At 41.8% G+C, this 72089-nt stretch overlaps 2 protein-coding genes across 5 annotated transcripts in view; both read right to left on the bottom strand.

Moving 5' to 3' along the window:
* Window positions 1-36788: 36788 nt before the first annotated feature.
* Window positions 36789-55487, bottom strand: cavin2a (caveolae associated protein 2a). Its single transcript, XM_076264438.1, has 2 exons — window positions 54491-55487; window positions 36789-39580 (listed from the first exon to the last, which is right to left on the bottom strand). Exons 1-2 carry the CDS (start codon window positions 55073-55075, stop codon window positions 38663-38665), a joined length of 1503 nt encoding a protein of 500 aa, XP_076120553.1. The 5' UTR covers window positions 55076-55487; the 3' UTR covers window positions 36789-38662.
* A 12171-nt stretch (window positions 55488-67658) lies between these two features.
* Window positions 67659-72089, bottom strand: part of LOC143099803 (tomoregulin-2-like) — a 75607-nt gene continuing 71176 nt past the window's right edge. For 2 of the 4 annotated variants that reach the window (XM_076262723.1, XM_076262724.1), the window contains exon 10: window positions 67659-68260. In XM_076262723.1, coding sequence (XP_076118838.1) covers window positions 68095-68260 — 166 coding nt within the window. In that variant the 3' untranslated portion in view covers window positions 67659-68094. The remainder of the gene's footprint in view (window positions 68261-72089) is intronic. The other 2 variants (XM_076262726.1, XM_076262727.1) reach the window with 1 other exon arrangement.

Raw genomic sequence — 72089 nt, 5'->3', positions numbered from 1 at the left:
AAATCTCATACAGAAATCCTTATGCTTTAGCATAATCATCCATGAAATGGGCAACAGCCCACACCCCTTTTGATCGCTATTCATCCATATACACAGATTTTTTACAGACCCTGATATATCTATTATTCCATACCGGTGTGTTGTGTCGTGTAAAGTTATGTTTGTACATTCATTTCCAATAAAGAAGGACCTGCTGGTGGAAAGCAGAAAGTTTGACTGGTAAAGAGCTACATTCAACATCGCAACGTAACAAAAAATATATCCCCCCATTTTTTCAAAGATCCTATTGGGAAGAATAAACCAAACATAATCTCTATTATTAACAAAGGATTTTAACCATTTCAGTTTCAAAACACCATTCATAACATCAAAATCAATCACATTGGTTCCCCCCTCTTCATATACCATATAGCAGGGGTCGGCAATTACGTTTGGACCCGGGCCAATTTTTTTTCAGACAATGGCATCGCGGGCCATAGCTTTTGTAATGGGGGGGGGGGGGTTATAGGCCTACTATTTAAATTATTAATTATTATATTATATTAAAATAAACATCATCTAACTTTTAAAATGCATTTAATTTAATTCCATTAAAAACGTTTATTTGCTTATGTGCGCTGTTTTTATGCCGCCTGCTGCATCTCCTGTCGTCTCTCATGAAACAGGCGACTTGCCTAGCAACTTGCCGTAACTAATGTGTAGGCTACAAATATTATTCTTTTGGATGACGTGTAAATGATTAGCTGAACATTGCTATATGCTAGTTATCGATGCAAAATGTCGTTGTCAAAAGCCTTGAAAAGAAAAATTGATTCAGAATGCAGGACCTACAAAGAAGAATGGAAGCAGAGGTATGTGTTGAGCCTGCCTGCATTTCTTAATGCCAAGCCTATTAATTTAACGAAACATAGGCTATTTTTGACCTTGCCCACTGGAAGAGGGAGACAGGACACTGTTGTTTTTTTTTTGCACAAGATTACGCGCACTCGCGTGCCAATACCGTTCCGACCTGTGCGTCATGGATAACTGCAAGGATGTTCCACCTGTTTTGTCACTTTAGTAGGACTATCATCTATACCTCAATAAATGTTTTGAAATTGATGGGATTGCTGTAGGCCTTTTTTTCTTTTTAAAAACATGGGGTTAAAAAAAAAATTCATTCAACAGCAAATTAACGTCATCTCGCGGGCCAGATAGAATCAATGGCGGGCCAAAATTGGCCCGCGGGCCACTATTTGCCGACCCCTGCCATATAGCATTTTCTTATATAATAACACTTATTTCTCCATATAAACTTATAATTAATATTGTTAATAGCTTTGATCATGTTCTGTGAGATGGGTAAGGAAAATGCTGGATATATTAGTTTGGACAGACTGTCCATCTTTGTTAACAAAATTCTTCCAAAGATAGATATCCCTCTGCAGCCATCTATTTAGAATTGATTTACATTCATCAATGTTATCTCCTACATTCTTATTGTCAGATATTGTTCTATCTTTACAGATAACAATGCCTTAGTATTTCACCTCACTTTTGATCGCTATATTACATAATGACTGCAGGGGGCAGTCATGTAGTGTCATTATTTCACATTTATTTAAGTTTGTCTTTAGGCCAGATGCTTTGGGAAATTGACTGATCATTTAAGTCATTTCTGACAAGAAAAGTCAAACTTTTCGAGAAACAGAGTCAGAAATAATTTCTGAGATTAAAGTCAGAAATTTTTACTTTTTAAGTCAGAAATTCTGACTTTAATCTCAGAAATTATTTCTGACTTTGTTTCTCGAAAATGTTGACTTTGATTCTCAAAAATGTTGACTTTTATCTCGAATATTTTTACTTTTATCTCAGAATTTTAAAAAATATTTTCTCTTCATGTGGCCGTAATACGCTTCCGTAGAGATGAGATTGGGGCAGGGGAAATTCAACCAAAATCCAAAATCACCAGAACCCTCCTCCCCCCTCAAAACCGACCGCTACATTATGCGATTTTTCGAATTAACGTGCACTGACGTTTGGTACACATATGTACTAAACTTGTTTTGAGATCAGGCTGCACTAACCCACCCAGAAAGCTGGCCTCAAGGGAAGCAGACACATGTAGAGCCTCTGCCTTCGCCTCTGTAGAGTCTGAGGCAATGATCTTGAACTCAGTGTTTGGCTGTGGACATCTATTGATGTTCTTCTGCAACATGTTAGCATCCCAGAGAGTAATACCTGCATTTTAGAAAATATGCTGATATCAATGAGAACAGTGAGATTTAATTGTTAAAAAAACTGAATAGGTGTGTTTGAAAATATGTGGTACATTATTGAATGTTTTGAGCTGCCATTACTGGGTGACATTCACAACTGAGTCAAAATATTTTCCATTAGAGAAGAAATGTTCTTTTCTGGCTGGTAGGGTGGCTATTAATTCTGTATAACACTATATCTTGTAAAACAAGTTTAATCACCGTTTCATATCCATGCTCTTTTGAATAGTAAATATACTTGGAGGAGGAAACTCCCCTTCGCTACGCATCGAATTACATGGTTGGTAATGTAATCATTACCAGCATGGATTTTAACCTCTTTGCTATCATGCTTGCTTCCCAGTCCGAGCTGCTGTAAATTTGCGGGTTCAAGCTTAGGCAGGTGCAGAGTTGAATCGCCCAATCAACAACATACAGTAGGTTGCATTGGTGTCATGACCCCAGATAGGAGTTTGGCTCCATTCTGTGTGGATCAGCTGAAAAATACCTGGATGCAAAGGGAATGCCCTGGGAAAGAGTAAGAGATATTCTTAATGATGAAACACAACAATCACAGTCATGGAGTGGGCCTGTATAATGGTTTTAATTATACTTCAGTGGAATGCTAGGAGTTTAATTGCAAACGGTCAAGAATTCAAAAAATATGTTGACAATTTACAAGAGAAACCTAATATTATTTGTATACAAGAAACCTGGCTAGTGCCTAGGTTGGATTTTGTAATAAAGGGGTATGACTCTATAAGAAGGGATAGGGAAATAGGTAAAGGAGGAGGGGTTGTAATTTTTATACAAAGGGGACTTCAGTATAGAGAGGTAAAGAGGGGGAATGACTTGGAATACATTGCTACAGAAGTATGGACAAATGAAGATAATGTGACAATTATAAACTTTTATAACCCATGTAGACAAGTGGAGATAAGGCAACTGGAGGATATTTGGAAGGATTTGACAGGGAGAATTATATGGTGTGGGGATTTTAATGCACATAGTACATTATGGGGAGAGAGGGATGATGGGAATGGAAATGTAGTCGAAGAATTTATGGAAGAGAAAGAGTTAGTATGTTTGAATGATGGATCTGGGACTAGAATAGATGTGGCAAGGGGTACAGAGTCAGCAATAGATCTAACTATTGTCACAAAAACTATTGCAGATAGATGTGATTGGGAGGTAGTGAGGGAAAGCACAGTAGGAAGTGATCATTATCCTATTAGAATTCAGATAGGAGTGGAATTAAGAAATGAACATGACATAAGAGAAGAGAGATGGATTTTAGGAAAAGCAGATTGGGGTAAGTATAGAGAAGTAAGTGATGAATTGTTACTATCTATTGATAAAAATCAGGATATTGAGAAATTGTGTAATGAAATTGGCAGTGGAATAATTGTTGCAGCAGGAGTATCAATCCCAAAAACTAAGCCTAAGACGTTACAGAATGTAAGGAAGCAATTAAAGGTAGAAATAGAGTGTTTAAAGAGTTAAAAAGAACACATAATTTTCAGAATTTAGTTCAATATAAAAGATCTGCAGGCAATAGTTAGGAAAACAATAAGACAAGCTAAAAAAGATCATTGGAAAAAGTTCTGTGACTCTATTGGTCGAACTACTCCAGTGGAGAGAGTTTGGAATATGATTAAAAAAATGAAGGGGAATGGAAGAGAATATGGATACCCAGTGTTGGTTGAGAGGCAAAGAATGATCACCAATAATAAGGAAAAAGCAGAGGTTATGGCTAAAACATTAGCCAAGGTGCATAGCTCAGGGAATTTAAATCAAGAAGAAAAAAGAGGTAGAGAAGTTACAATTAAAAAATATCGCAATGTGTTTGACATTGAGGATAGCGAAGAAGGGGTATTGGATGTGTTATTTACGAAATCTGAACTCAATAAGGCATTAAGTAAATTAGGTAAGTCATCTCCAGGGATGGATAAAATCTGCTATTCCATGTTGGAGAACTTAAGTGATAAGGGGAAGGAAGTTTTGTTAAGTCTATATAATAAAGTATGGATAGATGGCTGTATTCCTAGAACATGGAAGGAGTCTATATTTAGTATAGTCTATTATTCCTATTAGGAAACCTGGGAAAGATCCTAAAATAGCAATTAACTATAGACCTATTGCATTAACATCCCAGATGGGAAAAACTATGGAAAGGATGATTAATGACAGGCTTACATATTGGGTTGAAACGAAAGGATTAATGAGTAATTATCAAAGTGGATTCAGGAAAGGTAGAGGCACCATGGATCCCATTGTATGCCTTGAAGATACAATAAGGAAGGCTCAAGTGAACAGAGAAAATGTAGTGGCAGTGTTTTTTGACATTGAGAAGGCATATGATATGTTGTGGAAAGAAGGTATACTGATAAAGGTTAAAATATTGGGAATAAAGGGACGGATGTTCCAATGGATTAAAGGGTTTTTGTCTAATAGAACAATTCAAATTAAAATAAATGGAGAATTAAGTGAGCGATACAGTGTGGAAAATGGTGTCCCACAAGGAAGTATTGTTAGTCCACTATTATTTTCAATAATGATTGATGATATTTTTAAAGACATACAAAATTCAGTTGGGGTGGCATTGTTTGCAGATGATGGAGCAATGTGGAAAAAAGGAAGAAATATAGATTTTGTGGTGGGTAAGATGCAACAGACAGTGAACAGAGTCCAAGAATGAGCCCTTCAATGGGGCTTTAGGATCTCAATAGACAAAACAAAGACTTTATTCTTCTCTAGGAAGAAAATAAATGTAGATGTTAAAATCAAATTATCTGGGGCAGATTTAGAAAGAGTGGAATTCTTTAAATATTTAGGAATGTGGTTTGACAAACGATTAACTTGGACAATGCATATACAAAAAAATATTGAGAAATGCAAGAAAGTGTTGAATGTGATGAGGTGTCTGCGTGGAGTTGAATGGGGAGCAAGTAGACCTGCTTTAAAAGCCATTTATACAGGGCTGATGAGATCTGTATTTGACTATGGGTGTGTAGTGTATGGGTCTGCTGCTAAAACATCACTTAAGAAACTAGATGTAATTCAGAACCAAGGTTTGAAGCTATGCTGTGGGGCAATTAAGACCACGCCAGTGGCAGCAGTCCAGGTGGGAGAGATGCCTCTCTATCTTAGAAGAGACCAACTGTCTCTAGTGTATTGGACAAATCTAAGGGGTCATAGTGAAAAACACATGAGTCAATCAGTCTTATGGCAGTGTCAAGAGAGAGAGAGTTACCTTATTAAAAGTTTTGGTTGGACAATAAGACAAAAGGTAATAAATATGGGAATCAGTGCTCTTGAAATAAGCCCTACAGTGGCATATCCTGTTGGTTCTCCTTGGCTGATGTCAGAGGTTCCAGTAGACTTGGGCTTATTAGAGGAAAAGAAGGATGTTGAAGTGGATCATTACAGGGTCCAGAGTTACATTGCGAGCAAATATAAAGAAGCAGTCATTTTATATACTGATGCATCTAAGCAGACTGATAAGAAAATGGGAGTTGCTTATGTTATCCCTCAATTAAACATTGAATCTGGAAAGAGAATCAATGATGATTTAGCTGTATACACAGCAGAAATGATAGGAATATGGATGGCCTTATTGTGGGTAGAGAGCAATAGACCTAAGCAAGCTGTGATTGCGTCAGACTCTAGCTCAGCTTTAATAAGCCTTAAACGTTGTCACTCTGAGTCTAGACAGGACATAGTATATGAAGTAATGCAATTAGCCAACAATCTGCTTAAGTCTGGTATTAGTACTACATTTATATGGGTACCAGCTCATATAGGTGTAGGAGGTAATGAATTAGCAGATACATGTGCAAAGAAAGCAGCAGGGAAGTCTGATATAGAGTTGAATATTAAATACAGCAAAGCTGAAGTCAAAAGTATAATCAAAGCTAAAATAAATGAAAAATGGCAATTTGTATGGGATAACGAACAGTCTGGAAGACACCTGCATAGTATTCAAGGAAAGGTGGGGAGGAGCAGGAATACATGCAGAAGCAAGCAAGAAGAAGATGTGGTGTCCAGAATGAGGCCAGGACATACAGGATTAAACAGAACATTATTTACCATGAAAAAGCATGTTGATGGAATGTGTGAATATTGTAATAGTCAAGAGACTATAGAGCATGTAATTATGTTTTGTCCTGAGTACCATCAAGCCAGACAAAGATTTATCTCACAACTTGGTGAAATCCAGATGACATTAAATTTGAATGACATACTGCAAAGAGAATCAGGTGAAATTTGTTTTTCTTTTTTTTTTCTTTTTTGAAGGTAACTGGGTTATTGAAAAGAATTTAGGAAAGTGTAGGATGACCATTTGATCCACACTCCAGTCCAGATGGTGGCGGTAATGCACCAAAAAGCTGGTTGCCAACCGCCATATAAAAAAGAAGAAGAAGAAGAAGTTTTTTCACATGCTGTTGCAACAACTAGTAAAGTTAGAACAACTACAACACCACACTGGATCTAGCTAGACCGTGCTGCATGTACACGCCCCCTTAGGCGAAAGGGAGCTGTTTGGATAATGGAAACCTATGCTGCATCAAAGTGGGGAGCGAAAAGGGCTTATAATTACTAAATCTTGAAACAAACGTGAATAAAAGGCACAAAATAAGGTTGGTGTAAGAGTTATCTGTGTGTTTATGGGATTAATGTGGCCATTATGTTCCTATTTTTTGCTCTTTCCACTAAGTGTCACGAATGTAGGCACAGTCAAACTGCCCGTGGCTGACTATAAATTCGACAAGCTTAACTTTACATGTCATAACATCAACAAAACGTCACACATTCATTCTATCACTTGTAATATGAACGTAGCCTTTTTCCTACAACTAGGTGAGATAATTGGCTATGCCCATTATAGCCTACTGAAATTCCACAGTTACTAGGTCTGTCAAACTCGATTCCTTTTAAGGATCCGGGTTATTCTGAGTCACTCACTAAACTGATCCGGGTTGAACGAGTCACTTGAGTCACTTGAGTCAGTATTGCTAAATCGCAAAGAAATTCAGTCCTACGTTCAAGCAGTGCAGTGGGGTGCTTCATTTCGTTAAGTGCCTTCTCATGTTGGATGTGGATCCTCCATGATTTGAAACCAGGTTTTTGCAGTACTTGCATTTAGCCTAAGAGTTTTGCTCTCCTGGTCAAAGTGCATCCACACATTGTTCATCTTTTTGGTGCTCATGTTCAGAAACTTTGATCTTATTGACAGAGAGGGTAGCCTATATTATAATTAGTGTTGCACGGTGTATCGATACTAAAAAGGTATCACGATGCCTTAACGCAAAAAACGATGCGATTTTCGACGTTTTTAGAATCGATACTTTATTAAAATAATAACGTTCTGTGTTTGTGTGAACTGCTGCTCTCACTGCTCCTTGCACGCATCTAGGCAAGTGGGCGTGTCAAGCAGGCAGCTCTGAGTGAGTGCAAACGTCAACATAGTTTGCCGACAGTCCTCAGCCTTGTGGAAAAAACTAAAGGTGAAGTGAAATATGCAACTATTTCGGATACATCGCGAAAAGTGAATGCAAGCCATCAGGTACACAGAGGCCCGTTTGTAAAATATGTTTCAAAGTCATTTAAAAGCAGTAGCTACGCATGGAACTTGGCTAAACACCTCGCAGACATATCCCAACATTTTTAAAGAGTTCAAAAAACGACAGGTTAACGAATATGCTATAGAAAACAGGACTACATGGTTAGTGCCAAGATCTTCTCTTCTGTTTTAGTCTAGCCTAAGTGAAACGAGTATATGGTTCTCTGGGATAAAGCGAACCTTCCTTCATCAATGCATTTTGACGAGACATAACGAGCTGTAATCATTTTGACGAGACATAACGAGCTGTAATCATAGGGTGCTAACGTGATGAAAGCGCAATGTTCACGCCAGAATAACATTACCATAACTTGTAAACAATCTATTTCATTTTCGGTCAGTACTACTGGTAATATTTGTCATGGCATGTAGACTGCAAGTTCTTTAATAATTATTGGCCAGATGTAAGATAGGATACCCGAAATGCGCTAATTAAAGCCCACATACAGCATATAATACCACCAAAGCGTGTTGAGTCCTAATAATTGTTATGTGGTAGCAAATCATGTTATCAAAGAAATAGACGTAATGTAGGAATTAATGCACACCGATATATTGCAACAGGTAGGAGGTATGAGTCCTTTCTTTTCCAGATATCTTAGGATTTCGCCGTAGTATCGTTTCAGTATCGAGCATCGTGATATTTATGGCAGATATCGTATCAAAGTCATAATTTTGGTATCGTGACAACACTAATTATAATAATTAATTATTTGTTGTTGTTTTGTTAACTATAGAAAATTTGCCTTGGTCTAATGCTACTCTGCTACAATGTTTATTACCACTACTATATACTAGTAGGCTACTAGGAATCTATTCTAATAGGTATTATATGCAGCTAATACTAGGCAACTCATATTATTCGCCTATTAATCATAGCTATACATATATATATATCATGTTAGGTAGCCTAATATAATATCATATAATATAATATAAAATAGCCTAATATAATAGCATCAAAACCTCCACCCACTCACGGGAAAGAAAGCAGTTTGAGCCAGACTGTTTATTTATTGTCTTAACCTAGCCTATAAGCAATTGACTTTCAATGTAGACATAGAAACAAGAACGTAGAAATGCCCTGCAGTGAATAAATTATTATTATTGTTATTATTATTATTACTACTACTACTACTACTACTATTCTCATTAGGCCTATATTATTATCACCTTGACACGAGTAGAAACTAGGCTACTTGCTCGTCTACAGATCCACTCATGACAATGTAGCCGGCTGATTCGACTGACTCGCACTCATAACAACATAATGTAACCGGTCCGCCCCGGCTGAAATGACCCAGGTAGGCTAGCCTACTCAAGCAACTCCATACAGAGCTTGCAATGTTTCGGACTGTCTTCGCGACCTAATTGCATTTTAAAGTAGGCTATGCGTGCAGAATATATGTTATTTCAGAAGTGAAAGAATGGCTTTTGTTGTGGATTTTCTTTTAACCTTGACGAGGAGTTACTCGCTCCTCTAAAGATCCACTCATGACAACGTAGCCGGCTGATTCGGCTGACTCGCACTCATAACAACAACGTAACCGGCCCGCTTGGCTGATCCGACTGGCTACTCTCCATACAGAGCTTGCAATGTTTCGGACTATCTTCGCGACCTAATTGCATTTTAAAGTAGGCTATGCGTGTAGAATATATGTTATTTCAGAAGTGAAAGCATGGCTTTTGTTGTGGATTTTCTTTTAACCTTGATGAGGAGTTACTCGCTCCTCTAAAAATCCACTCATGACAACGTAGCCGGCTGATTCGGCTGACTCGCACTCATAACAACGTAACCGGCCCGCTTGGCTGATCCGACTGGCTAGCCTACTCTCCATACAGAGCTTGCAATGTTTCGGACTGTCTTCGCGACCTAATTGCATTTTAAAGTAGGCTATGCGTGCAGAACATATGTTATTTCAGAAGAAAAAGCATGGCTTTTGTTGTGGATTTGTTTTTCACCTTGACGAGGAGTTACTCTAAAGATCACTCATGACAACGTAGCCGGCTGATTCGGCTGACTCGCACTTATAACAACCTAACCGGCCCGCCCGGCTGATTCGACTGACCCGGGTAGATAGGCTACTCAAGCATCTCCATGAGCGTGCAGTGCACGACCTAATTGCATTTTAATATACTACATCTATACACCTAATCTAATTATGTCTAGGCTACATGCAGAACATTGAATGTTATTTCAGAAGTGAAAGAAATGGCTTTTGTTGTGGAATTGCTTTTCACCTCGAGGAGGAGCTACTCGCTCTCGCAGATCCACTCATGACAACGTAGCCGGCTGATTCGACTGACTCGTACTCAACGTAGCCTAACCGGCCGGCTGATCCGACTAACCCGGATCAGCCGCTCCAATCTGAGTCCCATGGTCTGTGAGTCTGCAATGTTTCCGGCTCTGCGGGAAGTTAACCAGTTATCTCGGACTGCCTGCTCACTCAGTTGCTTGAGTTGATTTGTGGAGTTGTGGTTGCCTACGAAATTGTTACATTTTTGGCAGACGATGGCTAGGGCTAGGAGGCTAGCTAATGTTGCAAGAGGTTTGTGTGGCCCTGTTTATCGTTTTAGATTGAATTGTAGTAACTCAGGGCTGCCAACTTTTCAAAAAACCTTGGAGTGAGATTTGGTGGGGCCAACCAAAATTTTGCTGCGTAAATTTTTGTTTGGCTCATTCAGCATTATACCGTACAGTAAAAAAAACGCACATCAGTGGTTCTCAGGTGTAGGGACCAGGCATGGACGGATTATGAGCTTTCGGGCCCTTGGGCCCAGATGTATTAAGGGCTCCCCACTAATTGTCGTATATGTGGAAGGGGGGTTTGGGGGTACTCCCCCAGAATTTGTTAAATTAGTTTAATGTGATTTCCTGTATTCTGGTGCATTTTGGGGATGGGCAATATTAAATTCAATCAGATTCATAGCCTACATCCTGATGTGTTGATATTGAGGCAATGATTCCATGCAAAGGCTTGGGCTTCAGGGCCCCCTGACACCTTGGGCCCCTGGGTCTGGGCCCGGAAGGCCCATGCATTGATCCATCCCTGGGACCAGGGTCCCAGAGTTATATGAACATTGGTATCAAAGGGATCTAGCCTACTACTAGGACCATGGGCGTCGGAGGCATTGTGAAAGTGGGTGGGACATTTCAGCGGGGGGCATGGGGGTCCTCCCCCAGAAATGTTTTTTTGGACTAGATGCAATTTCCTGAATTCTGGTACATTTTAAAAGGTTATTTAGATACTTCTATATAACAAAATAAAGCCAGCCTACGAAATTAATAAAAAGTAAATCATGCATAATTTAAAAATAACTCAATAGGCTACTTGGCTACGCAATAAGGTTTCCATTACAGCACCGCGGACGTTCAATGAACGTATGAAAGCGGATGGTTTGTTTGAAATCCCGACACATGGAACGTAATAGTGATCATCAAATACCTCCCCAGATTTCAGTGCCCATCAGTCCCAACATTTAACAATATAATCAAACAGTCCAAAAGTTAATTAAATATCAAACTAAACCGAAAATGTCATGCTTTAGAAGGCCTACCAGTATGCCGCTCCAAGAAACGCATGTCTCAAAATAAAACTCGCATAAGAAATAAAGGGCTGTCTCGAATACAATCCTGCCCCTAAAGGCCTGTACTGTCTTAAGACCCCGGCCATAATTTGAGGATTTACAGTATCTAAGTAGACAAACTGGCTTCAGATATCCAACAGAGTGAATAGAGATTGTGCAGTCTTAGCTGTGGTTAGTGACGTGATGCTGTTAATGGGGAGTTTTACATAGCCTAGCGTAAACCTATAGGTTATTATTTATTTGGCATACCTATAAGGCTTTTTACCTTATCAAAAGTGAGGGGGACGACTGATCTCTTCAACACTGCGGGGGATTTGGCGCTTGTCACTGTGTGTGTGACAGAAGCGGAATGGGAGAATGCGTGTAACAAAAAAAATAAAAGTTTGAGCGATTTACGCGAAAATGGGAGAATCCAATGAAAATGACAATGAAGCACTAAACAGATGCTGAAAACAGCACTGGTATTTCGCACGGCAAAAGTGGGGGTGGGGGGTCCAAACTAACAATTTTAAAGAGTGGGTGGGTGTTTTGTAAGAATTTAAGAAATGTTTGTATATTTTGCATCAATCAGATGCACTTTCAAAATAAATTCAGAGGTCAGACTTGCTTATTTTTATGGAAATATTTGTGCTGTAGCCTAAGCTATTTTGCACTTCAGAATTATAACCATGCACACACAGGTGGAATAGTTATGGTGATATTGCAATAAGTTCACAACCACAAAAACATATGCTACATTTCACAGTTCAGAAATGTGTGTACATTTCAGCACTCCATGAAATTATGCAGAAGTGGTCACCTGTGTTATTCAGCTAGTTTATTTAAGATAATATATTGGTCATTGTAATGGCCATAGCCTATAGCCTACATGATATTCCTTTTTCAGGATGTACCCATATCTGCATGATGTGAATGTTTGCATATGGCTTATGTCAGGCTTTATATCAATATTTGTGTCTCGTTATTTGATTTTCTTCATATTTTTGCATTAATGTCACTAGGAAGCATGCCAATATAAATATATTCATTTATCTGTAATGGGATGGCTGGAACCTGACAATATAAGAACCATGATAGTGGGATAATCTATGGCTGAGCAATTTACAAAAATGTATGTAGGCCTACTGACAAATAGTTAACATTAGAATACATGTTACATACAGGGGGGGGGGGGGGGTGCGCCTGGGATGGCTTCTGAAGTAGCATCGCAAATGAGAGAAAATTTAGAAAATTCCACAGACAGTGGGTGCTCTTGAACCCTCTCACCGTCTCTGAAAGCATAATCGTGGCTCAACAGGTAGATCTATAGGCTAAACTCATTTTTCAGGCATCTGACCGACCGGGTTGACACTTCAGCGTGAGAAATCGGGGGTGTGGCGTGTGAGCGTGTGAAACTAATCAAATGCGTGTGTCTCACGGCCAATGCGTGAGAGTTGGCACCTATGCTGTGCCGCAGCCGTGGGGCAGAAGGTGCTTGGTGGCCGTCCACAACGTTATAAACTTAACCTAAATAGTCGGCTGCTGTAAGCTACAATCGGATTTTATTGTATACCCCTGTTGTCTCAATGATAATAACATCTCATTTCCGACTATATTTCAAAGTGTGCCGTTCATTTGCATTATTAACATAACATCGTATTTTGTCATTTTTGGCGAAGACATGCATTCCGTAGGGATATTGAACAGATTTAACATTCTCTAACCATCGTGATTTCGAATTGGTGCAGTTGTCAGCACAAAAACTCATTTGATTTTTTTGCTCTTTTGCATTGCTCTATGCTGTTCTATGGTGCTTTCTGCCTCTTGGTTGCGCATGCATGTTTTCGTGACGTTTCATAGAAATCCATGTATAATGAGCGCATAAAACGACTTGTTTTGGTACATTAATCTAGGCTACGTTAAACTTTAAGGATTGTATGTCCTTAATTTATTTATATAGGCCTATTTAGGCTACTTGCGCAAACCCTGGATAGACTTTTATTGCCACACAACAATATTGGTGGTATATTTGTTACATTAGCTTCAAAAGGCACCGCTTCAGAAAACTGCACTGCTTGTGAAAGAAGGGGGTGGGGGAGGGGAGCTTGCAGCCAAGTGTCGGAAAAATGCATAGCCTACAACACAGAACCCGCTTCTCGCATTAGTCACTGACAGTAGACACTCTTCCAGCCTAATGACTTTCACACATTTTGAATGATTTACAGTATGCCTAGACACATTAGCGCTCCACGTGTAGAAACTGTGCAGAATACAATATGTGAATGATGCTCAATGATTTGCCAATAGCCTATAATAGTCTTCTGCTGGGTTGCATGTACTGTAGGCTATAGCCTACAGTTTTACTGTAGGCTACATGTTTTCAGCCTTTAGTGGATTTTCTTTTAACCTTGACGAGGAGTTACTCGCTCCTCTAAAGATCCACTCATGACAACGTAGCCGGCTGATTCGGCTGACTCGCACTCATAACAACAACGTAACCGGCCCGCTTGGCTGATCCGACTGGCTACTCTCCATACAGAGCTTGCAATGTTTCGGACTATCTTCGCGACCTAATTGCATTTTAAAGTAGGCTATGCGTGTAGAATATATGTTATTTCAGAAGTGAAAGCATGGCTTTTGTTGTGGATTTTCTTTTAACCTTGATGAGGAGTTACTCGCTCCTCTAAAAATCCACTCATGACAACGTAGCCGGCTGATTCGGCTGACTCGCACTCATAACAACGTAACCGGCCCGCTTGGCTGATCCGACTGGCTAGCCTACTCTCCATACAGAGCTTGCAATGTTTCGGACTGTCTTCGCGACCTAATTGCATTTTAAAGTAGGCTATGCGTGCAGAACATATGTTATTTCAGAAGAAAAAGCATGGCTTTTGTTGTGGATTTGTTTTTCACCTTGACGAGGAGTTACTCTAAAGATCACTCATGACAACGTAGCCGGCTGATTCGGCTGACTCGCACTTATAACAACCTAACCGGCCCGCCCGGCTGATTCGACTGACCCGGGTAGATAGGCTACTCAAGCATCTCCATGAGCGTGCAGTGCACGACCTAATTGCATTTTAATATACTACATCTATACACCTAATCTAATTATGTCTAGGCTACATGCAGAACATTGAATGTTATTTCAGAAGTGAAAGAAATGGCTTTTGTTGTGGAATTGCTTTTCACCTCGAGGAGGAGCTACTCGCTCTCGCAGATCCACTCATGACAACGTAGCCGGCTGATTCGACTGACTCGTACTCAACGTAGCCTAACCGGCCGGCTGATCCGACTAACCCGGATCAGCCGCTCCAATCTGAGTCCCATGGTCTGTGAGTCTGCAATGTTTCCGGCTCTGCGGGAAGTTAACCAGTTATCTCGGACTGCCTGCTCACTCAGTTGCTTGAGTTGATTTGTGGAGTTGTGGTTGCCTACGAAATTGTTACATTTTTGGCAGACGATGGCTAGGGCTAGGAGGCTAGCTAATGTTGCAAGAGGTTTGTGTGGCCCTGTTTATCGTTTTAGATTGAATTGTAGTAACTCAGGGCTGCCAACTTTTCAAAAAACCTTGGAGTGAGATTTGGTGGGGCCAACCAAAATTTTGCTGCGTAAATTTTTGTTTGGCTCATTCAGCATTATACCGTACAGTAAAAAAAACGCACATCAGTGGTTCTCAGGTGTAGGGACCAGGCATGGACGGATTATGAGCTTTCGGGCCCTTGGGCCCAGATGTATTAAGGGCTCCCCACTAATTGTCGTATATGTGGAAGGGGGGTTTGGGGGTACTCCCCCAGAATTTGTTAAATTAGTTTAATGTGATTTCCTGTATTCTGGTGCATTTTGGGGATGGGCAATATTAAATTCAATCAGATTCATAGCCTACATCCTGATGTGTTGATATTGAGGCAATGATTCCATGCAAAGGCTTGGGCTTCAGGGCCCCCTGACACCTTGGGCCCCTGGGTCTGGGCCCGGAAGGCCCATGCATTAATCCATCCCTGGGACCAGGGTCCCAGAGTTATATGAACATTGGTATCAAAGGGATCTAGCCTACTACTAGGACCATGGGCGTCGGAGGCATTGTGAAAGTGGGTGGGACATTTCAGCGGGGGGTATGGGGGTCCTCCCCCAGAAATGTTTTTTTGGACTAGATGCAATTTCCTGAATTCTGGTACATTTTAAAAGGTTATTTAGATACTTCTATATAACAAAATAAAGCCAGCCTACGAAATTAATAAAAAGTAAATCATGCATAATTTAAAAATAACTCAATAGGCTACTTGGCTACGCAATAAGGTTTCCATTACAGCACCGCGGACGTTCAATGAACGTATGAAAGCGGATGGTTTGTTTGAAATCCCGACACATGGAACGTAATAGTGATCATCAAATACCTCCCCAGATTTCAGTGCCCATCAGTCCCAACATTTAACAATATAATCAAACAGTCCAAAAGTTAATTAAATATCAAACTAAACCGAAAATGTCATGCTTTAGAAGGCCTACCAGTATGCCGCTCCAAGAAACGCATGTCTCAAAATAAAACTCGCATAAGAAATAAAGGGCTGTCTCGAATACAATCCTGCCCCTAAAGGCCTGTACTGTCTTAAGACCCCGGCCATAATTTGAGGATTTACAGTATCTAAGTAGACAAACTGGCTTCAGATATCCAACAGAGTGAATAGAGATTGTGCAGTCTTAGCTGTGGTTAGTGACGTGATGCTGTTAATGGGGAGTTTTACATAGCCTAGCGTAAACCTATAGGTTATTATTTATTTGGCATACCTATAAGGCTTTTTACCTTATCAAAAGTGAGGGGGACGACTGATCTCTTCAACACTGCGGGGGATTTGGCGCTTGTCACTGTGTGTGTGACAGAAGCGGAATGGGAGAATGCGTGTAACAAAAAAAATAAAAGTTTGAGCGATTTACGCGAAAATGGGAGAATCCAATGAAAATGACAATGAAGCACTAAACAGATGCTGAAAACAGCACTGGTATTTCGCACGGCAAAAGTGGGGGTGGGGGGTCCAAACTAACAATTTTAAAGAGTGGGTGGGTGTTTTGTAAGAATTTAAGAAATGTTTGTATATTTTGCATCAATCAGATGCACTTTCAAAATAAATTCAGAGGTCAGACTTGCTTATTTTTATGGAAATATTTGTGCTGTAGCCTAAGCTATTTTGCACTTCAGAATTATAACCATGCACACACAGGTGGAATAGTTATGGTGATATTGCAATAAGTTCACAACCACAAAAACATATGCTACATTTCACAGTTCAGAAATGTGTGTACATTTCAGCACTCCATGAAATTATGCAGAAGTGGTCACCTGTGTTATTCAGCTAGTTTATTTAAGATAATATATTGGTCATTGTAATGGCCATAGCCTATAGCCTACATGATATTCCTTTTTCAGGATGTACCCATATCTGCATGATGTGAATGTTTGCATATGGCTTATGTCAGGCTTTATATCAATATTTGTGTCTCGTTATTTGATTTTCTTCATATTTTTGCATTAATGTCACTAGGAAGCATGCCAATATAAATATATTCATTTATCTGTAATGGGATGGCTGGAACCTGACAATATAAGAACCATGATAGTGGGATAATCTATGGCTGAGCAATTTACAAAAATGTATGTAGGCCTACTGACAAATAGTTAACATTAGAATACATGTTACATACAGGGGGGGGGGGGGGTGCGCCTGGGATGGCTTCTGAAGTAGCATCGCAAATGAGAGAAAATTTAGAAAATTCCACAGACAGTGGGTGCTCTTGAACCCTCTCACCGTCTCTGAAAGCATAATCGTGGCTCAACAGGTAGATCTATAGGCTAAACTCATTTTTCAGGCATCTGACCGACCGGGTTGACACTTCAGCGTGAGAAATCGGGGGTGTGGCGTGTGAGCGTGTGAAACTAATCAAATGCGTGTGTCTCACGGCCAATGCGTGAGAGTTGGCACCTATGCTGTGCCGCAGCCGTGGGGCAGAAGGTGCTTGGTGGCCGTCCACAACGTTATAAACTTAACCTAAATAGTCGGCTGCTGTAAGCTACAATCGGATTTTATTGTATACCCCTGTTGTCTCAATGATAATAACATCTCATTTCCGACTATATTTCAAAGTGTGCCGTTCATTTGCATTATTAACATAACATCGTATTTTGTCATTTTTGGCGAAGACATGCATTCCGTAGGGATATTGAACATATTTAACATTCTCTAACCATCGTGATTTCGAATTGGTGCAGTTGTCAGCACAAAAACTCATTTGATTCTTTTGCTCTTTTGCATTGCTCTATGCTGTTCTATGGTGCTTTCTGCCTCTTGGTTGCGCATGCATGTTTTCGTGACGTTTCATAGAAATCCATGTATAATGAGCGCATAAAACGACTTGTTTTGGTACATTAATCTAGGCTACGTTAAACTTTAAGGATTGTATGTCCTTAATTTATTTATATAGGCCTATTTAGGCTACTTGCGCAAACCCTGGATAGACTTTTATTGCCACACAACAATATTGGTGGTATATTTGTTACATTAGCTTCAAAAGGCACCGCTTCAGAAAACTGCACTGCTTGTGAAAGAAGGGGGTGGGGGAGGGGAGCTTGCAGCCAAGTGTCGGAAAAATGCATAGCCTACAACACAGAACCCGCTTCTCGCATTAGTCACTGACAGTAGACACTCTTCCAGCCTAATGACTTTCACACATTTTGAATGATTTACAGTATGCCTAGACACATTAGCGCTCCACGTGTAGAAACTGTGCAGAATACAATATGTGAATGATGCTCAATGATTTGCCAATAGCCTATAATAGTCTTCTGCTGGGTTGCATGTACTGTAGGCTACATGTTTTCAGCCTTTATTGGTTAAATGACCATTTTTATTACGAAAATATTTCTTAACTTCAAAAACTCAGTGTCTAAAACTCGGTGTCATTCAGACTCAACCCTCTTGACGTTTGGTGATTAATTGACAGCTGTTTTGGGACACGTTAAACTTTCTTTATAATGAGCGCATAAAACGACTTGTTGTTTTGGGACATTAAGCTACGTTAAGCTTTTTCACAAGGATTGTATGTCCTTAATTTATTTATATATTTAGGCTACTTGCGCAAACCCTGGATACTTTTATTGCCACACAACAATATTGGTGGCATTTGTTACATTAGCTTCAAAAGGCACCGCTTCAGAAAGCTGCACTGCTTGTGAAAGAAGGGGGTGGGGGAGGGGAGAAAGCTCGAGTAGCCGAGAATGATCGGTTGAAAGCGGAGGTCAACAACCTCAAACGAGAGCTTCAACAACTCCGAGAGACCAGCCACTTGGAGAGCCACAGAGACATTTTACAGGAGATGAGAGCTGGAATCGGAGAACTTCAGGCGACGCTACGTGAGCAGAGAAGTTATTCGACGCCTGAGAGACCAATCCCCAGGTGCACCTCGACACCACCTCCAGAAACGTCCTCCTTGCAGATGTCTCCATTGGCCCTCTCCGTCACACTCAACGACAGCATCCAAGTTCCTAGTCAACACGCAGACGTGACCTTGCCTTGCGTGATGTTGGTCCCGAAGACCACGCTAAGATTCACCAACAGAGCTACGGCCAAGTGCCAGTGGGCAGATACGGATGTCTGCTCTTCAGGTCCATCGTCAGAGGAACACTATAAAGCCTGGAGCAAAACCACCAACTGGGATGGAGCGAAGGGCAAGCGAGCACTGCCGCAGAATGTGAAACACTTTGTGGTCTCAACACAACGAAAGTTCCCTGCTATGGGGAGGAGTGAACTGAAGGACTGCATAAGATCAACGAATTCCTCCGCACAACACGCAGATCTTCCCAGGGATTCAACGTGCTTTAAATTTAGACTGTAGAAAGTTGAATGTAGACTGTTCATTATTTCAATAAATACGTTTTCTCTGAAGCACTTTCCCGACTTCGTCTTTCTATAGGCTAAGCATATCATGGAGATAGAGTAGAAAACTGGATTTAACTAAACAAATGTAACTAAGTAAACTGATTGTTTACTCTACAGTAGGCTATGTTCCCCCTCTCAGGCTGTACAGTAGGCCTATTGAAAGTAGACTAATGAGCTTAGACACATTAGCGCTTCCAGCCTAATGACTTTCACACATGAATGATTTACAGTAGACACATTAGCGCTCCACGCAGTGGCGTAAATATAGTAGGTGCAGCAAGTGCAGTCGCACCAGGGCCTGTGACCTCCGTCGCTACCCCCGCAATGCAATTGCTGGAAAATTCTATACCGGTCCTTTCTGACTACCTGCGTGCCTTTGACCAGGCCAAGGCTACAGCGCAGACACTCGCAAATAAATGGGGGTTCAGAGTACATTTGAAAATGTTAGAGCACGGAGAGTGAAGCGTCACTATCGGAAGATGAACGCTTAACAAAGGCGAACACTTTAACAGGGGGAATTAATTGGGCATGAATCATTGTGCTGAACGGTATTTGTCAATGAGCAGAAACACACACGACATTCAAACTATTGATAAGATGTACTGGTCTGTATCTAGGCTAACATTGGACAAATAAATGACACTGACTCGCCATATCCTGACTCAGGAAAAAAAAACATTTTCTTGCTTTGCCGCAAACTCAGCAATGAAATCATAGGCCAGTTTGCAGGTAGCCTAACGTCTTTTTCATAGAAGGGAGAGCCTAGTCTCTCCTGTGACATGGAGGTGCGCAAATAGTTTTTAATAGCCTGTTCAACTTCGAAAAGCTTCGTGCACCCGATGCCAGTCACTGATCGCAATTTCAAAGTTCGGAAAGCTTCATCTTTTTAAGTTTTAAGTGCAGTGGCCCCTATCTGCCCCCTTTGGAATTATATCTCGAGCCTATTATAAGGTCCAGTGCGTTATGTCCTGGGATTCGGATGTGCTCAAAAAGAAAAGAAAAAAAACTTTTTTATAGATGGTTATGAGGAGCAATATGAGAGAGAGATTTGATGATCATTGATCGTTGTTTTGGGACGTTAAGCCTTTTCCATAGGCGTCAGTGAAGGAGATTGAAGAATGACCATTTTTTATACGAAAAATATTTCTTAACTACAAAAACTCAGTGTCTAAAAACTCAGTGTCATTCAGACTCAACTCTCTTGTTGTTTTATTATCTTTTTCGTTGTCGTTTGAACGTTGGCAAGCAGGCATGTTGCGGTTGCAATTTAAGTGAAATTTCTACAGTGGGCCTACAACATGCTGTTTAGGCTGGGCCAGGGCCGTAGTCACCATAGACATTGAGGGGGACGTGTCCCCCCCAATATTCAAATATGACCAAAATGTCCCCCCCAATATTCGGACATAGAAAAATAAAGAAAGAATAAAGCGCTATACTAGGCCTACAGGAAACCAACACGTATCTGAAATGTAATCAAACGTAAATAACGCACAAATTAGTGACAGAGTAGCCTACACCCCTGAGTGGTTTGTCCTGGTGATTTTCCGTTTTTCGTTAGTGGCGTGTGCGCTATCAAAAAAAGCTTCCATTTACTGCACCCTACTGTGGTGAGGTAGGGCTGTCAACAATATCGCAAAAGCTACCGGTACAATTTCCACAAAACTTCTTGGAAAGGTGTAGCACAGGCTGAGGAAATCCCATACATGTCTGGAGCCGATCAGACTGAAAGGGAACATTTTCCATATTGTAGCCTATTCTCGCAATGATAGAGAAAGTGAAACGTTTTATTTTAAATTATGAATTTGTGCAAGCCTGTGTCATTTCTTTCACGTCTTTCAACATAAATAATGCATTCATATGCTAGTAGTAATGCCAGAAATTACCGTTTATAGGCCTCTTAGAAATGATTGTTGCATCTTGCATATTATTTAGATGCGCACTCAATCGCGCATCCATGCAGGCAAAACGTGATCAAATGTGGCGACGTTTACAATACGTGATAGCCTACAGTTAATGTGAATCGCGAACAATAACCAAAGAAAGGAATTTGCACCTCCATTCACCAATTAAAGGCTGTAGTAGGCCTAGTGTTTCTACATGTTGGCACAAAACGTCAGTCTATAATGCATAGGCCTACAGGGGTAACATGAGGTGAGTCAGACAGAAGAGGGGCCTGTCTTAGTAGCCTATTCCTGAATCCTGTCCCTTTCAAACTACGTTAAAATTGTGTGATTAGCCGCCAGCATAATAAAATCAAAATTAAAAGACACAATCTTATTAGGCTCCAAACCTATGAGTCTAAGTCTTAGTTTAAAAAAATCTTCAGGTGTAAGTAATAAGTCAAAGAACCACTTGGAGTCACAGGTCCAGTGAAGTTGCTTCTTCTCCACCCTTCTCTTTTCACAAAACTCACCAGAGGGGGCGGGGGGGGGGGGGGGGGGGGGGAGCATCTGTGTCCAGGGGTTCATAATCCATCCATGCCATGCCTATGTCCGTCAAAAGTTTGGAATAACCTAATTGACTGACCTAACTAACGACTTGTTTGTGATTTTTAATAATATTTTTTCATGTTAGGAAATGTATTGAAATTCTGTTTGGGGGTCCCTCAGACCCCACCACAGATTTGGTCCCCCCCAATGTTGACATCATGACTACGGCCTTGGGCTGGGCTACTGTCAATGTACCTGTACAGGTAAATGTTCAACAATTGCTGGTGTACAGGTTATATAATCAATTAGCTAAATCATTTGTCCAGCTGTTTAAACATTTTTTCGTGCTACATTCAAACGCAAAAGGTGCTTTGATATATTTTTCGTTTGAACGTCGGCAAGCAGGCATGCTTTGGTTGCAATGAATGAGTATAATTGCTTTTTTTTGCATTATTTTGAATATGACTTGCTCCAGTCTCAACAGCACGTACTTTTTCCACACGCTAAGTTCTAACACACATATCCCCTCTCTTTCTCTCTCTCCATCCCTGCACACGGTGCTTTCTTAAAGGAGCTGCACCATTTTACAACAATTGCATCTACATTTTCATATTAGAATGTTTTGTCAAGTGTAAGCTTAAACTACCGTGATCAATTTAAGTTCCCGTGCCCCCGCTGCGTCATGGAAGCAGTAAGTCAGTCGCATCAAAAATAGTAGTGGCACCCAAGTGACACCTTGTGGTTGTTTGTGTCAACTGCAGTTTGTGCCATTTCTGCCGAGAAAATGGGGATCGTGATTCCTGAAGGAACCCGTCCAAACTTAACAGGGACCCACTGTAGGTGTGAGTCTGTGTTAAGAGTTTAGAAAAAGTATCTGAAGTATGGTTAAGCGCTTGTTAGCGATTGAAAAAAACTGTAATGTATGTTATAGCACAGAATGTCTTCCAAAAAAGATCCACTTTTGTCATGCCATCTACAAGGGCGGCAGTGGCACAGTAAATGCACAATAAAAAGAAAAACTGATAACGTGTTTACAGTTTTTGCAAGTCAGCAGGCTTTTTATCATTATTGCCAAGGAAATAAGAGATCGCCTACTGCCAGTCGGAATTAATTTTATTACAGTAGCAATAGTGGATGGAGCCATTCTTGCTTAGTAAGTCAAATTATTTGAGGTGCAACCTATTCACCCTAACAACGATCTGGTTTCAGCAAGCTGCTCTCCATTCTACTCCTTCAGGAGGGCAGGTTGTCCATCATACCTATCTATTAAAGTTGGCTTTTGATTCAAACACTGGGCCCAACCTTCCAAAATAGTAAACTAGTGTATATCCTCCTATGGTATTTGGACTTGTTTGTGTGTAAATATATGGTGTTGTCATTTTACCATCCCTAACATTACATTTTTGTTTGCTAATCTTTAAGTGTTTTTTTCCAGAGAATGGTGTAACATTTACATACATTAATAAAATATGCTTTTCCCAAGCAGAATGTGTCTCACTTTACATGGCAAACAATTATGTCTTACAGTGTCCTATGATTAGTCTATACTGCTTTATGATGTGTTACCTGCCTATTTTATACTGGTGTGGACATGCTTGCACTTTACTTAAAGCAAGCTAAGACATGTTTATCACATTTAAAATGATTTTAGGTATTATTCCATCTTGTGAAAGGACTAAGTTGTTAAAATGCATCGTCACAGTCACAGTGGTATGCGTGTGCAGAGTTGGTGATATAATGAATTATACTAAATTACTTGAGATTTTTGGTCCTTAATCTGGTATACCCCTTAGTTATAATAAATTAAAGCAACAGTTCATAATGCCTTATGAAGATTGCTAGTTATATACTTAAAATACAGTAGTAAAATAGATTAAAACAGTGATTATAAGGACTTATGATCGCATTATATCATGTTATGAATGCATATGTCATTATAACAATGACCTTCATTGAGGGCCCTATCATGACATTCTAGGGCTGTATTTTGCACACTGGCGCATGGTGTAAAACTCGTTTTCCAGCCGCGCAAAGTTTAATTTAGTATTTTGCACGTTTATTTTTTAAATAATGCGTGAGAGACACGGATGGAGCACAGCTGAAGACACACTGTCACGAGATATAAGCAACTCCTCTGCAGGATAAATGTTGTTTTGTTCAGTTATTTGAGCAATATTTGGGTATGTGTTGCTTTTTTCAGCCTATGTTTTCGATGGTAACCCATTGTCAACTGCAAATTGGCATCGACATGGCAGCGCAGACACATCCTAAGTGGAAATATTGTTTGCCCCAAATTGATTTTCTTGAGGGGCGCCGACAAAAATAGACACAAATCGCAATCTACACAGAGGTGGCGGCAGAGTTTGCAGCTGACGTGCGGGGTTGCATTGAGAATAATGGGATCTAAGTTATCAAATGTCAAAAGCGTAGTGCGCCGCACTCTTGTCGGTGCCGGTATGCACACCCCTTAAAGGAGAAATCTGCCCCCAGAGTGTAGCACTGTAGCCAGGGCCGGAGTGGGGCACTAAAATCCACCGGGAAAATTCTGACGGCACCGGCCTGAGACCCCCCCCCCCCCTTTGTTTGAACAAACAAACAAATTAAATTGTCATTTTTTTTATTTGTCACCATGAAAGTTCTGTAACGCCTGAATAAGACATTATGTTCCAACCAGTCTCAACCCTGCTAACCACGCAACAAGATCACTCCATGTATCAGACTTGAAAGAGTCTACTTGGCTCACTGGTCCAGCCTTTCTCAAGAAGTTTACAGGAGAGTCTCCTGTCAGCATGGAGTCCCTTGAGTTAGTTGACCCAGACACGGATGTGGAAGTGCGTCCAAACGGCACAGCCTTGAGAACACACACAGAGGAGCCTTATCTCAGTTCTCAACGTTTTGAGAAGTTTTCAACATGGAGGTCTCTTGCTCGTGCCATTGGCCTTCTCATTCACATCGTGGATTCGTTCAAAGTTCCTAAGGAACAACGGGGTGAGTGTCATGGCTGGCACTACTGCACAAGACCTCAAACGCCCGAGCACCTCTCAAAGTCCAGAATGGTCATCATTAAGGCAGTACAGCAGGATGCCTACAAAGAAGAAATTCAGGAATTGTCCTCTGGAAGAGAAGAGTCCCGTGCAAGCACACTGAGGAAGCTGAATCCAACACTGGACCAAGATGGCCTCTTGAGAGTAGGAGGGAGACTTATGCATGCATCCATAGAGAATGATGAAAAGCATCCCATTATAATACCTGGGAAAAGTCATATCGCCATCCTTCTCGTGAGACATTTCCATGAACGCGTCAAGCACCAAGGTCGTCTATTCACAGAAGGCTCAATCAGGAGTGCCGGACACTGGATTGTTGGAGCAAAAAGGTGCATCAACAAGGTAATCCATAAATGCATCATCTGTCAGAAACTTCGTGGAAAGGCCCTTCATCAGAAGATGGCAGACCTTCCGGCAGATCGACTCAGTATGGAGCCACCGTTTACCTTTGTTGGCCTTGATGTTTTCGGGCCATGGATGGTCATCACACGCAAGACTCGTGTGACACTTAACACTTAACATAGTCTTTACTTACATTATTTTGGTTTTGATTTTCTAATTGGATAAAGTGTTTGTGACAACACGTCATGACAGATTTGATAGTGTTTGATCGCCGTCTTGGTATGAAGCACGTGTGTATGCGTGTGTGTGTCTCTGCATGGGGTTACGTTTCGCTTGAAGTCAGAAGTTGGTCCACCCGGTCCCGCATTCACGCCGCTCCATTATTAGATTAATGTTATCATACAGCGCTGTAAAATGTGTGCGGGAATTTCTCACATTATGATGGCTAGAATTGCGGGACTTGGATAAATCATGCGCTATACCCGCAATCCAGCGCTGAAATGTAGGCCCTGTGACGTTGGCGAACATGCAGGAATTTGATGACTGTGTTTTTATTTTTCCTGTTGTTCTCGGGATCTACTGGGAAAGTCCCAAAGATCTACAGGTCGATCGTGATCAACGGGTTGGCGACCCCTGGACTAGACGATTCGAGAACTTGTTTTCTGATATGTTCTTTATTGTCCATCTCACTGAATCACTAGAGACATGTACAGTTATGTGCAGAATAATGTGTTTTAAAAAATGTAATAAAGCTCAACATCCTTAGAATAGCTGTTAATTCCATAATATCAATGCATTGGGAACACTGCATTCAATTTCAAATCAAAACATGACCAAAATTGTTCAAGTTTGTGTTATACCTTTACAGAAAGTGAATAAAAAGGAATGTTAGGCTGTTCCAAAAAAAAGCAGTGTTTGCATTTTTCTTTACAAACTCAAACATGTACTGTATAAACTGAAAAATGTCAAGATTTTGCTTTACTTTGAATCACTGCACTAATATGGTTGCATTACCATTATTTCTTATAATTGCTTCACAATTGCTTGTGTTGCATGGAGTCGACCAACTACTGGCACCTGTGAACAACAGGTATTCCAGGCCAGGACGATTGAACTACATTCCACAATTCCTCTGCATTTTTGGGTTTTGCCTCAGAAACAGCATTTTTGATGTCACCCCACAAGTTTTCTATAGGATTGAGGTCAGGGGATCGGGCTGGCCACTCCATAACGTCAATCTTGTTAGTCTGGAACCAAGACTTTGCTCACTTACTGGTGTGTTTTGGGTCATTGTCTTGTTGAAACACCCATTTCGTAGTATAGTATAGTATATATACTTTTTTGATCCCGTGAGGTAAATTTGGTCTCTGCTTTTAACCCAATCGGTGAATTAGTGAAACACAAACAGCACACAGTGAACACACAGTGAGGTGAAGCACACACTAATCCCAGCGCAGTGAGCTGCCTGCTACAATGGCGGCGCTCGGGGAGCAGTGAGGGGTTAGGTGCCTTGCTCAAGGGCACTTCAGCCGCGGCCCACTGGTCGGGGCTCGAACCGGCAACCCTCCGGTTACAAGTCCAGAGTGCTAACCAGTGGGCCACGGCTGCCCAAAAATTTCAAAGGCATTTCCTCTTATAGTATGGGGAATCGTGTAATTTTAGGAACGGTTCATAAAGATTTTTGCAACTGGTGATTTTTTACTTGCTAGGACCCCATTGAATACAAAACAACCTGTTTCCAATTTTTTTCTTCATTTTTAGTGCCAAAATTCAAGATGGCGGACAATATATGCAGAAAAATAATATAAAGGCTTAAAGTGGTCAAATTTTTTGATAAATGTAGACATAATAAGGTAGACAAGTGAGATACAGACTATTTACAAAAGATGGAGAACAAATGGAAAAAATTGAATTTTCTTTAAAAATCTGCATCTTGTTTCATTATTGAAGAGTTCAACAAAACATTGTCATTGTCACTCAAGTATTTATCCTCACCACTGTCACTGTCTTTTTAATATTGGTGCACATCTCAGAGCCTTCAAACCTGCAAAGTTGTGTGAATGGTCAGTTTTTACTCTTGCAAGAACACCTTCTACTGCATTGGCTGGCAAGACAACAGCACTTCACTAGCTCCACAACAGCCTGTGGTGCTGGTGGAAGTTTTGACAAAACAGGAGCCCATTGCTCATCAACAACTTGCCTCCATCCCAGTGATAGTGAGTCAAGAATCTTTGGAGCAGGCACTGTATCTTGTGCCCAAACATTTGCTTGCCTGTGTGTTCTCAGAATTTCAATTTCAACTTAATTTCACTTATAGAGCGTCAAAACATTACCCATGTCTCATGGCGCTTTACAGAGTGTTAAACATTCAGACAGAGCCCATGAGTAACAGGGGCGAGGAAAAACTCCCAAGAATTGGAGAAACATATAGGATGAAACCTCAAGCAGATCCACGACTCAAGGGCCTGACCCATCTGCCTGTGGTCAGTTACAGGACAGTAAGGTCTATATACAGAGAATAACATGGTATTTAGAGCCACCTGAGGTATATGTTACAAAGTGGTTAGATGGTTACATACAGTAACCAGTATGATAATGCATGAATCCTATTTAGTGTTAAGTTCAAATAGTCCAGTGTAGGGGATGAATTGTCCATAGGGATTAGGAGTTCTCATCGGACAAGTAATGGGTCTCTAGGCTGCGCGGGCAGGAAACCGAGCATGGGGACAGCAATAGGCGATGGTAGGGCAATCATAGGGATGGGATTTCCCTAGTTCCCCCGAAGGGCTTTAGCTGTTTGAAAACTATGTTTTGAGGAGCTGACACACAAATTTCTCACATCCAACTAACATGTCTGGAGATGGATGAGGACCTACTACAAGCCTACAAGTGTGTTAATGACATCATCATGACTTGATTGACTTGAAACAGAAACCTTTCCTTTCCCACAGGATAAACGGTAAATGGCGGGACAAACGGTTGTCTATCAATTTCCTGATAGGATAGGATACAATAGGATACCCGATAGGTCCACCGACTCTATGCACGATGTAATTGGCCGGACCGAAGTTTGTTTTTTCCACCTCACAAGCCAACGGAGAGTTGCTAGACTACCCTGGCTGGAAATTACATTTGCTGCCGCTAGGGTACGTCAAGATTTCTAGGCTGAGATTAATCTTTTGTCGACGTTCTCCAGTGCCCATGATAATGAGACTGTCTTTGTTGATGTCTGGTACCCTGCGAAGGTCAAGCACCAAGACATCTGTGTGACATGTGTAGATATGTGGGGTTTTGCCAAAATTACTTACTGCTACTGCCACCTTTGTGTGTGTGAACTGTGACTGGCAGTTTACCTAGTTCAACAGCTTTATGAGCAAGGTAGAGGACGAGGTTGGCTTTGGTTTCTTTCGATCCCAGGAAAGCTTTAGAGTCTTTGATTGGTGTAGTCTTGTATTTTGTATCATGTGCTTTTCCCATTATATGGACCTGTCTCGTCCTGTCTTTCATGCAGTTTGTGATGGTATAGTTGCTAAATGATAAGTAGCCTATACGCCATTGTAGCCTCGTGCCTTACTTTCAACATTTTTAAAGAAGCATTCTGCCAGATCTTAGCAACAGTTTATGTCACTTTTCCTGACAACCATCTCCTGCACAACAGCCATGCCATCTATTAAGATGCCATCCAATGTGTGTGTTAATTGCACTGAGCTACTCTCTGTAGATTGTTCAGATGATGCTGTTTCTGAAACCAGTCACAATTCATGGATGAAGGCAGACTTAGCTGTAGTGGGCAGCATTAGGCTTGCATATAATCAACAAATGCATATGTTCCCACAATTTCCTGCAAGTCCTGTTAACAGAATTATTGAAGACAAAAGAGCTCATTGTGGACTTCAGGAAGTCTAAAGCTAGCACACACCCCCATTCTCATCAATGGGACTGAAGTGGAGTGTATCACCAGCTTCAGATTTCTGAGTGTCCACATCTCTTGGACCCTCAACACCTCTACCCTGATCGATCAAGAAGGCTTACCAGCGTCTCTTCTATCTGAGGAGGCTAAAGATACTGATACTCAGATACTGGTGAACTTCTACCCCTGCACCATCAAGCGTATCCTTACCAACTGTGTCACAGTTTGGTATGGCAACTGCTCTGCCCACGACCGAAAAGCATTGCAAAGGGTGGTGAAAACTGCCCAACGCATCACCAGTTCCTCACTCCCCTCCATTGAGGCCATCTAAGGCAAGGGATGCTTGCATAAGGCGCACAGCAGGTTCAGAGGAAGCTTTCCTGCTGAACTCTAGCTCTGCATCCCGGTGACAACCAAGCTACAAAGCCCCCCCCCACCCCCGCCCAATGCCTCCTTGCCTGTGCCTGTTGAGGTGCAGAGGCGGACAGAGTACACAGCTTCATTACTTGAGTAAAAGTACAGATACCCTTTGCTAAATTTTACTCAAGTACGAGTAAAAGTACAACAGTCAGATGTCTACTTAAGTAAAAGTACTGAAGTACTTGTTTTTAAAAGTACTTGAGTATCAAGAGTACAAAAGTAGCCTACATTTTCTAAATATTGCATTACTACTGCCACAGTGCTTACATTTATGTACAGAAACGTCCTACATGGAGTTATGAAAAATGTTAATGTTAATACCTTGGAGAAAGTGAATTGGAAGTAAAATCAAGTCATTTTCATCTTTTTACCATGTTGCCAGGGATGGGCAGTATTTCTAATACATGTATTTAAAATACGTATTTCAAATACAAAATACTATTTTGTAATTGAAACACTTGAAGCGAAAACCATCATTAATTTGTTCAGAAAATTGAAATAGTCTGGCGAGGTGGGGCCACAGGTTGGCACATTCCCGGGATGGACCTGCTGCGTCTTCATCCATTGTTTCGTCCATGGTTTCGTCTCTTATCTAAATCTGACCATGGAGTTGACTTTGGCGGAAAGCTGAAGGTGATTGCTGATAGGCTGTCCCAATCAGTGGCGCCTGCACAATCCAATCACGTTTGAGAGGGAAACAACAAATTGAGGGTTTCCGAGATTTTTCTTTTTTCCTTTTTTTTAGAAGTAGTAATGGGTACTCACGGTTATGGATAGAAATGTAGTGGAGTAAAGAGTACAATATTTGCCTCTCAAATGTACTTGAGTAAAGTCATGAGTACTCCCCAAAAATGATACTCGAGTAAAGTACAGATCCCTCAAAATTGTACTCAAGTACTGTACTCAAGTAAATGTACTCCGTTACTGTCCGGCTCTGTTGAGGTGTCCACGACCATTGCAACCTTGACAGGGACAACAAGGAGGCAGACACCCCCCCCCCCCCCCCCAATGTATGTTGTTTATACATTGTTCACATTACATAGCCATATTTATTCTGCTCTTATAAGGTAACTGCTAATATACACTGCACATATTTATATTACTCTAAACCTCTCTACCTTATATAAATCAACTGTATACTACTGTCTACACTGCACTAAATTTCTTGACCTGTCTATGCACCACCTGTTTATACTTTCTATATCACATTGCACTTTTCTCCTTTTTTGCACTTCTGGTTAGATGCAAACCACATTTCATTGTCTTCATACTTGTACTCTGCAATGACAATGCAGTTAAATCTAATCTAATCTAATCTAATCTATTGTGGTGAGTGCAGAACATTACTTTAATTCAAATGATTATTAGGTTATGTGAAGGAAACTTTTAATCAGTCAATGTGTTTTTCCGGGTATGCCAATAAATAGCATAATGGTGGTTACATCCATCACTGGTTGATAATCATGACATCTCATGTCACCCATGGTCATATTTATTACCTAAGCCATTCAATTTTATTAGAAAATGTATGTATATAATGATAATACCTCACATATATCCATTTAAAATGTTTAAAAAGGCGATTATTTGCCATCTTGGATTTTGGACCTGTGCAGTCCGGGAAAAAATTGGAAACAGGTAGTTTTGCAAACTATAGGGTCTGAAGAACTGAAAAATCATAATTTGCAAAAATCTATATGAAATGTTCCAAACACCTTTTTTTGCTACATATGGCCCTGCACTATACACGCCTTATAGTGACAGACGGAGGTCTTCTGATCCTATAAATCCAACGGAAGAAATTGTTTCGTAAAACACGGTGGAGAAGAACGCATTTGGCGTTTTAGTGCTGTAGCCTCAGAAAAACATTAAAACTATATGTGCAAATCAGCAAGAATTTCCTCTCGTCGTAATAATTCCTTAGGACTATTTTCTGCTGACCCTTAGCCCTTTAGACCCTAGACTGTTTTAAGGGCTTAACTCTTAGAACCCTAGACTGTTTTAAGGGCATTTTCACTACCTTTAGATAGGAAAGGTGTAGCATATTACAGAAATGTCTTAATTCACCAAAATCCTAAATAAAGGTTCCTAATTTTAGGATGACCCATAACATATGATGCCAGTCATCTCGATAGAACTTTGCTATCTCAATGTATCCCAATGGATACTCTGCTCAACTGGAAGTTTGGGCACAAAGCGGGCAAAGTTGGCCAAAGACACATTTTTGCAGGTATCCACTAGGTGGTGCAGTTTGCATTAATTGTTTTGAGAAATAAATGTTGTGCAAACATTAATGGTGATTTGATAAATGCACCAAAGTGACTGAGAATACATAGTGCTTTACTTTTAGTAGATCGAAGTACAACATTTGAATGAGAACAGTCAAGGTCTATTTATTTTTTGTACATTTATAATTCCACATGGTTTTGATATTTTGCTGTACAGAAAAAGTCATGAGTTCATTTGACCTAATATACTGCACATGGTAAAATTGCATAACTTGAGTACTTATAATTGAAAGCAGACAAGAAATAAATCTACTTCAATCTATTTCCTTAAAAAACAATGTAAAATCAACTGTCCCCTGTTTTCGCTTTGTTTTCAGTTCAAGGACTTCAAGCAGGTCAAATCTTATTGTAGTACATTGAGTAACCAAGGTGTGAGAGGCATGTTTCATAGTGGAATATACCTGCCATGGGTTTTTTTTTGTCCCATCCAGAATGTTGTAACATTTTATTTACCTTCTTACACATGTTGTATTTTTTATGTTTTTTAAACACTAGATGGCAGTATACGTTCATGAATAATGCTGTTTGAACTACCCAATGACATGAAAGAAGCAAAACTAATAAGAAAGAACAAAGAAAGCAGAGAGCTGACATGTCTAAAGTAACTGTATTACTGAGCAGAGTTTGAATAAATGAATAACAGTACACTTGTTGAGGACCGTGTGCAACAGCATGTGGCAGTCATAATTATGTACTATTATATTATGTACCGTATTTCTATTTGTCTATAGTTAACAAGTGAAGTATAAGCCTCCATCACTGCATTTGAGATTGACACCAAGCAAATTAGAAAGTAGTTTAATTTGCCTTTGCTTTTGTGTTTTCTGTTCATTCTTTTGTCTGCCAACTTGGTTGAATTTGTTGTACATAAAAGCCCTGGACAGTAAAACATTAGGACTTTTTACACAGGGCTTTATAGCGGCACACGCCTGTCCTTTTTACACTGACGGAGGGTGAATGAAGGGCCATTGCTGCCCTTCAAATATGCCGGCAAGGCAGGACAATGTAAATGGTTCAACGCGGAATGGTGCAACCTGGTCGTGATGGCATTTTGTGTGTGTGACCCACCACTGGAAGATTTAAAAAGAGAAAACAGCTGATCAGAAGAAGGGGCAGTTTCTCAACTGCTTTCAGGACGCTATTGTGGAAAGAAAACTGAGGAGACAAAGACATCCATGACCTTAACCTCTGAGCAAAGGGCACAATAAACTACCAAATGCCGGCGACAGTAAAGGATCGCTTTTATTAGAGAGGCTGGCCGAAATACTTGTGGACAAAGCACAGGTAACAAGCAAATTAAAGAGCCTGTGAAGAAATTACACCAGGTCATTAACACCAGTGTCTATAATGGCAGATGTTACATAGGAATATTAGACATGCCATATGGGTTAGTGAGACATTCTTCAAAATAAACCAGATAAAAGCCTACACTTGCTCTTAATTACGGTCCTATAGACTGGTGCGTGCGTGTGCGGGCGTCTGGATAATTTTAGGTGTGAGACGTCTGGATAATTTTGATTGTATTAATTTTTATCTACAACTCCCGAGCTACCTGTTGGAGACCCCTGGCCTAAACTGAATTGCCCCAAAATATATTTTTGTGTGTGTAAATGTATAAAGTCAGCACACACTACTAGATGATGCTCCCGCACTGATTTAATGCACAGATAAACATGCCCTCATCCAGAAATGGTGATTATAGGGGTCCAAGCTAGAATTGAAATGTGTTACTTGCAGCGCTATGGCATGGGATTTGCATGCTTTCAACTTTTACATCACAAGATGTTGGCACATGTATGTCTTGAGATGAGTGAAATATGTTAATTGCTGAAATGTGACCCTGCAAGGCGAAACCAGTCGCTTTGGTAAAATTTATTGTGCTCACACGAACGACCATAAACTAAGCTTTCCAACGATATGTATATCGAAGGTATTGCAAAAAGTATCGCTAAGATAACCGCATCCAAAGTTGCCATGGTTCACCTGTCACGATACGCCAGAAGGGGAGAAAATCACCTTTTTAAGTAACTTGTAAACTGCGATAGTGTGAGGGCACAGTTATTATTAGCCTTACGGTAACTTGACTTTGAAGCGGATGACTGACTATGTGCAGTTTCATCAACCGTGCAGTGAGTCTTTTTCTGCCACCTAGTTACATGTAATACCTGGGACGGTCATATGGTGTCACTATAGAATATAATTAATGTATTTCAGGGGGAAGTAAGGGGAGAGGAAGTTCTGTGTACACAGGTTTTGTATACTTTTAAAATGCGCTACGTCAATGGAAAACTTCTCCTGGTCCCTACAATGACGCCAGGTTATTTCTAAAAGTTTGTGCTTTTGACCATTCGTGCCCTGAAACTTTCAGGCTGAAAGGCAAGTCTTTCACAATCATATTTGGTTACATCTGCCAAGAACAATAGAAAGCTGACACATTGAGTAAATTTTAGCTCTACCGTAAAACCTTATAGCGGCGTGGTCAAAGGGAATGACTGCTAATGTGTTGAATCTTCACCTAAATAAAGTCAGGGTTTAACAATCAAAACTTATGTTTTGCCGTAAAATTTGTTCACAATATGAAAGTGTAGACTGTATACTATCAAATTATGCGAAAAACATGAAATTCAACATTTTAATCCGTACGTTTGTTTATTGTGGATTTTCTCAAATAGCACCGTGCGCAAAGCGACTGGTTTCGCCTGGCAGGGTCACAACATATCTTGGTTTAACTGGGCTGAGACAAAAGGGCTATTTCTCAGAAACTTAAATTAAAAAGAGATTATGGCTAAAATCTCATATTGTTAAATTGAACTCGGTGTTTGAAATGGGCTAGAAAAAGAAGCAGACCTCATTTTGAATATCATAAACTTGTCATCACTCACAAACTTGTCATTGTCCTTTGGTGATAAGTGATTTTGTCTACAGTAGATGGGAAAAGAACATGAGGATTTAATTGCACCAACAACCATGCCTTCTGTTTGCTTCAACCACGCCCTCCTCTTGCAAGAAAGCTGTGATTGGACTGATTTCATTTCTGAACACACTCACAGATATGATAGGATGAAGCTAGATACAATTCCAACAGTTATTTTGGATTTGTTTCTACTATACCAAATTAAGGAAAACAACTTATTCCATCCTGTTTTACCCCATGGCCCCCCAGCAGATTAACCCCAAATTCCATACATTGAGACAGTAAAAGTGAGAGAGTTTTTGACAGAAAGAAGGAACTTTGGCTTCAGTGAACAAAAAACTTTATGTGAATTGTTATCAAGGATAATGAGCGTATTTCTCAATGCAAATGCAAATATTCAATGTTTTACACCTAAATATATCCATGGTTAATGTGATATCTACTCTGGTCATATAGGCTACCTGCCATATTGTAACACCTTACCAATGCACATAATCCCCTTTTACAATTCAGCCAAGAGCATTTCAAGAAAAAAAATATTTGTGACAATGTTTTAATAAACCCACTCAATTTGTATTAGATTCTAAAAAGGTACAATTTCTCCTAAATATATATATATATACTGTATTTCTCATGTTTGTTTCACCCTCCTCTTCAAACAACAACAACAAAAATCCATTTACTGTGCCCTTAATCTGTCGCTCAACACTGACACACATCCCTCATCATGGAAAAGCCTAAGGCAAGTCATATATACTGTATATATATTAGGGGTGTAACGGTTCATGTATTCGTATTGAACCGAAACGGTACGGGCGTCACGGTTCGGTGCATGAATTTACACGGAGAATACACGGTATAAAAATACATACAACTCGTGTGCGGATTAATTAATGTCATGCGCAATTACTGTTAAGTAGCGAGAGTTACGGGAGTTCTTTAGCGACACCTAACGCTAATCTGTAGCCTCGCCTTAGCTCTGAAGCTCTGATTGGCGCCTATGTTTTTTTTGTCAGGTCGTCGGTCGAGTCCGTCAGTCATTAGCAGCACTAAGGTTAGACCCACAAGAGTTAGAGGATCCGCTGGTCTCTTTAAGATCGCAAGTTTAAGAACTTCAGTTACAGTAACGTTAGTACAGACGAAAGAGTTGTGGATAAGATGAAACTGTGTGTCGGCGTTGTTCAGCAGTTGGGTATGTGAGTGGAAAAAATGCTACACATATTCGAAGCCATCACCCAGATGATGTAGGCTACCAATCACTGAAACGAGGGGAAAAAACTTCCCCTGCGCTTCAGCAGCCTTTGGATACACATACAAATAGGGCCAAAACCTATGGCTTAAATTAAATGATTTCGTAATGACAGAAAGCTATGTAAATCGCGTGGTAATTACCTTTATGTTGGGGTAACTTGTAACTTCTCACATGAGGTTCTGGTAGTGTTAAGTGCATAGACAGTAAAATAAAGTGACAACGCTAACCAGGCTAATAAACAAACCATGCTACGGTGAGTTAACGTCAAAGGGCAAAGTCACGTGACTTCTAGTTGTAGTCTGTTTATGAAATGAAAGGAGCAATTTCGTTTTTTTTAAAAAGGCAAAATAGTGTGATATTTTCACAGTTAGTAGGCTAGATTATTACTTTACACACAATAAAAAAAATATTGAGGCAAATTGTAGACCCTTCCATATACAACTAAACACAGATGTTGAAGGTCTTGCTTAAGTGGATTTTTAAAAATCATTTTTCTATGTAATTTGCACTTTCAGAAATAAGAGATGCTGTAGGCCTATTTTCAGTTTTAGAGCTGATTGTCTTATTTTGTTTACAAGTTACAGATGGAGTCTGGGTACTTATTGTACTGTTTAGCCTACATCTTACACACTTCAGGCTGTTGCAGATAGCTCAGGGAAGAGACTGTATGACACTAGGTGGTACAGCCTGAGACATGTACAAAAAAAAATGCTTTCTGCATTTTTGTTTTGCTTTTCCCTCCACTGTACCGAACTCGTACCGAACCGTGATGTCCGAACCGAGGTATGAACCGAACCGTGACTTCTGTGTACCGTTACACCCCTAATATATATATATATAATATGGCAAAGAGCATCTTGAGTTTCATCATATATTCATCATAGTTTCAGCTTTTGCTGTTAGCCATATCCACATGATGTCCATTCATAGTGTATTTGACAAAATAAAATGTAAAAAAGCACACAGTGTAATATTTTCAGTTAAACACCACGTTACTCTGGCCTTCCCTTATATTCAAACTCTGAGATTGATATTGTCGAGTGGAAGAAACTGACCCCACTGTTTTTCTGGAGTTGTGCGTCAGTAAGACTTATGGATAGGAATGTCACAGTTTTTTTTCAGGATGGAACTTTGGCAACATGGATAACTGGCTGAGGCTGAAGTCTCATGAGAATTAATCGCAAAAAGTAAAAAATTTCAAAGGTTTTTCTTAATAACATCAAAATCTTGAGTGTGTGTATCTAGCACGGCATTAATCTTTTATCTTTCTGGAACCCCCCCACAAACACACACACACAAACTCAATTCTTTTTTACGCCTCGTCTCCATCTACCTGGTTAATTTGCGACTCAAGAGTATAGCCCAGGGGCAGCACACCTGCGGGCAGTGAGGGGCGTCCATACCCAGCCCCTCAGTGGAAACTATGCCATCAATCCCGCCATCCTCAACCGTCTTCATCCCCCTCTCCTCCCTTTCCCCCACCTCCTCCACTCTCTCAGGGTGGAAACATGGGCTGGTGCCAAGCGGTCAGTCAAAAGAGGAATGCTCCTCTCCTGCTCCTCCGCTTCTCTCCCAATGTCCTCAGTGTGTGTGTGCACACCTGTCCATGGAGGACCCAAAGACATCGGCATGAAAATGACAGAAGTGTCGCTGAGCACTTCAACTGTGTCATTGCTAGTTACGCGTATGAAACTTTCACTTCATGTGGAGGGAGAGCTTGGGGGAAAGAATTTTCTCAGAAATCAACTTACTGACAAGTTGGGACATTTTCTTTATGGCTTGGCTGAAATTCCAGAAATATGACCAGGGGCCTTTAAATTACTCTGCAAATGTTTAGACCTCTGCAGAATGTCAGCTTAACAACACAATAACCTCTTCACCACAGTGTCCATGTATAGAGCATGCACTTAAATGTGTGTGTAAATATAAAGGTTTATACTCTCATAACAAAGCCCCCCCCCCCCCCCCCCCCCACACACACACACACATACATATACATATATACTTGTGATCTTTTTCATTTTTATGTAGGTTAGTTGGATAATATGCCGGTCTGTGTCCAACTTTGCTTTGTCTGTGTTGGGAGAATGGGAAGCATGCCTCAGACTGTCACTGTTTGTGGGTGTGCTCCTGCATGATTAAGGAAGCTGTAATTGGGACATTGTTGCCGGAATGGCTGGTTACCATAGAGACCTCAGGCAAGGGTGTAACCATGTCTCCCACAGTAGCAAAAAAAAAAAAAAAGATCCCATCTATCTCTGTGAGTGCAGACCTTTCATTTATGTCTACTGTCATTTTATTGTACAGACTGGGAATGCAATTCTATCCAAGTGTGATCTCAAAGTCAGGAGCCCAGTGATTCATATCGCAGTGAGGGAACTGAGATAGTCTGAGTGCTGCTGTCCGACTGCCCGATCTTTTGATTTCTGATGAGTGTCTTTTTTCAAATCCATGTTAGTCCGTACTAAGAGTGGGGGGAGGCAATGAGTCTGTTGTTTCAGGCACAAAATAATCAGAAGAGAATATTGCTTTTGAAGTGTTTTGGTGATTATGGCTAAGGCACGAAGGGATGAGGATCATTTCCATGGGACCTTATTTATGGCTTTATATAAATTCCCATATATAGTGTGTTTAGACTAGCCTAATGGGGAAAGCAGTGTTAACCTAAGATTAAGGACAGATTTAAGGACAGAACAAGGACAGATTTAAGATGCTTGTTCCACAGCCACTGCAGTATTCACTGGGCTTGCAGCCGATGCCACTGGGCTCGTCACCGGGCTCGTCCCTGGAGTTGCTCTCTCCTCTTCGTCATTGTCATCATCATCATCATCATTATCATCATCGTCGTCGTTGTGATCCGGCATGGGCTCTTCCTCGGCCAGCGTCGCGGTGGCCATGGTGACATCAGCGTCGACCTCTCCTTCCCCATTCTCGGACAGCCCGGCCTCCACGCTCAGGAGGGGCTGCCCCTTCTCGTCCAGGGAGTGCACCTCGGCCAGGGGCAGTTCGCCGTCGGGCCCCCCCAGCGATGGCACCTCCACGTGGTCTTCGGGCAGCGCAGCCTCTGCAGCGGCTCCGTCCCGCACCTTTTTGACATTGAAGGTCATGGGCGAGACGCGGAAGGATGAGCTCTTGGCGGTGGGGCTCTTGGGGTGGTTGGGCGTGAAGCTCTTCTTGATCTTCTCGCGACGCTCGGGCGGCACGATCTTGTTGATCTTCTTCTCGATGCTCCGGCGCGAGAAGGCCTTCTTCAGGCTGTCCACCTTCTTCAGGCTGGAGCGTTTCAGTTTCTCGGCCCGCGAGCGCTCCAGACGCTCGGACCCCAGTGACGGCAGGCCGTCGTCGTCGTCGTCGTCCTCCTCCTCCAGGGCCAGCTCACTCGCCGCTTCCCCACGGGGGCTGGACGGGTGGGTCCCGGTGGCTGCCACTGTCCCCACGGCTTCCTCCTCGTCCTCGTCGGAGGTGAGGCTGATGGTCTGTAGGCCCTCCTCGTGGGAGCGGTTGCGGTCAACGCTCGGGGTGGGTGCGTGCGAAGACATGTTCTCCTGCGTATCATGGATAGAAGCAGCGGTGGACGCAGCAGGGTCCTTCGTGAGGAGCATGGAGGGGATCTCATTGTCCTCCTGCAACACATGAGAAAAAGCAGACAGCTGGTTGGGACAGGTTGATGAGAACTGAGGAGGCATTTGCTCCTTTACATCCACAGACTCAGGCTAGTGCTTAAATAACACTGTGACTACACATTTGGCTTTTATCAAGCATTTCAGATTCAGACTACACTCTTAAAACAAATGTGTTCAAAACAACACAACCTGCGTTGTTTTTAAACACATCTCTGTGTCCAGATAGGGACAACACATTAGTTTTAAAGGAACCATTTGTAAGAAATGTATTTCAATGAATCATAAAATGGCCCTGACATGTCACTAAACATTAAGAAATCATGTTCATTTCAAATACTTATATCACTGACAACAGTAGTCCGGCCAGGATATTGTCATTTAAAAAGTGAAGTTACAGCCCTCAACTGATGTTGATGCTGTATTTTGTCATGTCATGTTGCGTTTTGGCCTGATGCACCACCCTCTACCTATCTACTAATCACGATGTCAGTAGTATTTCGGCATCCGGGTTGGCAACCTCGAGTCAGGGGCCAGGGGGAGGGGATACAAGGATACAAGGAAGTTTATTGTCACATGCATATAGTTACTGGATGTAAGAAATGCAGTGAAATTATGTCGGGTGTCAGCCTATTTGTGCATTTATGGGGGGGGGTAAAAATGCAGTAGAAGAGGGGTTTAGTAGATTAAGTGGCAAGGGCTGCATAAGAAAGGTGGGGGAGGATTGGGATTGGGGGGGTGGGCACCAACAAGGAGCACCAAGGAAGAAACCTTGGGCAGATCCACGGCTCAAGGGGCTAACCCAACTGCCAGGGGTCTTGGTGTGTGTGTTGGGGGGATGACAAGGGAGATGGGATAGTGTGCTGTGTATGTGGGGAGAGGGCAGTGTGCAATATGTGTGTTGGAGAAGCTTCCTCATGAGGCAATGTGCTGTGTATTGGGGGGGGGGGGGGCAGTGTACTGCAAGTATGGTGAAGGGACTTACTATTGCAGGCAGAGTACTGTATGTATGATGTATGTGAGTGATGACAGTGAAGATGTGTGTGTGGGCGGGAGGGGAGTGGAGCAGTGACTGTGTGTGTGTGTGTGTGTGGGCAGGTGGGGGCAGTGTGCTGTAAGTATAGGATACACCGCTCTACAGTAATTTGAAAGTGATTGCAGTACCAGTTTTGGCCACAATCTTACATATGGTTCCGTTAGAGTGTAATGTTTAAATAACCACACATTTGGATTTTATGATGCTTGTACACGTGTCATGTCCAAATACAGAGGAAATGATGGTTCTCAAGCTGTGAGTTTCACATGAGTAATGTACAGCATAATAACGGGTTTAAATTTAATTTAATTTCCATCATACTGTAACATTCAGTTATGATTAATGCTGAGAGGGAACGGTTATATGTCAGATTAAATTATGAGATTGTAGGCGTACATTGTTCTGATGTCAAACCACACGATTACAACAACTGCAGACTTGCTTTGTATTGTTTCAACAAAAGAAGTGGGTTTATGACACATTGACAAATGTTCAAGTGCTTCAAATCTTTACATTTCAAGAAAGAATTCTTTGTATGCTATTTGAATGTCTACAAATACACACATAACGCAGGGAACAGGTGTGCAGTTGCACAACCAACTGGTTCTTTCACCATTAACACTGGGGTTATGTCTGAGATAAAGGCTTTGTTCAGCATAACAATAAATTAGTTTATGATCAGAGTACCCTAACAAAAGATTTCAGGGCAGGCACGTAGGCCTACACATGCAAATGTGTGTACTGCTTTCCTGCACAGGCAAATGTGCGTGCACACACACACACACACACACTCACACACACACACTCACACTCACACTCACACACACACACACTCACACACACTCACACACACTCACACACACACTCACACACACACACACACACACACACAATCTGTTTCCATTTAACACGTCTACTTGTATCCAAATAACCACTGAGTTTCAGATGGATGATGTTGTTGCCAAAGGGAAGAATATCCTAAGGAATGTTTGCTATTCTGACAATGTTCTTCTCCCTATCTGCTTTTTTCACTCTCATCCCATCACTCAATTTTCTTTTTTAACACAGTCTACTTATCGATTTAACACTCTTCTCATTTTTCTTCACTAAATTATATTATAACCATATTTAAACAACAGACTGTTGTTAATATGGCTTTTGAACGTTCTTGCTGCTTGCCTCAGTTGTTTCCTGTTAGCTTTGCTACAAGTCCCTGTCTCCACCCCACCACACATCTCACAACAAACAAACATTTCCTGCTTGTTTTATGGCCTGCACAACAGAAAATCCTTTTCACTTCAATCTACCACTAACCATCTTTCTCTCTTCCTTTCACAGATACACACACACACACACACACACACACCACACACACACACACACACACACACACAATCCTTAGTAATTTACTGCAGTTTAGCTTGGAAGGGAGAGCTGGAATGCTTCACATTTAGTACTATAGTCTTGCATAAGCCCAGTTGGGAGGCCGAAAGCTGCATTGAACCATCCACTCGCTCCTAGAGACACAGGGGCATGGTGGAATTGTATTTGCTCCAGAAAGCAAAATCACCCAGGGGATCAACATCTCTGGAATACCTGCAGTAATACCTGCAATCATCTGGCAAATGTCATATGCAAATAATAACAGCTAAGCCACAAAGTTTTCCCATGTATGGAAGTGACAATGTGTATGTTTTTGAGTGTTACCATGAACACAATTATCAGAATGGTATGTCATAAACAACCATGGTTTAAGACAAACTTTAATACCATTCTCTCTTCTGTATTACATTTTTCTCAGGAAAAAAATAATATATATTTTTTAAACAAAATAATGTTCTTTTGTTTTTTGACATATGACAAAAGACATGTTGAGGTGATCTTGAGCAGATCTTGCGTAAAGCAGTGCACAAAAACAGTCATTGACTGTGACGATATGCAGTCATCCTTGCTATGTGGGACAGAAAATTGTAATTGCAGCGTGCCTGTTGTTGCATAAACAGAGGGCAGACGCATCAATAGGGATTTGGACGTAGCTAAGACTGGATTAGCCAGCATGACACGAATCACTCAACATAGCCACAGCTTTACCACCAACTTTACATACCTTTACTGCACAGAGCACCCAACAGGTCTACCATTTTTTTTGCCATCAACAACAAATAAACAGCCCTATCAAATCTACTGTACACCAACAGAGAAGGACTTTGAAAGTCTGTCCAATCTGTTGAATCACAAGGACTAGGTGTTGTAATTTTTGCTCTTGAAAATAATTACAAATCTTGAAAATAGATTACAAGAGGCAACACATATACCGCACAGATGCAATTTGGGCAATGGTAACAAGTGTTTGGATGGAATGAGAACCTATTCAAGGTTCTATCCTTAAACATACTCAAAAACCCAACTTTTCTTATCATCCACATAATTTTATTACAGCAAAATTAAATTATGGTTTGTGAAATACCTAACCATAACTTGTCACATTCTTGTCTGTAATGAGTTGTATTTGGTTAACCTTATCGCTCGTTGAATTATTCTATCATGTCTTGATTCATTCAACTGTAACCCAAAACCACACAAGCTTTTGGCCGAATACTCGATCGCATATTTCCTCACAGTCACATGAATGTGTTTAATCAGAATGTGACAACAGACAATGCAAATCAGTTAGACATGTAAAAGACACACCCAAACAGACAGAGACTACTGCACATCATTCAGGTTCCATGAGGCTGAATCATTTTTTAGGTTGAAGTTTGAGGATGTTATGATACCATCTTTCCACCTGACCTAACTCATGCACCATAAGATCATCTCATCATGGTTTCATCTTATCTAACTTATTTGAAGATTACATTAAAAATAAGCCTTTACAGAGTAAGATTGAGGAGGTTCATTTCTGTATTGCTCACATGATTAAGAACAAGAGAAATGAGAGAGCCATCAAAGTGAGGCTTTATGGCAGAGAAGATAGCGTCTTGATTGGTGAAGCCAGAAGCACTGTGTTATGCTAGGGCCAAGGAAAGATCGTATCACCACGTGTGCTACCATCGCCACACATAATCTGATTCCCATCTAACTTCTCGACTGAGATAAGGCTAAAAGATGGCAGAAAAGGAAGGGGTGGAGAATGAGATCAAAAGAGTGAGAAAGAAGAGAGTAGGAGAGAGAGAGAGAAAGTGAGAGAATGTGTGAGTGATGTAAGAGGTCCATGCCTTTGGCCACAATGCTGTGAAATTGTACTCCATGTAATTACCGTGCCCCATGATAGGCCTCCAAACTTATTAGAGTGGAAACATCACTGAAGTGTCAGCAACGAGGAAAGAGGGGGAACTTTGTGCATGTCCTTGTGTGTGTGTGTGTTTGAGAGAGAGAAGGAAAGAGAGAGTGTGTGTGTGTGTGTGTGAGAGAAAGAGAGTGTGTGTGTGTGTTCAATTTGTTGTGGAAATTGGGGTACAAAAAGAGGCGGCATCAGGGTAGAAGGGAGTGGGAGTCCCCAGGAGTGAAAGTTCCTACATGGTGGAGTGCTTCATATCAGAATGATAACAGGAAGCACATTGTACTGCAAGACAGAAGGAAAGGTTACTGAGGACTAAACAGTCACTAACAAAATATTGTCTGTTGAGCCTGGTATTTGTGAATCATGACACTGCCATGAATACTATCACATAGTGGAGAGTGTTGATGGAGTCAGTAACATAATATGATAGTTGTGACATTGTGTTCATGAACTACTCTTTGCGATTTGCATTTTGATTGTGCTGAATCCATTCACAAATACTTACATTCCTTCACTCAGATAGTAGTCTAATTGTTTGTGAATATCCACATATCTGGATGGTTGCTAAGCTTTTAGTGAAGGTTTTCATTGCCCAACGAATGCGTGCATGCATGAATGCTATGCATAAAAAGATAATGTGTTTGCATCACTGGGTCAGACTGTGTGCGCGCTAGTGTCCACGTGTGCGTGTGTGCATGTGTGTGTGTGCGTATGTGTGTGTGTGTGTGTGTCTCAGGTGTATGATGGTAACATTAACTACGCCCTGCAGGGCCTGCGTCCCCTCCCTGGACACACCCATCCTGGTGGTAACCCATCTGACCGCCCCTATTCAGCCTGTTTCCCCTCCCTGGACACACCCATCCTGGTGGTAACCCATCTGACCGCCCCTATTCAGCCGGGTCTCCTCCAGTGCCGTCACCACTCCAGTTGTGTAATTCTATCTGAGGGGTAATCACCACACTCAGACATCTGCAGAGCTCTACCCCCCCCCCCATCTCCCCACTCTATTTGTCCTTTTTTTTCTCTAGATGTGTTTACAGTTAATGGCCAGAGGCTGGGTAGGGATACAGACTACAGTCAGTCACTTGGCTGGTAGCGCTGCTTTAAACGGACTATCTGATCAACAGATGATGTTGAGTGAGTGCTGTTAGCGTATGATCATGGCTGTCCTGATTGTGCTTATCGTCCACAAGTGCATACAACTCAATGCCCGAGCACTTAGAACGCAGGATAATGTTCAGAGGCTAAACCAGGTCATCGACGGAGAATCCTGCCATCTGAGCCAAGCTTCCCTCCCCTTTTGGTGTGCTTCAGGCGAGAACCAGGTAGCTAAACCTGGGGTTGCATTTCTTCCAGAATCCAGATACTTTTATAGGCATTTGTTCAATTTCTGGTTACAAACAAGCCACAAAGGAGCGAGGTGTCACTTTGTTGTTTCGACATGCTCCGCCAAAAGCGGCCATGCCATTGATGATTAGTCATTGGTATCAATGCCAAAATGGCTTTCAAGTATCCTCCTCTAACCATTGTAATAAACGGCAGGAAGTATAGTGTTTTCTTAATAGCTCTAATCATGATAAGGCAGTTTGTCTTTGAATGAGCTCAGAGAAAAGTACAGTAGACCAGTCTGAAACTAGAACTCAGGATATTATTGGTTGAGAGTTGTCCTGTGGGAATGCGTGTGATAAACATCTCGGTGGACACACAACTGTGAGATGTCCAGAGATGTCCAGAGATGTAGAATTGTTATGTCAGTGGATGTGTCTGCTTGAACAGTGCTTGAGTGTGCACTGAGCCTACTGCGTGGTAGCGAGGGACAAGTAGTGGTCTTAAAGATGCCGTCAGTGACTCTGGATGACATCACAGCTGATATTTAAACCAATCACCAACAAAACAACAGAGAGAGAACTCCTCTGCATTCACCATCTGATTGGCTGCTACGGTTTGGCTATGTTTGTTTCCACTTTATTTGTTTCCAGTTCACAGAGCCATGGCTGTGTACAAAAGCTGTTTTTTTTTAACAGGGCTCTCACAAAATGGAGAGCTAGTGGATCATGAGGAGACATTCTCTTGATGTGGCAAAAAGTGGTACGGGTTCAAAATCGCGTAGAATGGTTGACGGTACCGTTAAATGTGATAGTGCCGTCTACATCACATTTTCACTTCACCTCCTCTCCTACTGTCCTCTCTTAATCACTGTTCTCTCTCTCTCTCTCTCTCTACCTCTCTCTCTCTCTACCTCTCTCTCTCTCTCTACCTCCCTTGGTGTCATATCACATCCTCATGTCCTGGGAAAATAACAAACTCAAAACTCTTCCCAAGGAAATTTGACTGAAAACAGACTAGGGATTCATCTGCATGTTCTCTGATTAAGCACAGAGCTTGTGTATTTGTGTGTGCTTGCGTGTGTATCTGTGTTTGTGAAAGGGAGATTACTTGTATGGGTGTACTGTATGTGTGTGTGTGTGTGCGTGAGAGAGAGAAAGAGAGAGAGAATGTTCACAGAGCTTAACTGTTTATGTGCAACTCTGTATGCATGTCTGTGTGTGTATGACAGTGTGTATGACTCTGTGTGTGTATGTGTGTGTGTGTCTCATCTTTGTTCATGTTTGTGCACGGCATTGATAGCGGTTGTACAGTATAAGTGCGTGTGGATGGATTGGGTGGAGTTATGCAGCCCTTTACTGCTGCGTGTTCAGCCCATCGGCCATATAGGAAGGAAGAAGCTGCCCTCACCCTGCCATGGATCCAGCTGACACGTGATACCGTGCGCTCGTCACATCTCAGCCCCCCACACCCCTCTACCATTTATCTAGCATGTGACATGGGTCCATGGCCTCACACACACACACACACACACACACACACAAACACACACACACGCAAACACACAGAACAGCAGTGAACAAAAACAATAACATGATCTCTCCTCTTGCTGGTGCCCCTTGATGGATGGCATGAGTTCAGAGACTGACTGGCGACCCTCCCAGATGGAAAGTGAAGCCCAATTGGCCTCTGTTTGCATATGGCTGAGACAATACCCAATTCAACACTTTATCTAAAGTTCACATCGGCAGTCTCTCTCTCTCTCTCTCTCTCTCTCTCTCTCTCTCTCTCTCTGGGCATCTGCAGGACCCCCTTTAACAAACACAACCCCAGCCAGTGACACCGTCTAGAGGCCCTGAATGTACCACATGCTGACATAGCCTCATCAAAGGCCACATATTTGCTTTATTGTAGGCCGAAATATGCATGCCATTGCCCTTCCTCTGTTCTTAGAATGCATTGTAAGTCCATTACTAGTGAACATGAGAGTGGGGTCCTGGAAATAAATACTACTGCAGGAATGGACAGACTCCCTTTGGCTTCAGCTTCAGAGGCTTTTGGTAGTGCTGAGATTGGGGTGAAAGGCTCGCTGCTGCTCTTGTGTCCTGGACTGGGGATGGAGATGCATGTTCTGTGATTTTGGAGCAAGGCCAAAAAAGGTAGTGTTTCCCCCACTCTGCGAGCGCATCGCTAGCGGACCTTGAGGGTGTCTGGCTGCCTGCCTGTGTTAATCACATGAGTCATTTTCTTAGAAGACCCCCTACTCCCAGCCTTCAATTAGGTGGATCTATGCAGCTTTAGTTGAGTCAACACCTGCACAGCTTGCATGGATGAACTGCTCCTCTGTACTTTAGTGTGTGTGCGTGTGCGTGTCTACTCACCTCCTACTTAACCTCTGACCTTTAACTCCTGACTTCTGAGAATTAACAGTTTTGCCAGAAATATCCCTTAAGCATAAGTCTTAAGACTTATTAAATCAGTCTTGTACTATGTTTATGTTATGGTAATGCTTTATACTATGCTTTATAACAATCTATTTACCCCAATATGTTACCTTTGGTTTATTACAATGAAGCAAGTGTTTTGCTTGCGTTAACTACACTTTGGTTAATGATAGTTGAGGTGAACCTTAATGGAAACTATTTACAGTGAATACAGTTTATGTTGACACTAGTCTGGCAGAAGGCATTTGTGTGTTTGTGTGTGTGTACAGTATGTGTGTATGTGTGTGAGAAAGAGAGTGTAGCCTATGTGTGTGTTTGTCAAGGGTTTGAATGCATTTGTCTGTATTTGTTTTTTGCGTGGGGTGGTGCCGCTTTGGAGGGAAAAACTTGTCAAACCTGAAAGTGCCTTGTAACAGAGAGAGCCCCAGGCACACACCAGCACTAATGCTCCACTCCCAGATTTGTTTTCTATTTGTTCCCACCATCTCCTCTCGTCTCCCTTTTATTCCATCTTGTCTTGTCACATCAGTTTATCTTGTCACCTCAGTTTATCGACTTGCTTTATCCCTTGTTTCCATTTTTCATCTCTTCCATTTTTCATCGTCATCTTCCCTAAGCTTCACACTCCTCCCCCAAAGCTCTCTTCCCCTCCTTTATATATTTCTGTCTTTCTGTCTTTTTTCAGTTCTGTCCTCTCTAAGCATCTGTTTTTTTCCCAGGTTTAAGTTGACCCTTGTTCTCTTTTCACCGTGTTTTAACATGCTGTCCGCCTCTGCTTCTCTGCAGGGTGGAGCGTGATTGGCTGATTATCTAAGACATGGTCCTGAGCTGGAGGAGAACAATGAGAAGAATAGGGAGAGAGAGAGAGATAGGGGGGGGGGCATTCTTCACTCCGGCCTCCTTGGAGAGAGATATGGGAGTAGTTTCCCTCCATCTAAACACACCTGAATACATTCCTCCCACTCAGTCACCACTGCCTCTCAGGCTTCAGCCAAACCACCTGCTCTTTCTCTCCTTTTCTCCTTCTCTCTCTTTCTCTCCTTTTCTCCTTCTCTCTCTTTCTCTCCTTTTCTCCTTCTCTCTCTTTCTCTCCTTTTCTCCTTCTCTCTCTTTCTCTCCTTTTCTCCTTCTCTCTCTTTCTCTCCTTTTCTCCTTCTCTCTCTTTCTCTCCTTTTCTCCTCTCTCTTTCTCTCCTTTTCTCCTTCTCTCTCTCTTTCTCGTCCTCCCCCCTCTCGTTCTGTGCTCTAGGACGAAGGACAGAGTTGAGGGAGGGAAACTTATCGCCTGTAGTCAGTTGCCTGAAACCTCCTGTAAATCAATGACTTCATGCCTTGCTTAACTAACAGCCTGTGAGGTGTAACTGTTGCGAAATATCTATACAAGACATCAGGTATCAGGTTCCTGGCATTCTTTTCTTTTTTAGTTTCTTTCTTTTGTTGTAAAAATGTCTTCATATGTCTGAATGCACCTAAAACAAGGTACAAATTGGACCACTCTATTCTATACACATTTGCATAAACACATATGCATTGTGACTGATATTGCTCCTGTCTTGTCTTGGATGTCTGTACCATTATTACTCATTCCTCATTCCACTATTGCTCTTGCCTTTGATGTTTGTACCATTATGATTTACTTTTTATTCCTCAATTCACTGCTGCTCTTGTGTCTGTATGTACGTATGTATGTATGTATGTATGTATGTATGTATGTATGTATGTATGTATGTATGTATGTATGTATGTGGTACTGTTGTCCTTCTTTGTTTCCCCATTCTGTAAGTGACTTTGGGTCTTTGAAAAATACAAATAAAATTAATTATAAATTAATTCATTATTATTATTATTATTATATGGGTGTGCTACATGGCCTACACGATTTAAAGATAAAGATAAAATAGCATTCTGTATAAATCTATGGATAAGGGGAAAAATAGAATAATTAAGATTTGTGTAGATAGTGTACATTTCTGTCTGTTTACATGATCTAGTCCATTCTGCAAAAAAAAAAAAAAAAAAAACGCATGTAAGTTAACTAGAATGTGGTGTATAGTGGGTCTGCGAACTTTAATATTTAAATCAGGACAAGCTCAAATTTTGGCAATGCACTTAAAGCAACATCAAAGAGTTTTTTGTACCTTAAAATAATGTTTCCAAAATCGTTTCAGTGGTTCATCAACTCATAACAGGGTGAACGGCACTTTCTGCATTCGCTTCACGGCCCTCTATCGGCTATAACCGCACTATGTAAGTTTGGCAGATCGGGTAGCGGATCTGTAGTTCGATGGAATGAGACATGAGAAACTATAAATTTGACTTGCATCTGATGTCGCAATACATCATACTTTCATAAAATCATGCAACATGTTCTACCTTGTCTGTGGACATTGTTATTTGCAAAGCCGGTGCTGGATAAACAAATGGTGCGTGTGACAGAGGAAAAGTTCTTTGGTGTTGCTTTAATGTAATCTACAAAGAACAGCAGTGCTAATCAAGATACCCTGGAATTCCTGGAAAGTCTTTGCACAGAGCTGGGATACAATGGGATACATACATTTGCACAGAGCTGGGATATAATGTTTGCATGATGCTGCAGGCACTGCCACAGTTTGTCTATGCAAATAACCATTAAATGAGCAGATGTGTCTCAATTGTTTTTTAGGTAGAAAAGGGAGGATATTTCACCCAATCCACTGTACACTGTTTGGAATTTGACCAATTGTTACTAAAGAGATGTTTTATTTAGCCTATGTTGAGGTATGTAGAAGAATGTCAGAACCCCTGAAGCACTGTGACAACATATTGTTTACAAAAAGTTTTTACAGCAACAGTGAACATTGTCCATTTCAGATGAATGTGCTTTGTGGCAAAAATACATTTCACAGTGATAATGTGAGATGGAATGGAATGCTTGTTTTGTTTTGTGATATAATTCGCTTTGTTTTGCTATCGGGCGTGTTCCCATACAGAACGATTGCAGCTGGATGTGCTGTGATTGGGCAACGATTCTCAAGGCCTTCCTGGCCGTTGTGACCGCAGCGATTAGACATCCCGTAAACAAGAGGTTATCACACCACTTCCCTTCTCATCCCACCCTTTCTGCTGCTCAATCCTCGGCGAGTCACACTCTCTCAGGCTCACTCGCTCGCTGCACGATGATAGCTGATGTCAGCTACTGTCATCACATAGTCGTTTAGAGACCACTATTAAGCTGGCATGTCCACTAACATGCCGTACAAAAGCAATGGCAAAGAGCTATAAATATGAAAGACATTTAAAAGATAAGTAGCAAATAGCATAAATTGCATGAATAGCAAAATTAATATTTGAATTAACAAGTGTGAAAGTTAAAGTGGATACTGGGAAAGAAAGATGTTGCTAAGATGAAGGTAACACTGCTATTGAACATGACAAAGGACTTATCAGCTTGTGGTAGATGAAGGCTGATATGCCAACCATCAAATTCCTCTTCACAACAAATATGGCTATTCAATCAATCAGACCCAGCTTTTGTGCGATGCTGATTATGCCACAACAACAGAGCGGCAGCCTCTGTTTTCTCTATCTTTTCACCAACGGGCAGGAAATGCCACACAGCGGCAGCCTCTGTTTTCTCTATCTTTTCACCAACGGGCAGGAAACGCCACAGAGCTGGCCGCTGGCCGTGACCTATTATGCCCAAGTGAGACCCGGTGGCTTCGGGGGGATAAACAACCCTGGCCCTGCGCTGGAATCTCCTCTCAGCGTTTTTAGGCGGAGATGGTGGTTGTAGCTGGGGGACGGCGGGGGTGTGGGCACTGAGTACACAGGAAGAGCACTGAAGCACAGACACAAACAAACACGGTCTAATTGCAGCAATTAAGCTCCTCTTTCCCCTCCTCTCCTGCTCGTTAGCGCTCGTTAAGGGGAGAGAGCCAGTGAAGCGGCAGAGGACTGTCAGGCCTCCGTGCGTTAGCCCACGTGTTTTTTTTACCTGTTTCGTTTTTCTCTCTGCACGGCCGCCACGGCCACTGCTGCTGCTGTTCCGCCTCAGAAAGCTTGAACAGTGTGGCGAGTGTGTTCCAACTCACCCCGACGTGAGGGAATACAGCCAAGCTCCCCTTTTAGGGCCAGCATTGCCAGGAAAAACAACAACAAAGCACTTTTTCTTCAGTGTTAGCCAGATGTGCTAACCGTAAACAGCACATCCTCATGCATTACCTGAGGTTTATGAAATATTTTCTGACACGGTTAGCAATGAATCTTTGTTATTTTCTTTTCACCGTGACTCTATATTCCTCACGCAACTCCTTTCCTTAAAAGCAAGCAGGTGAAGCGTACACCACAGAAGATTAGTAATTTCAGCATGGGGTGTGAGTGAAAGAAAGAATGTGTGCGGAGAGGGGCAACACAACACCAGACATGAAACAGATCCAGATTTTTAAGGGGGAGGTGGGGGTTCAGAATGTATTGACTAGGAGCTGAGCAGACTTCATTCTCTACGTTCTATGACATCCATGTATCTATCGCCTTTGGATTTGACCTGACCTCTCGCTACCATTCAAAAGTGCACGGTGAGACCGCACCTCTCCAGCAACCCACGCAGCATACGAAGAAAGGCACTTTGAAATAGCCAGGAGGGTCTCTCCCTGCAGCCCAATCCTAAGCTGGTGTATCTATTGCCTGCAGGAACAGCTGGCCACAGCTCAGAAGCAGAGAGGCCAAGAAGCAGAGTATTAAAATTCAGGAGATGTTCTAAATCAAACTGTTATAACTCTGTTATCACTGAATCTTAGCATTATATTAAGTCTTAGCAATATTATAAGATGTGACGTTTCTCATTCATCATAGGTGACTAGATGTGAGTAGTGCCAAAAGGTTAATTCTTGTTCGCATATGGACCTCAGACAAAAAGAGAACTGCCAAACATAATTAGACCAGTAGTTGGTTGTTTTTGGTTCTTGTTTCAGTTTTTTTGGCTTCAACTTGTGTCTCCCTCCTGGCTGTAACTTTTAGGGGAATCTATGGTGGGGGCAAGTGTAAATGTTTTTGAAACTGGCCCATGTGAGCCTAATCAACACGCGCAGTGTACTACAAAGCATCAGGAGCATTCCTGTCGCCTTAGCGATGGGGTTGTTATGGGCTTTTACATCCACATGACATCATCACCCTGGGCTGCACATTTTAAGAATCAAGGCAAGAATGCTCTCTTCATACCTTCACACTGGTGTGACGACCAAACGGCAAGAACAACAGCTGGTTTGGAAACACTGCAGGTTCAAAAATGTTCTAAATACTCTGGAAAATGTCTTCCAGCTGAAAAGCTCTGTTTTGAAGCTACATCATTTTCACATGGCCTGATGAACACTGAGAGAAATTTCAGGCAGAACTCATGTCTTCCCCATCCAGCCATGGCTTTCATTAAAAGCAATTTCTGCCAACATCAATTGGTCATAAACTCCATTTTAGTTTTAGGAGGGGAAAATACTTCTTATAGTGTCACTCTCAATGGAAAAAACTGATATGGTTTTAAACTTGAGTGGAGCTCCCCATCAAGAACCAATTAACCACTGAGAACTGATCCAAAGCAAGTTTTTTTTGTTTTTTTCTAGCTCACAAAGGCCCCCGTTGTCTTGGTGATTGGTGAGGGCGGTGGTGGTGGTGGTAGTGGTGGGGCACCATTTCCAGAAAAGTGAGTAACACAAACCCTCCCCACGCACCAGCCTCCTGAAAACCTGAATCTGCAAGCAGAGGGTGAAGCAGACACCATTCACATTGTCTAAACCTGCTATCAGCTAGCTTCAGGGCAATCAGATTATATGCGAAGCTAAGAGCACAGGCCTGAGATGGGAGCTAAGTCAACAGGAGCCGCCCTTAAGATTAGGGAGGGGCACCGAGCACACACTGTGCCTCCCTTAGGATACACACAAACGGCCCAAAGGTGACTTGGCTTTGATTAAAGGGCCCGCCCTTTTCACTGGCAAATGCAGCCAGGCGAGTTTGATTCGATTTGGCGTGTTGGTTGGTTGCGTGGCGAGGCTTAGTGTTTTTTGGGGGGGTTGGCTGCTGGTTGCTTTCATTTGTGCTGGTGCACAGAAGTGGTGTTAACATTGTTAAGCTCATGGGCAAACAGGCGTAGGTGAGATTTCAGGGTGGGTCAAGAGGCGGCTGAACTTGTGTCCGTTTCTCACACGCTTGTGTGCATGTGTACAAACACACACTGAGATAGGAGTGAGAGATATGAGCAAACACACACACACACACACAACTAGTGTCAGACAATATAGCTCACTGGTCAGAAATCTATATTCAACATGCACTTTTCCAAACCACTTTACACACACACACACACACTCATGCACATAGACACACACACACACACACACACAGGTACTTGCAGAGACTTGCTCTATTTCCCCCCCAATTTTCAAGCCATATGCTATATCTATATCCTCCAGTTACACCTTTGAGCCATGCACACCAAGACATGCATGCATACCTGTGTGCACACAAAACCTGCACAGGGCATGCACGTATACCGACCCCCTCATATATATGGATGCACCCAGTCAGGCATTTTTACACCCAGTCACACCCTTTATCACACAGACCCTCAACCAGTTTATGGCTGAATGCACACAGTTACGCATGCATAACACCCCTATTATTCAAACAGAGATAGATCCACGTCCCCTATCCTACCCCCTCCCCCCCCCCCACCCACCCACACACACACACATGCACACACACACAAACACACCAGCTCACACCCTCAATATCCACCTGCATGACACCCCTATTATACCTAATAGACAAACTCAGAGATAGATACACAGAGACACACACCTGGAAAATTAGCACTTTGAAGTGGTTCCTCTTGAGCAGGTGAGCGTGGTTGGCCTCCAGCCGCTTCACCTGGACGCCCTGCCGGTCCAGTCTCTCGCGCACCTCCTTGACGTATCCGCCGGTCTTGCGTGAGCGCTCCAGGAGCTTGCTGACGCTGTTGGCCGTGCTGCTGTGGCTCCTGGCCAGCCGCGTCACGTCGCCCTGGACGGCGCGCACGACCGCCTCCAACTCGGCGTGCCGCTTCTCGGAGCGCCGCTGGTTCTCCTGCACCGACTCCATCATGACCACCAGCTTGTCCAGCAGCGCCACCACCGTGATGGCGCTCACCTGCCCGCCACCGGGCGATCCGGGGCTCCCGGGGGACGGCGGCATCTTGAAGCCCAGGCGTGAGAGCGTGCTGGCTGGGGACGAGGGCGCCGAGCTGGGGCTGAAGCTGGGGATGAGCAGCGGCGGCTCCTGGCCATCCTGAGGAGGAGGAGGAGGAGGAGGAGGAGGAGAGGCGTTGGCTACCCTGGAGGAAGAAGGCATGTTGGCAGGCAGCGTGGCGGAGCTGCGTGCCTCGGCACGGGTGGAGTCTTCGCCCATCCTGGTGCAGGTGGCTGTGGGATCCTTGTGTATTTGCACGCACGTGTGTGTGTGTGTGTGTGTGCGTGCGTGTGTGTGTGTGTGTAGAGCTCCGCAGGAGTGGCTGACAGGGAGGAGGAAGAGAAGGGCTGGAGAGCTTGCAGAAGCCTGGCTTGGAGAAGCACTCTCTCTTTTATAGGCCTTCCACCCGTCAGAGTTTCCACCAGTTGAAGGCCTTTTTTTGGGGAGGGGTCACTCCAAGTCCTCCCAAGTCCAAGTTCTTGTAAAGTACTGACAGCAAGTTTTCAGCTTCTGTGATAAATCTCTCTGTGTCTGTGTCTCTCTCACTCTCACTCTCTCTCCTTCACTCTCCCTCCCTCTCTCTCTGACGCTCGCTGCTCTCTCTTTCTCTCTCTCTGTCCGTGTGGATTCTCTCGCTCAATAACATTCCCAAACACTGCACTTAAAGCCTACCCACACACACCCACTGGGAGGAGTCTGGTTGCCATGGATTCTGGCCCAACCCAGAGAGAGAGAGTGTGTGTGTCTGTGTGTGTATGTGAAAGAGTGAGAGAGAGAGAGAGAGTATGTGCATGCCTGTGTGTGTATGTGAAAGAGAGAGTGTATGTATGTGTGTCTGTATGTGTGAGAGAGAGAGAGTGTGTGTGTGTGTGTGTTTTCACAAACATGAGGCTGTGAGTATGAGTATGTAGGTGTGAGGTTTACACGTGAGTGTAACAGGGTTCATGGTCCAGTGGCTTCCTAAAAGTGTGAACTAGTGTGTGCTGTTTGAGTAAGCATGGCCAATGTCTTTATATGTGGGTTAGTATGTAGTGTGTGCTGTTTGAGTAAGCATGGCCAATGTCTTTATATGTGGGTTAGTATGTAATGTGTGCTGTTTGAGTAAGCATGGCCAATGTCTTTATATGTGGGTTAGTATGTAATGTGTGCTGTTTGAGTAAGCATGGCCAATGTCTTTATATGTGGGTTAGTATGTAGTGTACATTTGATGGATGGCAATATGGATATTAATCTTTGCATTTGTCTTTTTAAGAGTTATGGTTAGATAGAGAGAAGAATAATTTTGTTTTTCAGAGCTGTCCCTTTACCTCTTGTTTTCCTGTGCTGTGACTTGAGGAAAAGTGACATGGGGAAATGTGAAAAACCAGCGTTTGAACAATGAGCTCATCTGTACCCCTGGACCTGAGCCAGAATACACACACACACACACACACACACACACACAACACACACACACAGAGACACACTCACTCGAACAGCACCCCCCCAAAAAAAAAACACAAAGCGCGGCCGCGCACGCACGCACGCACACACACACACACACTAAAGGTAAAGGTGGAGTTTCAGTGGAACACAGAGTTATTTCAAGCATTTTTGGCAGTGAAGATGCAGGTGTTTTTTCACTCGAGAGAGAGAGAGAGAGAGAGAGAGAGAGAGAGAGAGAGAGAGAGATCATCCCTTCACTTTAAACTATAACCACATTACCACACTGCAATCATGAAATATGAGATCAGCATACATCTTACCAAAATAGGTTACATAACCGTACGTGTGTGTGTGTGTGTGTGTGTGTGTCTGTGTGTGTGTGTGTGTGTCTTTGTGTGTGTGTCTTTGTGTGTCTTTAAGTTATGTGCTGTAATCAATACAACATTGCAGCTGCTTCTTAGTTGGCCATTTTGATTCCGTCATATATCTGTGTTTTCCTCATTGTTTCATGTTCATACAGACCAGCAATCTTCTCTGCCCATGTGGCACTACGTACCCACTCCTTGTCTAGCTCTCACTCTCTCTGTACAAGCCCTCCTCTGTCCTCCTCTCCTTTCCCCAGTACACACACATAAGAACACACACACAGAAACAGAAGAATAATGTGGCTAAGGTTTCCTTTGTTATTCTGAAGGCTCCCATAGGTCAGTGCCCCTGGTGCATGCTCTCACACAAACATGTGCTCTCTCTCTCTCTCTCTCACACACACACACACACACACACACACACACAGGGAGGGAGACAGACAGAGGGACAAAGTAAAGGCTAATGTTTCCTTTGTTTTTGAGAGGTCTTGCTGAGGTCACTGTGCTCATCCTGTGATGAGAATGTGGATAAAAAAGGAAGAGACCCTCACCCACTTGACCTTCGTCCACCCACCCGCTTCTGCACCCGCTTCTCTCTCTCTCTCCCTCTCTCTCTCTCTCTCCCTCTCTCTCTCTCTCTCTCTCTCCCTCTCTCTCTCTCTCTCTCTCTCTCTCTCCTTCCAACAATTTATTAATTTACTATCTATTTCTCCCTCTCTTTTTTTCTCACACACTCCAAAATGCACAAATAAAAGGGAGCGTACCTATGTTCCCCGGGTCCTATGTTCCCCGGGACCTATGTTCCCCGCTTTGTATGGGACCGAGGAACATAGGACCCTTTTTTAAAACCCTAACCATAACCATAATCCTAATCCTAACCCTAACCCTGAGCGGGGAACATAGGACCCACTGAACATAGGACCTGGGGAACATAGGGATGACCCCAAATAAAATTACTCCCAAGTAGTTCCAGATTTATGGCCGAATGATTATTCAAGTGAGCCTCTGTGAATCTGAGTGACCCACAGGCCCTCTGCTGGCTGACATGTAGAAGTGTAACCAGTAGATGTGCCTGCAGAAACTCCAGACTTGCTGAAACTTGTTAACTATCTGGTTAAAGCCTGTTTAATGTCAGAAATTTGAAGTGCTCAATTGTTTTTCTGCTGTTTCACTAAATGAGACTGACAAAGCCGCCTTGTCATTAAAGGTTTTGTGGAACTTGACAAACTCTTGTAATGTAAGATCTGCAACCTGGTCAGTTGTCACCATCATTACCTGAATTTCAAATTAGGAAAAGCAAGTCGTTCAGTATGCTATGAGAAACTAACTGCAACTGGTAACATGTAGAGTAAGTAGATTGAAATTTGTATATTTTGGCAGGTATGATATTAATTATATCAACATTAAATTAGGAAATTATTATCAGTCCTCCGATACACTGACATGTACTAGATGTATTGCTTTGTACAATGTGTCCACAAAGTAGCCCTGTCACACACAAATGCATTGAAAGTGTTTCTACTGTAATCACTGACATGAATAGATTATTTGCAGTGGAGCATTCACCTTTTAGCCTCACGAGCCAGACCCACATTAAAATGTAGGGTCTGGGCACTCACCGTCCGCAGTGCTCAGTCCGAGGGGCGGGATAATCAGTTGTCTTTCAAATTCCCTCTGCACGCAATAGGACAGCGGCAGCGCCATAGAGTGAATCGTTTCATTATGTTGGTGACGTACATCGTTCGAGACGAGAGATGTAGTCCACTGAGTGGATTCGCACAAAACCAACATAACTTTTGAAGTCTATCGAACAACACTACTTTCTTGACGTGAAAAATTATCTTTTAAATTCACACACATCATATGTGAAATTTGTGGCACAATTCAAACTGGACCAAAAAATAATTGTTATCTCTCCATTAACTCCCGTTCATAATTTTTTGAAAGATAGGTCCCATGGACCGGAAGTAGAAGGGGCGGGACTTCACCACTCTATGAGTCCCATGCGTTTCCCACCAGCGGAGCTAGTTGGCTAGTTCAAACGTTTGCCAACTTAATAAAAGCTTAACTCGTGTTACACTGTTCGCCAGCAGCAACATCCATCTTATTTGTTTTCAAGTAGCAGGGAATTCAAGCCAAACCGTTGCAACTCTGCCATCAATCATTATGTTAAGCACACCTAACGACTCTACACGATTTTATTTGCCTGATTTCTGGAGCTCACAAGCCAACGGAGAGTTGCTACCCTTAGGGGCGCGTCTAGATTTCTAGGCTATTCACTTTTTGCTCTGTCATGAAAAAATCATCTTGAATGAAAGTCAAGATATCCCAGCCAACGTGGAGAATAATAGTGGTCAGTTTAATGGAACACCCATGAAAGACTGCAGAATGAATGGATGCCAAAAAAAGAAAGCGGAGTCATGGGAAATAGTCCACCTGGTTCAAGACAAACAAACCAGATGCCCGTCAGTGCAGACCAGGCCGAGACTGAGGCGATGACTACAGGCTACTGGTGAGAGTGGACCAGGGCAGACTAGGGGATCGGGTTCTACATTTGAATGTCTCATGAATGCAAATGAGAGACACTCACTCCCAGTGCATGATAGGCCTGTTGAATGTGACAGGCAATATCTCTAACCAACAGTCCCTGAAGGTGGCCTCACAGCCTAACACCGGATTAATCCACATCCTGATAGTTTGCTATTTGTGAATGAAATGTCCATTCCTTGAATCACCTTTGAGATGGCAACACAAGGAGGCATTTTCTGAAAAAAAAAAAGACTCCTTTGTTCTGTCATCCCACAAACTGATTCCATTTAAAGAATCAAAATGTGGCAAGATAGCGACTATTAACACAGATATGAACGGCTTCATTTGATCCTGAGAACAAATACTAACTCTTACTGCTAAGAGAGGAGGGATAAAAATGACTAATGAGGGATGTTGTTAAATAGTATTTCCTCACAAGTAGTATTTCCTCACATTCCTTATGATTAGATGTGCCACCACTAGTGGAGTTATTAGTTCATTATCAGCAGAGATCACACACAATAACTGTGGCAGCTCCAGTGTTTATATAACACAGATGTGTGTGTGTGTGTGTGTATGTGTGTGGCTCCTCTGTGCACCGATTGTTTAATATTCCTGTCTTGAGGGTCGCACCACTGAGGCCCCCAGACAGCCACATACATCTGCGACAAGAACAGCAGACTGGCTAGAAAAACATTCCCATGATGCATCTCTGGGAGAGGGTCGCTAAGACACATTTCCATGGTGCATCTCTGGGAGAGGGTCGCTAAGACACATTTCCATGATGCATCTCTGGGAGAGGGTCGCTAAGACACATTTCCATGGTGCATCTCTGGGAGAGGGTCGCTAAGACACATTCCCATGGTGCATCTCTGGGAGAGGGTCGCTAAGACACATTTCCATGGTGCATCTCTGGGAGAGGGTCGCTAAGACACATTCCCATGGTGCATCTCTGGGAGAGGGTCGCTAAGACACATTTCCATGGTGCATCTCTGGGAGAGGGTCGCTAAGACACATTCCCATGGTGCATCTCTGGGAGAGGGTCGCTAAGACACATTCCCATGGTGCATCTCTGGGAGAGGGTCGCTAAGACACATTCCCATGGTGCATCTCTGGGAGAGGGTCGCTAAGACACATTTCCATGGTGCATCTCTGGGAGAGGGTCGCTAAGACACATTCCCATGGTGCATCTCTGGGAGAGGGTCGCTAAGACACATTACACGGTTTCCCTTCCGTGCTGGATAGTGGAGGGAGAGGGGGGACACAGGGGACAGGAAACGTGGGGATTCCATCGGCTCGTCTGCTGCGTGAACTGGGAAGCACCCTCCCTTGGCTGGGAATGCCGGGAATTCTCAAGTCCTACGGCAGTTTCTTGAACTAGCCATGACCGCAGAACAGGTTGAGTTGCCCTGCTCGCTTTATGTACTCTAGCCACACAGTGGCAGGCTGCAGTTGGTGCTATCTGGCAGTGGCGGAGCTAGGGGGTGGCTTAGGGGGCTTAAGCCCCGAATCTTTTTTCAAAAGCCCCGAATCTTTTTTTAGTGTTTTAAATTCCCGGCAACTCTTATTTCCTATATAACCCTCGGTTTCTCTATAACAGGCACGGCGCTACAGGTGGGCCTGGATGGGCCTAGGCCCACATACTTTTCAACAGGCCCACCCAAAACTTTTCTTTAAAAAAAAAAAAAAACTTTTAATATAGTCGTTGTTTAGGTACCTTAAACGTGCACAAACAGTCTCGTTGTATCGCTGCAACCAGGAGATGAAGGATAGCTGAGATCCATAACAGCACATCTCTATGGCTTAATAATGGCTTCTGAAATGTTTTTTTTTTTTGCAATGCAGCTTGTTGATATTGTGATCGTTGATCCGATTTGCATTAATGAGCTCTCTTGGAGCATGTTTTACATGACGTTGTCAATGAACAAGTTCTGTGCCCGAGGGGTAGGCCTAATAGCCAGCTGATTTTGCCAGGGCTTCAGCCCCGAATGTATTTTGTACAGTTGACTAACAAATATGAAACCATTAATTGAGAAAATGAGATGAGATGGACGTATTTAACATACAAGCGGACACGGATGAACTCACTCTTCTTCATGCAGCAGATTTAACATGAACGTTACCTTCCATAACACATAATTTGGAACGTAGGCTACGTGCGCGCGCGAGGTTGGGCATGTCATTGTTTGCATTTAATATTTGGTATAGGCCTACGTTACAAGGAAATCATGAAGTCATCAATAACAAGGTGATGGTGGAGTTATCCTGTTCTCGTCATTTCTAGCCTACAAGTTCAGGTTTGTTATCAGCCTCTAGCCTACAGTCTCGAGCTGGCCAAACAGTGGTGGCCTGCTTTGCCTAGTTGTAAAATCGAATTAGTGAGTCTTCAATACGCCTGTTTGAGTCGTGATTCACTCGGATCTTTCACCCGTATCTTTAAATTAACCCACGAGTCGCGAGTCTCTAGTATCATTAACTCGGATCAGTTGAGTCCTACTACAATTCAATCTAAAACGATAAACAGCGCCACACACAACCCTCTTGCAACATTAGCTAGCCTACTAGCCATCATATCTGCCAAAAATGTAACCATTTCGTAAGTAGGATAACCACAACTCCACAAATCAACTCAAGCGACTGAGTGAGCAGGCAGTCTGAGATAACTGGTTAACTTCCCGCAGAGCCGGGTTAGTCGGATCAGCCAGCCGGTTAGGCTACATGAGTACGAGTCGGCTACGGCTACGTTGTCATGAGTGGCTGTAGACGAGCGAGTAGCTCCTTCTCAAAGTGAAAAGCAATTCCACAACAAAAGCCATTCTTCACCTCTAAAATAACATTCAATGTTCTGCATGTAGCCTAGGCATACTTTAGATTTGGTGTATAGATGTGTAGCATATTAAAATGCAATTAGGTCGCACAGACAGTCCGAAACATTGCACGCTCTTAATGGAGCTGCTTTGTATACCCGGGTTAGTCGGATCGCTGGGCCGGGCGGTTACGTTATGAGTGCGAGTCAGCCGAATCAGCCGGCTACGTTGTCATGAGTGGATCAGTAGACGAGCGAGTAACTCCTCGTCAAGGTGAAAAGCAAATCCACAACAAAAGCCATTCTTTCACTTCTGAAATAACATACAATGTTCTACACGTAGGCATAGCCTACTTTTAAATGCAATTAGGTCGCGAAGACAGTACGAAACATTGCAAGCTCTGTATGGAGCTGCTCAGGCTAGCCGGGTCAGTTGGATCTGCAGGGCGGGCCGGTTACGTTGTTATGAGTGCGAGTCAGCCGAATCAGCCGGCTACGTTGTCATGAGTGGATCTTTAGAGGAGCGAGTAACTCCTCGTCAAGGTTAAAAGAAAATCCACAACAAAAGCCATGCGTTCACTTCTGAAATAACATATATTCTGCACGCATAGCCTACTTTAAAATGCAATTAGGTCGCGAAGAGGGTCTGAAACATTGCAAGCTCTGTATGGAGAGTAGGCTAGCCAGTCGGATCAGCCAAGCGGGCCGGTTACGTTGTTGTTATGAGTGCGAGTCAGCCGAATCAGCCGGCTAGTTGTCATGAGTGGATCTGTAGACGAGCAAGTAGCCTAGTTTCTACTCGTGTCAAGGTGATAATAATAATAGGCCTAATGAGAATAGTAGTAGTAGTAGTAGTAATAACAATAATAATAATAATAATAATAATAATAATAATAATAATAATTTAGTCACTTCAGGGCATTTCTATGTTCCTGTTTCTATGTCTACATTGAAAGTCAAATGCTTAGGCTAAGACAATAAATAAACAGTCTGGCTCAAACTGCTTTCTTTCCCGTGAGTGGGTGGAGGTTTTGATGCTATTATATTAGGCTATTTTATATTATATTATATTATGTTTTATTATATTATATTATATATGATATTATATTAGTCTACCTACATGATATATATATATATATATATATATATATATATATATATATATATATATATATATATATATATATATATATATAGCTATGATAGGCTAATAATATTAGTTGCCTAGTATTAGCTGCCTATAATACCTATTAGAATAGATTCCTAGTAGCCTACTATTAGTATATAGTAGTGGTAATAAACATTGTAGCAGAGTAGCATTAGACCTAGGCAAATTTTCTATTGTTAACAAAACAACAACAAATAATTAATTATTATAATATAGGCTACCCTCCCTGTCAATAAGATCAAAGTTTCTGAACATGAGCACCAAAAAGATGAACAATGTGTGGATGCACTTTGACCAGGAGACCAAAACTCTTAGGCTAAATGCAAGTACTGCAAAAACCTGGTTTCAAATCATGGAGGATCCACATCCAACATGAGAAGGCACTTAACAAAATGAAGCACCCCACTGCACTGCTTGAACGTAGGACTGAATTTCTTTGCGATTTAGCAATACTGACTCAAGTGACTCAAGTGACTCGTTCAACCCGGATCAGTTTAGTGAGTGACTCAGAATAACCCGGATCCTTAAAAGGAATCGAGTTTAACAGGCCTAGTCTTCAATGTTCCCTTCTCCCTAACAAACCGTATAATGCATATTGCTATTTAAAAGCCACTCTGCTAGGTGGCTATATAGTTCGTTTCTAGCAAACAGAAAATGTCAAGATAGCTAAATGTCATTACATCCTCTAATTGTCAAAATGTTATTGTCCATAATATTTAATAAATGTGGTGCAAATGAGGCTTGAGTCAGTGGATTCATTTATGAAAAGTGAGCAGCAAGTCAGGCAAAATGGGAATTATGAAAACCGTTTAGACTACTCTATGGGCTAAGCCCCGAATGTTTTCAACTGCCCTGCATATTGATTGAAACTGTCGGGCAGTGTGATTGATCTGTATTGTTGAAAACCTAAAACAAATGAAATATTCGACTTCATGTTATACAAGCAGAACTAAACTATGTTTGGGGGAAATATTAGATTCCCACTTTTACAGCCTATAGGCCTTAGGTCTATTTGAGAGATGCGCTAAAGCACAGCCAGCAGGTATGGTGCGTAATGGAGATTCCAAAGCGCTCTTATTTGGTCAGAACCAAGGACAGTGATCGAGGATAGGTACGTCCGTCCTTTTTACAATGCATCAGACTATTTAAAGAGCATCAAGCTATTCAAATCTCTATTATGTAAGCACAAATAATATAACAGTATATTAGTCAGTCATTTTTATTAGGTTGTTTACAGTGATTTGATAAAGTTTTTTTTAAGGCCCACCCACAATTGGTCTGGCCCATCCAAAACTGGAATCCTGGCGCCGTGCCTGCTCTATAAATGTCACAAAATGCTCTATTACTGAGGAAATGTATCCCTTATTTTCAAAGCCCAATATTGAAAAAATTATTTGACTTGCTACACGATCTATCGTAACACCCCCTATTTCCACCGGTTCCTCGGATATTTCAGGCAGTAAATGCTCCCGTTAAGAACCAAACCAGACTTTGTTCAAATCTACACACCTATGGCTACTGAAAAATGTAAGGTTCATTTAGTAAATGTTATTTTGAAGTGTTAAAAAACATCGTTGTTTTAGAATTTCTAGAGCGATAATTGGGGGTGTTACGATATGCCTCTGGGCTATCCGCTATGGTGATTTCAATGGTTAGATTGATTTGTTTAGATCCAGTGAAAATTCTGCCTTGACAACGCTAAGTCATGGCTTTGGTGTTCCAAAAAGCCTCTGTCAGAAGTCTGTCACTTTTACAGTCTGTGATAAAACACTTTTTGTACATGTTGAAACGGTATGGATATTAGAACGTTTTTCAAAAGACCACCCTGCTCCGTTCAAGTGAACTGACGGATGGTGTTGTTTCAGGTTGGTGATTTCACGTTAAGAGCTTTCAGTCAGTTAGGCAGGCTAACGTTAGGCTACTTGGCTAGCTCCCTAAATGCTTAACGTTAACGTTAAATGTCCTCGTTCGTCGGCGGAAAAAGCAAATTCAGTACTCTCATAGGCTAGCTAAGCCTACTGCAGAATAAGAAATTCCAGCTCCCAAAACAAAGTGATCCTCGTCTTATAATAAATTAGGCTACACTGTTTTGAAATGTCAGAAAAACCCATTAACAGTTATCTGCCCATGTCAACTTTTCAGTGTCATATGTTGCACAAAAGAATGTTAACTGTTAGCCTACCTTGAAACCTTGTTGATATCCTATCCACCACCACAGATCCACATAAATATAAAAGTCATGTTATGTTGTTTTGGCTGCCTAACTAATTATTAACTAAAAAAAAAAAAAAACATTACAATGATATATTGAGAGGAAAGGGCCCTTTCCATAAGTGTGTTAATCAAGCACCATGCAGTCTGCATTCATAATCTAGGTGCTTGATTTTATGCACCTGTGTAAAGGGACCTGATGAAACCTATGAATAATCTTGCTAAATTACAAAATTAATATAATTTAGAAACGCCTATGTCAAGATGATAATGCATTCCTTCTAAAATACCCTTGTATCATGATGACTGGCCATACTGTAATTATATCATAATATTATGTATATTATAGTATAAGATATTCTATATATTTGTCACACAGATGAGATCAGGAAAGAGGAAGAAGGAGAATAGCAATAATAAACAATAATGTCATATCAAACAATAGCCTAATGAAAATAAACAAATACTATAATATACAAACCATAAGAAACGCTTAATTAACTAAGTACATGCTAAACAGATATGAACAGATATTGCCTCTTGAAAGACCCAAAACTATAATTTTACACAGTGTAGTGCCAGTCAGATACCTTGAATCTGTTGAATGTTAGTTTCACATTTTTGAAGTCTCAATGTGTCCATTCGTTTACACAAAATTCACTAGAAGTCATTATTTAAGGGGTTATTTAAAAAAAAAAAAAAAATGGGCTAAGCCCCGAATGTTTACAATGTCTGGCTCCGCCCCTGCTATCTGGTCATGACCTTGGTGCAGGTGGAGTTATTTGATTGCATGTGTTAGCCCGGAGAAAGGTTTTTTGCTTCTGAAGACACTTGAAAAAGACAGATCATTATGGCTTCCTTCCATATCTGTTTCTCACCTTAAGGTTACTTTGATGAACTTCAGTTTTACCTTTTAGCCATGAAATAACACAACCTCATCAATAACATATCATGTATAATATTGTGTTAGTATTTGTCCAGATTGCTCTCCATGACACAATGGCTGTTATGCCATGCTAATGTTCAGGTTATATCAATATACCCCCTAGGGTATATTGATATAACCTGAACTCTTCTGATAGAATTTCATTTCTATTTATATTCCAGTACTATATTTCCCCAAGGTTACGCCACTTACACCTGTTCAATCATTACTTGTTTAAGTATAAGTCATAATCATTCTCCTGCAATACTGAAAACATCTGCAATTGCTGTCTCAGTGAGAGACACTGTGAGTGCTATGTCCAGCAGCATAGGACAGAGTCATGGTCTCTCCATACCAGAGATCATGGTCAATCATGGCTTTAAACAAAGTCAATAAAATCAATTAGCTCACACTCTGCACTGGTATAATTGTGTTTATCTTTGAAATACAGATTGTTTACATTATTTGACTTGGGGCTGCAAATCAAATGGGCAGTTGTACTGGGTTTGCTACATTACTGTGACATAATTGTCCATTGTGTCTGAGACTCAAATGGAGTACAAATCCATCAGATCATTCTCTAAACAGATCCGACTGTAAAAACTAGGGCTGTCAATCGATTAAAAAAATGAATCTAATTAATTACATACTCTAATCTAAATTAATCGCATATATCATTTTTGCTGTGAAAGTATTTTAAATATTTAAATTCAAATGAATCATTGAATAATCAGCATTAGTGACATTAAAGTTCAAACACTCTTTCATTATTATTTTCACTGTTCAAATAATGGCCATAATAATCTATGATATGACCTAATATGCTGAGGAAATAAATTCAACAGTGCTTCGGGAAGAGGTTTTTTTTTTCACATACAAGGCATTTCAGGCCACAGATATAACCTAGGGGAAACAATGAAAATAAATTAACACTCCCCTCAATGTCAACACTTATTTCTTTGCATTGATGTGCGACTATAGAGTTGATGAACTCCGGTGATATGCAAATTCCTTGCTGCAGACATTGCAGAGGACTTTATTTTCAACACTTTATTTTTATCAACACCATCAGGCCATTTTTTAAAAGTAAATGTTCCAATCAATGATCCAGACAGCACGTTTTCTTCTCTCTCCTTCATTTTACAGTCTAATTTTTACTGACTAGAACGGCTCGGGGTCAAAGGTCATACGGAATCGATTAATCTGCACACATTTTTTTAATCAGTTCTTTTTTTCTCAAATTAATCAGTTATTTTGACAGCCCTAGTAAGAACACATATTAAGTTTTTTTGTGTGAAAATGAACAGTCATTTCTTGTGATATAAATTATTTATTTACATTACAGAAAAAGACCCCATCAAGACAAACAAAGTAACTATTGGAAATATTACCCATAGATAAACAAAAGCTTGTACTCTAGTATCGTTGTGTTCTCTTCCTGCGGGTATGTCCCGTACCACGGGTGCAAGGCATCGCGTGTGGCCTCCCATCAGTCTATGTGTTCCTTCCCCGATCGTCGTGCCCTCCTGTCGCCTGCGCCCCTACCTCCCCTCTCCTGCGCCCCTACCTCCCCTCTCCGCTGGGGCTTGCGGGGCAGTTTTGAGGCACCTCCGTTGGGATGTATGTGTGTGTGTGTCTGTGTGTGTGTGTATGTATGTGCGTGTGTGTCTGTGTGTGTGCGTATGTATGTGTGTGTGTGCCTGTGTGTGTGCGTATGTATGTGTGTGTGTGTCTGTGTGTGTGCGTATGTATGTGCGTGTGTGTGTTTGTAGGGCGGGAAGGGGGGGGGGGGCGGCCATCTTGTGTCAGTCAGGTCCACTCCTCTACTCTATTTCCCATGATCCCGTGCTGCCAGTGCTCAGATGAGTCGGGTAGAGGCGCGCATGGTGTTCTCTGAGCTGTAGTGCGTGGCGTTCTGCTTCTGCCGGTTGATCCGGTTTGTGCGGGGGCACTTCCTGCAAAACAGGATGACGGGCTAAAAAGAGTCACCTACCAGTTTAGAATCTGCACAAGGCTTCATGTTTCCTCAGGCACACTGGGCAACTTTTTGGGATATGGTGAAGGTCAGTGTCACTCTATGTGTAGCACTGTTGGAGCACATCCTACAGAGTAAAGGGTTGCTTGGAGATGCCAACAAATGCAGTGCTATTAATACTTCAGCTTTGTTGAATTCAGATGGCTTTTAAAGATGTCCTGAAAGTTGCCCAGTGTGTCAGCCAAGGAAAAATTTATTTGGTAACACTTTACGGTAAGGGTACATGAATCATCATGAATTTATGCATGAATTAATCCATGATTTATGTATTACTTCATTCCTTAATATCTCATTAATCATCAGGAATTGACATGAGTTCATAGTTTGTCATTTGTGACCTCATACATGAACAACACATCAACTAAAGCATTAAATATAGTGGGCACATCATTGTGATTTATTAACTCATTGAGTGGCAAAAACGTAATATTACGGTTTTAGCTTTTTTTTTTAATTACGAAACTAGACACTCACACCTTATATGTGATTTTGGGAACTCTGTGATGAATGGAAATGAAGTATATGACGATCGAAAACTCATGAAAACGCAAGATCTGGACATTTAACTGGAAGTTTTTTCTTAACTCGCCGCTTTGTTTCGAATCAGTCACTGATTAGCCTATCAGTGACATGCACGTCAGGTCATTTATTTTCGTGGGTTTATCAATAGGTGGCAGGTCTCGTTAGATCTCTTCCCAGAAACTTTGCAGGCAACACTTCTCAGGGAGAAATGAAAAAATCGAAGAAAAACATATTGCAGCAGGTGCGTTTTCGCCAGACAACGCTGGATGAGTCCACCTTTCTACTAAGACAAGATGACTCTGACCACGACAGGTCAAAAACATCACAAGGAGTGACTGAACACCGTGCTGAGGAGGGAGTTCCATCTCCACCACGAGCCGGGCCTAGCGGAGTGGGTGGTAGGCCAAGTCACGCTTGCAAGAGGGCACGCCCTTGCCAGAGTGCCGAATATGTCGGTGATAGTGACTCATAAAAGACGCAATATCTCCATTTCTAGAAAAAAAAACAGGGATTTTGATGAAAACTAGCCACTGTTTAGCTTGGGATTTCTCAGGAACAGAGGCGTGTAGAGCTTAAAGTCTCACCTTTCAAACGAGCCATTGTATGTGTTCATAGCTATAACACAGAATATGCTGTGGCTGTACAAAAATCATCAACAATGGTCTAGATTGCTGGCACTCTAGGACAAAGCTTCCGAAAACAGCTTGGCATTCAATGAGTTGATGATTTCTTTTTCTGCCAAAAATGTGGTCATCACTACTCAAATTCCAATTTGACCATAACTTCTGCAGTTCTCTAAGCACATGCCATTGTTAACACTTTAGTTGAGGGGCCACAAACATGATGAAATCATGAGTAATTAACCTTAAATGCATGTAATCATGATGATCATGCTTAAGAAATCAGAAATGATGTACCCACTTTAACGTATGCTTTAGTTGATGTGTTGTTCATGCATGAGGTCATGAATGAGAGACTATGAACTTATGTGAATTCCTGATGATTCATAAAATATAAAGGAATGAAGTAATTCATAAATCATTAATTAATTCATGCATGAATTCATGATAATTCATGTACCCTTACCGTAAAGTGTTACCATTTATTTGAATACACAGAGGACATAAAACAAAGTTAGTGAACTAAAACATATGGCACTTTAATACATAAATACATTATATACTTCAGAGTTACTTTTTTTCAACAATTGCTACAGACACTAATACATTGATGAGTTCCCTCACAAGCATTAGTCTTTATCTATCTATTTATTTTAAGGCTTTATTATTGTTATGTTGGTTTGTTTCATTTAGTTATCTTAGTTGATTGTTTTTTGTTTGATTCCTTTCTTCTGTCCTTTTTCATTCTCCTTGTACACTAGTGTGGTGAGATGGATGGGATGGGATAATGTCTTATAGGGTGGGGTAAGGGTTGGGATAATGTCTGATAGGGGGGGGTAAGGGGGTAAAGGATGGGATAATGTCTTATAGGGTGGGGTAAGGGGGTAAGGGATGGGATAATGTCTGATAGGGGGGGGGTAAGGGATGGGATAATGTCTGATAGGGGGGGGTAAGGGGGTAAGGGATGGGATAATGTCTGATAGGGTGGGGTAAGGGGGTAAGGGATGGGATAATGTCTGATAGGGGGGGGTAAGGGGGTAAGGGATGGGATAATGTCTGATAGGGGGGTTAGGGGGTAAGGGTTGAATAAACGGACATTACTGCTACTGTGCCTTTTATTTCTCTGTGTGTGTAAGCATTAAACTGTAATTAAATACAATGTAAACAAGTAGTGTCGAGTCCTGCATATGTTTCCCAAACATTTCTCCTGACAGGCAAAGGCTTTCGACCCCACCTACTGGTCATGGCAGAGGTCTACAAGTGACTTGCCACTATTCACATGTGGGCTACACGGATGGTGGGTGAAGTATGTACAAAACATGTACATGCATTTTAACTTTTACATAACTCAACCGAATAGTAATACCAACCTGATTACAAGCAACACCCTTCTACATTCAGGGCCATTAATGTGATCATTATGTCACAAAATGACTCAAAATAACTTTCTAAAAATGCCATTTTATTGAGACTATTCATGTAATTCCTGCAGACATTGCATTAGTCTCATCTGCATTTTTCAGCCATTTCCACCCTATTTCCTGCCACAGAATCTCTCCCTGGCTCTCCCTTCACTCTTACTCAGCTTAGCTCTACTTCATAAAGTGGGACTCTATCAAAACTCTCTGATTGGGGATTTGAAGCCAGGTCCCCCATTGTCCCCTGGGTGCTATTCCACTCCGGTTATCAGGCTCTTGCGCACTTCAAATAAATGGCCTGTTCAGCATAGGGCAGCAATAGCTCTTTTATGGGGGGGGGGGTCCTGAGGCCCATCAGCAGGGCCCTTTTTAATTACTTCAGCCCAGGATGGGTCAAGAGGGCTTTTAAACATGCTGGCCTTTTTAAAGATTGTGCGCGCATGTGTGTGTGTGTGTGTGTGTGTGTGTGTGTGTGTGTGTGTGTATATGTATGTGTGTGTGTGTGTGAGAGAGAGAGAGAAATAGAGATAGAAAAGAAAGAAAGAGAGAAAGAAAGATAGAAAAGAAAGAAAGAAAGAGAGAGAGAGAGAGAGAGAAAGAGATAAGCATGGGGGCAGAGTTCTCTCACAAAGGCAAAAGTCACTGCAGACAAGTTGTGCAGCTGCATTGTGCTGTCTAGACAGCTCTATTGTACATGGACCACGTGATCTCTGCCCATTGTCTAAGCCTCCAACATCTAAATTGGTCAACCATTGATTCTGGAAACCACACAGCTACGCACACGTGCTGGGTGAAAAAGAGGCCGTAGGAGTAGGTATTGATATTACAGTTAATCGTTGCGGTGCTTATTTAAACCGTACACCCTCGCTTGTGTCTATCAGTGGAGCGGAATCTATAGCATCACTGTGTTTAAATCCTGTAGCATCTCCACAACCTGCAATCTGACTCAATTAGTGGGGCAGCTTATTAAATGAAGAGCAGAGTTCTATGTTGTGCTGTAGATCTTACTGTTTTCCCTCCTGCAAGACATGGTGATAATGCATGAGCAAAATGGAAGCAAGAGGACAGGGCCTCACCATAATAAGAGCAGACAGGACTAAAATGGGATGTGCCAACTCATACTAATGAGAAAAGTGTTTGTGTGTCTGTCTGTCAGTGCCCTCATTTACATACAACCAAAAATTGGGATATACATAAAAACGAATATTT

The sequence above is a fragment of the Alosa pseudoharengus genome, unplaced genomic scaffold (assembly GCF_046254945.1).
Source record: "Alosa pseudoharengus isolate Yale_2024_CS ecotype anadromous, Long Island Sound unplaced genomic scaffold, YU_APseudo_1.1 YU_APseudo_1.1_scf_3, whole genome shotgun sequence".
Lineage (NCBI taxonomy): Eukaryota > Metazoa > Chordata > Actinopteri > Clupeiformes > Clupeidae > Alosa > Alosa pseudoharengus.
Note: the sequence above shows the minus strand (reverse complement) of the source record. Positions and strands in the feature narration are given on the sequence as shown.

What these genes read in the sequence shown, in the direction of transcription:
- cavin2a (XM_076264438.1), bottom strand. Translation starts at nt 55,075, where the DNA reads ATGGGCGAAGACTCCACCCGTGCCGAGGCACGCAGCTCCGCCACGCTG. An exon ending in TCAAAGTGCTAATTTTCCAG is followed by an intron (nt 39,581 to 54,490) that starts GTGTGTGTCTCT and finishes CATGTGTTGCAG; the next exon opens with GAGGACAATGAGATCCCCTC.